The following is a 72089-nucleotide window of genomic DNA, read 5'->3' as shown; positions in this document are numbered from 1 at the left end:
GGTAGGCTATCTGTGGTCACTTCACCGCAGGGGACACTACCGAGGACTATACCCTGCTGACTGAGTCCTCCCACGCTCCCGCCGCGTTCTCCTCTTCCCGTAACTCTCTGATCAGCTCAACAAAAGATGGAGGGGGCGCGTCTTGCGAGACTGTCAGAGACCCCACACAATCAGATCATGGGACAGGGCACCCCTGGCTATATGGTCCATTCTTAACTGATCCACCTCAGTACCCTGAATGACTTCTCTGCGCCGTAAGCAATTTAGCTGCCTCTGTAGCCGCAAAATAAAGGCAGCTAGCTTCTCCCCCTTCTCCTGATGCATGTTTGGAAACCCCATCAGGAGCTCCACTGGGCTTCCAGTCGGATCAAAATCATTTCCCAGTGCTTGTTGATAATTGACAGCTGTCGCTACGGGATAATATAACCTGACGGCTCTCTCGTCAACGGCCCGCCCATTCAAACTTTCAACCAATCACTGTCGCTTTTCATCATCCGAGCACTGCCACTCATCTAACAACTGAGAGCTCCGTTCCGCCCACGTCTCATACTCCTCCTCTCCTTTAGGTGTGGGTGTTATTCCAGAGAATAGGTGGAGCCTGCCATAGCTGGGACTTGGCATCTGAATTTTCCATTTATTCGCCAGAGAAGTAAGGGCGGATACAACCTCAGAATTCTCACTCTTCACCAGGGGACGTGGACTAATTAGACCTTCCAACTCCGACCACTCTTTCCCCTCACTCCTCAGAAATGATAGAACCCTGTTTTTGAAATCTCCGCCGCCAGCTACCTCCGCGCTGGTCTGCATGAAGACAAAAGGTGTATCCGCCATTTTACCAAGCCTCCGCTCACAATCGCAACTTCAACAGAACTTAACAGTGGAATTAACAATTCATCCGGAGCACAAATATCTGCCCCACGGGTTCATTTCTCAGGGTAATTACACAGCATCCAACAGAATCAATCCCGAACGTAGCCCCCACAATTCTAAATCTCGCTTTGTCTAGCGGCTTAATCTAGGGGGTGATAACCCCCTGCCCGGCCAAACTGAAGAAATCTCGTTTGGGTGGATGCTGCCCGATGTGTCACCTGTTACAAATCAGTGCCCAGAAATAACAAACAGAACACACTTTGCGATTAAATGATTAAGCTTTATAACTCGTACTTTGACTGCATGGTTAGTAGAGAAACAAAATTGAAAAAAGGGTGCGATCTTATTAAACATTCTGTGCGCAAAACTGAAGCTCACTGATAGGCCGATCGGTCCCCATCGGCCTCCTCCGATCATCACTGCCCTTTGGACCCTCGCTCTGAGTCCACCCTGTCCGGCAGTCCAGCAAATCTCTCCATTCGCGTCTTCTCTCTCCATCTCTGTCTCTGGCAAAATCCACTGCTCCCAGATTCACGAGACAGAGCAACAAAATCCTGATTGGCTGACATGCATCCCAGAGTCCTGTTATCGCCAGCCATAACACGAACATTGCTGCTGCAGAGAAACTGTTACTTCAGCAGTGAACATTACAAAGAAGCCATTACATTAGCAGTGAAACCTTGCAGCGCGTTACACATACGAGAAGCATCTGTCTTCTCTTGGGCTGTATTCCCTGGAGTTCAGGGGAATGGGGGGGGAGGGTACGGGAGGGGAATCTCATTGAAACATTCTGAATTTTAAAAGCTCGGAACAGATTAGATATGCAAAAGTTATTTCCCATGGTAGGTGAGTCTAGGACAAGAGAGCAAAACTTCAGGATCGAAGGACATCCATTTAGAAAAGAGATGAGGAGAACTTACTTTAGTCAGAGGGTGGTAAATTTGTGGAATTTGTTGCCACATGCAATTGTGGAGGCCAAGTCATTGGGTGCATTTAAGACAGAGAGAGATGGGTTCTTGATTAGCCAGGGGATCAAAGGGTATGGGGAGAAGGCAGGGGAGTGGGGATGACTGGAGAATTGGATCAGCCCATGACTAAATGGCGGAGCAGCCTCGAAAGGCCGAATGGCCGACTTCTGATCCTATATCTTACAGTCTTAATTGAGTTGTCTGAGTGAATCCATTCCCACATTCAGAACAGGAGAATGGCATCCCCCAGTGTGAATTTGCTGATGTATTTTAAACTCAGATGACCGAGTGAATTCCTTCCCACAATCTGATCAGGTGAACGGTTTCTCCCCAGTGTGAATTCGGTAGTGGCTCACAAGTTTGGATGACTCAGTGAATCCCTTCCCACATTCAGAGCAGCTGAAAGGTTTCTCCCCAGTGTGAACTCGCTGATGCACCTTCAGTCGAGATGACCAAGTGAATCCCTTCCCACATTCAGAGCAGGTGAATGGCCATTCCCCAGTGTGAAGTCGCTGATGTTCCTTCAGTTGAGCGGAATGGGTGAATCTCTTCCCACATTCTGAGCAGATGAATGGTTTCTCCCCAGTGTGATCTAACTGGTGTGTCAGTAATCGAGAACGCCGAGTGAATCCTTTCCCACAGTCTGAGCAGGTGAATGGCCTCTCCACAGTGTGAACAAACTGATGATCTTTCAGCTGAGCTGCATCGGTGAATCCCTTCCCACATTCTGAGCAGAGGAATGGTTTCACCCCAGAGTGGATTTGCTGGTGTCTCAAGAGCTGAGATGACCGAGCAAATACCTTTCCACATTCAGAGCAAGTGAACGGCTTCTCCCCAGTGTGAATTCGCTGATGCTCCTTCAGCACAGATGACCGAGCAAATACCTTTCCACATTTAGAGCAGGTGAATGGCCTCTCCCCAGTGTGAACTCGCTGGTGTGTCAGTAGGTCAGATGACTGAAGGAATCTCTTCCCACAGTCTGAACAAGTGAATGGTCTCTCCCCAGTGTGAACTAACTGATGTTGTAGCAGGTGATTTGACTGAATGAATCGTCTCCCACAGTCTGAGCAGGTGAATGGCTTCTCCCCAGTGTGAACTCGCTGGTGGGTCTGTAGGTTGGACAATTGAGCGAATCCCTTCCCACAGTCTGAGCAGGTGAATGGCTTCTCCCCAGTGTGAACTCGCTGGTGTCTCTGTAGTTTGGAGGAGTGAGTGAAGCCCTTCCCACAGTCTGAGCAGGTGAACGGCATCTTTTCAGTATGAACTCGCTGATGTTCGTTCATTTGAGATGACTGACTGAACCCTTTCCCACATTCAGAGCAGGTGAATGGCTTCTCCCCAGTGTGAACTCACTGGTGTCACTGTGTTGTGGTTGAGTGTGTGAATGTCTTCCTACCGTCCGAACAGGTCAACGTCCTCTCACTGGTGAATTTTCTGATATACCTTTTGCATCAATAACAGAATGGCTTCCCACAGTCAGAACAGGTGGAGCATCTCACTATGGTGTGAACTTGCTGATGTATCTTCATTACTGGATGACTGAGTGGTTCCCCTCCCTCACACAGAGTGGGTGAATGGCCTCTCCCCACTGTGAACTCACTGGCGTGTCTGCGGGTAGCCTGTGAGTGAATCTCTTCCCACACTAGAGAAGGAGAATGATATCTCACTATGATCAATTCTCTGGCAATTCAGAAAGTCAGACGTTTGAATGCCTTGTACAATCAGTGCAGTTGAGAACTGATCTCCAGTGAACAAATCCTGGTGTGTTCTCAGCTCCTGGTTCTAGTGAATTACACAGAGTTAAAACAGAAAACTTTATTTCAGAGACAGAATACATTTACCAGCTGGGATGAGATACTTCTTCATCTCCAAGGATCGACAACAGATGTGTTGGCGTTGCAAAGAAAATATTTGGTTACTCCTTAAATATCCAGACAGAGACAGAAAAACTGATGTTTTGTTGTGTTTAAGATTCCCGTACACAAGTGCTCTGCAATTTCAAACCTGCAAAAATATTTGCAAAAGGCATCAATTGGTGAAGGACAATATTTCAGGAGAGGTTTTAGTCTGTGGTGAGAACATCAGAACAAAAGAAATAGGAGCAGGAGTCGGCCATCTGGCCCTTAGAGCCTGATCTGCCATTGAATAAGATCATGGCTGATCTGGTCATGGACTCATCTCCACCGACTGCCTTCTCCCCATAACCCTTAATTCCCCAACTATGCAAAAATCTACCCAATCTTGTCTTAAATATATTTACTGAGGAATCCTCCACTCCCTCATTGGGCAGAGAAATCCACAGATCCACCACTCTCTGGGAAAAGCAGTTCCTCCTCATCTCCATCCCAATTTACCCGAATTTTGAGACAATGTCCTCTAGTTCTCGTCTCATCTACCAGTGGAAACAACTTTCATAGAAACATAGAAACATAGAAAATAGGTGCAGGAGTAGGCCATTCGGCCCTTCGAGCCTGCACCGCCATTTATTATGATCATGGCTGATCATCCAACTCAGAACCCAGCCTTCCCTCCATACCCCGTGACCCCTGTAGCCACAAGGGCCATATCTAACTTCCTTTTAAACATAGCTAATGAACTGGCCTCAACAGTTTGCTGTGGCAGAGAATTCCACAGATTCACCACTCTCTGTGTGAAGAAGTTTTTCCTAACCTCGGTCCTAAAAGGCTTCCCCTCTATCCTCAAACTGTGACCCCTCGTTCTAGACCTCCCCAACATCGGGAACAATCTTCCCGCATCTAGCCTGTCCAATCCCTTTAGGATCTTATACGTTTCAATCAGATCCCCCCTCAATCTTCTAAATTCCAACGAGTACAAGCCCAGTTCATCCAGTCTTTCTTCATATGAAAGACCTGCCATCCCAGGAATCAATCTGGTGAACCTTCTTTGTACTCCCTCTATGGCAAGGATGTCTTTCCTCAGATTAGGGGACCAAAACTGCACACAATACTCCAGGTGTGGTCTCACCAAGGCCTTGTACAACTGCAGTAGTACCTCCCTGCTCCTGTACTCGAATCCTCTCGCTATAAATGCCAGCATACCGTTCGCCTTTTTCACCGCCTGCTGTACCTGCATGCCCACTTTCAATGACTGGTGTATAATGACACCCAGGTCTCGTTGCACCTCCCCTTTTCCTAATCGGCCACCATTCAGATAATAATCTGTTTTCCTATTTTTGCCACCAAAGTGGATAACTTCACATTTATCCACATTAAATTGCATCTGCCATGAGTTTGCCCACTCACCCAACCTATCCAAGTCACCCTGCATCCTCTTAGCATCCTCCTCACTGCTAACACTGCCACCCAGCTTCGTGTCATCCGCAAACTTGGAGATGCTGCATTTAATTCCCTCATCCAAGTCATTAATATATATTGTAAACAACTGGGGTCCCAGCACTGAGCCTTGCGGTACCCCACTAGTCACCGCCTGCCATTCTGAAAAGGTCCCGTTTATTCCCACTCTTTGCTTCCTGTCTGCTAACCAATTCTCCACCCACACCAATACCTTACCCCCAATACCATGTGCTTTAAGTTTGCACACTAATCTCCTGTGTGGGACCTTGTCAAAAGCCTTTTGAAAATCCAAATATACCACATCCACTGGTTCTCCCCTATCCACTCTACTAGTTACATCCTCAAAAAATTCTATGAGATTCGTCAGACATGATTTTCCTTTCACAAATCCATGCTGACTTTGTCCGATCATTTCACCGCTTTCCAAATGTGCTGTTATCACATCCTTGATAACTGACTCCAGCAGTTTCCCCACCACCGACGTTAGGCTAACCGGCCTATAATTCCCCGGTTTCTCTCTCCCTCCTTTTTTAAAAAGTGGGGTTACATTAGCCACCCTCCAATCCTCAGGAACTAGTCCAGAATCTAACGAGCTTTGAAAAATTATCACTAATGCATCCACTATTTCTTGGGCCACTTCCTTAAGCACTCTGGGATGCAGACCATCTGGCCCTGGGGATTTATCTGCCTTCAATCCCTTCAATTTACCTAACACCACTTCCCTACTAACATGTATTTCGCTCAGTTCCTCCATCTCACTGGACCCTCTGTCCCTTACTATTTCTGGAAGATTATTTATGTCCTCCTTAGTGAAGACAGAACCAAAGTAATTATTCAATTGGTCTGCCATGTCCTTGCTCCCCATAATCAATTCACCTGTTTCTGTTTGCAGGGGACCTACATTTGTCTTTATCAGTCTTTTCCTTTTTACATATCTATAAAAGCTTTTACAGTCCGTTTTTATGTTCTCTGCCAGTTTTCTCTCATAATCTTTTTTCCCCTTCCTAATTAAGCCCTTTGTCCTCCTCTGCTGAACTCTGAATTTCTCCCAGTCCTCAGGTGAGCCACTTTCTCTGGCTAATTTGTATGCTACTTCTTTGGAATTGATACTATCCCTAATTTCTCTTGTCAGCCACGGGTGCACTACCTTCCTTGATTTATTCTTTTGCCAAACTGGGATGAACAATTGTTGTAGTTCATCCATGCAACCTTTAAATGCCTGCCATTGCATATCCACCGTCAATCCTTGAAGTGTCATTTGCCAGTCTATCTTAGCTAATTCATGTCTCATACCTTCAAAGTTACCCCTCTTTAAGTTCAGAACCTTTGTTTCTGAATTAACTACGTCACTCTCCATGTTAATGAAGAATTCCACCATATTATGGTCACTCTTACCCAAGGGGCCTCTCACGACAAGATCGCTAATTAACCCTTCCTCATTGCTCAAAACCCAGTCCAGAATAGCCTGCTCTCTAGTCGGTTCCTCGACATGTTGGTTCAAAAAACCATCCCGCATACATTCCAAGAAATCCTCTTCCTCAGCACCTTTACCAATTTGGTTCACCCAGTCTACATGTAGATTGAAGTCACCCATCCTGCCTTTATCTTATCTATTCCTTCCATAATTTTACATGTTTCTGTATGATTTCCTCTGAATGTGAGCTCTGGCATCACAATTTTACCAATTTCAACACAAGTTGGGGGTACTCAACTTGAGATATACCCCAGGATACTGTGGGAACTGAGGGAGGAAATTGCTGAGCCTCTGGCGATGATCTTTGCATATCAATAGGGAGAGGAAAAGTAATAGAGGGTTCGAAGACATTTTTCCCTTTTCAAAAAAGGGAGTAGAGATCAGCCAGAACATTACAGACCAGTGGTTCTTACTTCAGTGCAGGGCAAGTTGTTGGAGAAGCTCCTGAGAGGCAGGATTTATGAGCATTTGTAGAAGCATAATCTGATGTGGGATAGTCAGCATGGCTCTGTCTAGGGCAGATCATGCCTTACGAACCTGATTGAGTTCTTTGAGGATGTAACAAAACACACTGATGAAGGTAGAGCATTGGATGTAGTATACATGGCTTTCAGTGAGACTTCTGATAAGATTCCTCATGTGAGGCTCATTCAGAAAGTAATGAGGCAAGGATCCAAGTAGACCTTGCTTTGTGGATCCAGAATTGGCTTGCCCACAGAAGCCAAAGGTGGTTGTAGATGGTTTGTATACTGCATGGAGGACGGTGACCAGTGGTGTTCTGCAGGGCTGTGTTCTGAGATTCCTTCTCTTTGTGATGTTTATAAATGATCTTGATGAGGAAGTAGAAGGGTGCTGATGACACAAAAGTTGAGGATGTTGTGAAGAGTGTGGACAGTTCTCCAGAGGTTACAGCAGGACGCAGATAGGTTGCAGAACTGGCAGATGGAGTTCAACCCAGTTAACTGTACTGTGGCTTATTTTGGTACATCAGATCTGAAGACAGAACACAATATTATGTCGGGACTATTGGGAATGTGGAGGATCAGCGAGATCTTGTGGTCTATGTCAATTTTACACTCAAAGCTGCAGTGCTGATTGACAATGTTGTTAAGAAGGCCTTCATCAACCATGGAACTGAGTTCAAGATCAGTGAGGTAATGTTACAGCTATATAAGACCTTCTTTAAACCCACTTAGAGTCTTGAGTTCAGTTACCTCATTACAGGAAGGATGTGGATACTACGGAAAGACTGCAGAGGAGATTTACAAGGATGTTACATGGAATGGAGAACATGCCTTATGAGAATAGGTTGAGTGAACTTTGGAGCGACGGAGGATGAGAAGTGACCTGACAGATGTGTATAAGATGATGAAAGGCACTGATCATGTGGATAGCCAGAGACTTTTTTCCTAGGGCTGAAATGGCAAACACGAGGGGCATAGTTTTGAGGTGCTTGGAAGTAGGGTCAAGGGGGATGTCAGAGGTAGGTTTTCCACACAGAGAGTAGTAGGTGCATGGAATGCACTGCCAGTGATGATGGTAGAGGCAGATACCATGGAGTCTTTTGAGAGACTGTTAGATATGTACATGGAGCTCGGGAAAACAGAGTGCAATGTGGTTGGGAAATCCAAAGCAGAAAAATGTCTCGAATAGGTTACATGGACGGCACAACACTGTGGGCCGAAGGGCCTGTAATATATCGTAGATTTCTATGTTTCTATATACAATCATCTTCGAACAAGGCACGGATCAGACATTCTGACTGACCATCAAATTCTCTGACTGTATTCCTGTCTGTGTGAGAATGCGCTATTTCTGACTTCAATCAACCTAAGACTTGGCTCAATATGCCTCTGTCCTTTGGTATTATTTCAAGTTCTGGTCATGTTCCACAAGACTACAAAGAGCACTTGATTCTACATGTATGATCCTGGAGATTTACCAATTACTCAGATACCCTCCCACCAGCCGATTGACAGTGATGAACCCATCGATGGCAATGCCAATGAATTTAAAGTGGAAGGCAGTGGCGATTCACATTGGACTGCGGCACTTTTGTGATGTAAAAGCCACAAGTCACTTGTCATCGAGGCAAAGGTGTTTCATATCGTTATTTACTCAGAGAGAACTAAATCTGACGGAAGGTTTTATTTCCATGCAGCTCAAATTGACATTTTCACTGACTGGAAGGTGAACTCTTCAACCGAGGTTAACTGGGAACTACATTTTTGTTCCGAGTTACTAATCCTCGGATTTACATAGCTGAAACACGGCAGTGTTTGGGAGATACATTCGCTCCCATTTCCTTCGACTGTACGGGAACAACACTTGGTAGTATCATCCATGGCTGCCTCTTTACCCAGAAGGCCCCACGAACCAGAAACCTGTCTGTCAGCCACCGAACGATCCAGCGATGCGCATGCGCAGCAGAAACGGCGGCGGCCCACCGCTCATCAGCCGAAAGCCTGGCGGCACTGGGTACGGATCGTGGGGCTGAGAAAGAGGGAACGGACCGGGGCTGTCCTGGGGTGCAGGACCAGTGCGCCAGGAGCTCACAGTAATAGCCCGTCAATCACGTTTCAGACGCCGCTGATTAATTCCCCACCGGAGACCCCTCCTACCTGCGGCCGGTCTTTGTGAGCCTCTCGTCTACTGAGCGCATGCGCGATATTTGGGATTACCTCATTCCTCTGCGCATGCGCGTGTGAGCAAACAGAAGGAAATCTGCAGATGCCGAAATCCAAAACAACAGACGGAAAATGCTGGGGGAAAGTCAGGGAGACAGACGGCAACTATGGAGAGAAGTGAACAGTCGGCCTTTCAGACCCAGACCCTTCTTCAGCACTGGAAAGGAAGGGAGGGAGTCAGAATGTGGGGCAGGTGAGGTGATAGGGTAAACCGGGAGAGGGGGAGGAGTGAAGTAAAGAGCTGGGAAGTTGATTGTTGAGAGATAAAGGGCTGGAGAATAATAATAATAATAATAATAATAAATACTCTATTGATTCCCAGTGGGAAATTCATTCGTTTCAGCAGCAACATCTAAAAGCACAGCAAGCAGCGGGCAGACTTTACTGAAAATAAACTACAGAATAATAATATACACAATAACACTGTATCAGTGTGCAATAATAATGTATGAAACAACAATGCAGAGACTATTGAACTATGATGTGTGTTCACCTGTCGCAGAAGATTTTTGTTACGATCCTTGTGAGGGCGGAGCTGAGTGAGTTTGTTGAAAAGGGGTCGGAGGCTTTGCTGCCTATTCAGTAGGTCATGGAGAGGATGTTCCGGATTGTCCATAATCGATAACAGTTTGATCAGTGTCATCCACTCCACCACTCACTCGAAAGAGTCCGGGTTGTGGCCAAGGATGGATCCACCCTTTCTGATGAGTTTATTTAGTCTTTCCCAACGTAAAGCAGCGAAGAAGACTGCACTCGCTACAACAGACTGGTAAAATATCTGCGATATCCTGCCTCACGTGTTCAAGGATCTCGGCTTCCATGGAAAATAGAGTCTGCTCATCCCCTGCTTTTAAACAGACTTGGTGTTGGTTTTCCAGTTGGACATCTCTTGCCGAGGCGAACACCCAGGTATTTGTCCTCCTTCACCATCGCAACTTTTTCTCCCAGAATGTATCCAGGACTCATCACAGTCCTCTTCCTCCTAAAATCTATCACCATTTCCCTGGTTTTGACCACGTTCAGGAGCAGTTGATTCTTCCTTCACTATTCCACAATCCTGTTAAACCAACCCTCTGTACCCCGAGTCCTGTCCATCTCTGATGCACCCAACTGCGGCAGAGTCATCAGAGAACGTCTTTAAGTGGCCAGACTCAGAGTTGTACTGAAAGTCCGAGGTGTTCAGTGTGAACAGAAACGGAGACAGGACAGTCCCTTGTGGGGCTCCAGTGTCACTCACCTCCACCTCAGGCACAGAACCACCCAGCGGTACAAACTGGGGTCTATCAGTCATGAAGGGAGTAATCCAGGAGATAGTGAATTTGACTACGCCCATCCTTGCTCAGACAACGTGGCTGGATTGTATTGAAGGCATTAAAGAAATCAAAAACAGTGATTCTCACAATGCCACCAGCATCATCCCGGTGGGAGTGGGCTCTCTGCAACAGGGAGATGATGGTATCATTCGCTCCCTCATGAGGTTGGTAGGGAAACTGTAGAGGGTCCGAGGTAAGTCAGGACCGGCCTCTGCATCACCTTCATCACATGAGATGTGAGGGCAATTGGTCTGTAGTGATTGTCCTCATTAAGTTCGGATAATTACCATACTGGGTAAAGGACCAAGGCAGGAGTTATTCCACATCTTTTCCTGACTTGGTCTCAGATTGTCAGGGTGCACCAAAATACCAGACAGCAGGCTCGTACAGGCTTTCAGTACCCTGGGGATGATACTGTCGGGGTCAGCAGATGTAGTCCCTCCGGCTCTTTCCTACCCGGACTTACATTCACTGTCCGTCTCCCGGATGGCCTCATCTGCACAAGGTGCACTGAGATGCAGCTCCTGAGAGACCGTGTTAGGGATCTGGAGCCGCGGCTCGATGACCTACAGCTTATTGGAGAGAGTGAACAGGAGATGGAGCGGAGCTACAGGGAGTCAGTCACCCCGAGGCTGCAGGAGTTAGATAAGAGGGTGACTGTCAAGAGAGCGAAGGAAAGAGCTCTGGTAGTGGAGGTGTCCCCTGTGGCCATACCCCTCAGTAATATTTTTCTCGTTATGAATACAATTGAGGGGATGACCTGACAGGACGAACATGGCGATCGGGTCTCTGGCACTGAGCCTGGTTCCATGGTGCAGAAGTGAAAGAGGAAGATGCGAAATGCGGTAGTCATAGGAGATCCCATAGTAAGGGGAACAGACAGGAGGTTCTGTCAGCCTGATAGAGATACCCGCATAGTGTGTTCCATCCCAGGTGCCAGGGTACGGGATGTCTCGGATCGGATGCAGAGTATTCTGAAGGGAGAGGGTGAACAGCCAGAAGTCTTGGTACCAATGACACAGGTAGAAAAAGGGAAGAGGTCCTGAAGAGAGAATTCAGGGAGTTCGGTAGGAAGCTCAAAAGCAGGACCTCTGGGGTAGTAATCTCAGGATTGCTGCCTCTGCCACCTGCTGGCGAATGCAAGAATAGCATGATCAGGCGTATTAATGTGTGGCTGAGAGACTGGTGTAGGGGGCAGGCCTTCAGATTCCTGGATCATTGGGGCCTCTTCCGGGGGAGATCCGACCTGTACAAAAAGAACGGGTTACACCTGAACCCAAAGAGGTCCAATGACCTTGCGGGTACATTTAATAGGCTGTTAGAGAAGGTTGAAACTAATTTTGTAGGGGTGTGGGAACCGAGTGATAGGGTTGTGGAAGGGGAAAACAGAAATAAATCAAAGATAGCGTGCAACAGAGATAATCGAAAGAACGGTCAGGAGATGAGGCATAACCACAGGGTAGATGAGTTGAAGGGCAATAATGACATGGTGCAGTTAAAACAGAAAGCAACAAATACTGGACTGAAAGTGTAATATTTGCCGAGCCCCCTGGCGAGCCTCAGGGTCGCTCAGCTCGCTGTCGTCTAGGGAAACAGCCCTCGGCCCCGCCAAACTGGGTAATTAGTTTGTGTGGATGCTGTGTGATGTACCCCACCCCGCCCAAATAACAGACAATACACCAGATACAATTAAATGAAATACAGTTTATAGATACTACTAGAATTATATAATAGAGAATAAAATATAAAAGGAAAATAAAAGGCGCCACACTTATCAAAGTTCTATCTCTTTGTGCACAAACAGTTGGAGCTCAGGACCCTCCTTCTTCACCCTGCGATCCCCTCGGACCACCTCGACCTGCCGCCTGCGACCAAAAACGGTGGTCGACCAGACGCTCCACACGAGTCCGTCTCCGTCTCCTCTCCTCGCCGAACACCACGGACCTCGGACTCCTGATCGGGGTCCGACCCCGTTAGCCGACTCACAGTACCTTGTCCATCCTCACTCTCTCTCTTGCGCTTTCTGCCCCAAAACCCGCGCATCACAATAACTTACAGACACACAGAAAGAATAACATCTATCCCAATTGGTTCGTAACAGCCTCTTATCAATAACATCATCCAACCAAACTGATAGCGGGAGGACTTTCTCAGCAGATAATATAACAAAGAAGCCATTTCAATGATAACATAAAAAAGAATCATTGTCGTTAGCCTACGCAGTAACATAAAAGAAGAAACCCCTTATATTTGAATGCACGGAGCATAAAAATAAAATGGATGATCTTGAAATTCAGCTACAAATTGGCAAATATGTGGCCATCTCTGAAACTTGGATAAAGGATGGCTGCCATTAGGAGCTGAACGTACAAGGATATAGGGTGTATCGGAAAGATAGGTTAGTAGGCAAAGGGGGTGGTGTGGTTCTGTGTATAAGAAATAATATTAAAAAATTATAAGGGATAACATAGGATCGGAAGGTGGAGAATCTCAATGCTTTGAGTTAAGAAATAGCAAGGGTAAAAGGACCCTAATGGCAGTTAGATACAGGGTCCAAACAGCAGTCGGGATATAAATTATGGAGGAATATTTCTTTCTGGACACAAATTACCCTCCAACACCACTCTCCTCCATCTTGCGGAACTGGTCCTCACTGTGAATTATTACTCCTTTGGCTCCTCCCACTTCCTTCAAACAAAAGGTGTATCCATGGGTTCTCACATGTGTCCCAGCTATGTCTCTCTGTTTGTCAGCTATGTGCAACAGTCTGTTCCAAGCCTAAACAGATGTCACCCCCACACTTTTCCTACTCCACTGGCGCTGCTGCCTGCACCAATGCCAAACCAGTCGACTTCATCGACTTTGCCTCCAACTTCCACCCTACACTTAAATTTGCCTAGTCCATTTCCAACACCTCTCTCCCGTTTCTCAATGTCTCCGTCTTTATGTCTGGAGACAGTTTATCCATTGATGTCACTGACTCTCAGAGCTACCTGGACAATACCTCTTCCAACTCTGTTATTTGTAAAAATACCATCCTCTTCAATCAATTCCTCCATCTCCGCTGCATCTGTTCTCAGGATGAGGCTTTTCATTCCAGAATGAAGGCGATGACCTCCTTCTTCAAAGAAAAGGGCATTTCTTCCTCTCCCATCAACACTGCCCTCCACCACATCTCTTCCATTTCACACACATCTGCTCTCAGCCCATTCTCCCATCATCCCACCATGGATAGGGTTCCTCCTGTCCTCACCAGCCTGTGTGTCCACCACATAATTCCCTGTAAATCCACCATTTCCAATGGGATCCCAACAGCAAGCACCTCTTTCCCTCCCACCCCCGTCCAGCTTTCCGCTTTCCATTTGCATCACTCCATATGAGTCCCTTGTCCATTTGCCCCTCGCCACTGATCTCCCTCCTGACACTTATGCATGCAAGTGGAACAAGTGCCCCGCCTACTCCCTCACGTCACTTCACCTGTCAGCCTGTCGGGGGTTATCTACCGTGTCTCCATTCCCGGCGAGACCTCGTGTATATCGGTGAGACACGACTGCTTAGCCAAGCACCTGCACTCCATCTGCCAGAAAAAGCAGGATCTCCCTGTGACACCAATTTTAATTCCACTTCCCATTCGCGTTGTGACGGCAACCCATCCCCCCCCCCACACACACACACACACACACACACACAAACCACTATTGCAATGAGGCCACACCCAGACTGGAGGAACAACACTTTATATTCCGTCTGGGTAGCCTCCAACCTGAGGTCATGAATGTCGATTTATTTGAACTTCTGGTTATGCCCCGGCCCCACCTCTATTGCCCATCCCCTTTTCCCTTTCTCCCCTTATCTCGCCTGCACATCACCTCCATCTGGTGCTCCTCCACCTTGTCTTTCTTCCATGGCCTGTCCTCTCCTATTGGATTCCCCAACCTCCAACCCGGTATCTCGTTCACCAGTCAACTTCCCAACTCTTTGCATCTCCCCTCCCAGTTTCACCTCTGACTTTGTGTTTCTCCCTCCTCTCCCTGCACCCTCTAACACTGACCCCTCATCATTTTCCTTCAGTCCTGCTGAAGGGTCTCGGCCTGAAGCGTCGACTGTACTCTTCCATAAACGCTGCCCGGAGTGCTGAGTTTCTCCGGCATTCTGTGTGTGTACTTGGATTTGCAGCATCTGCAGATTGTCTCCTGTTTGAAATAAGAAGCCTGCTGGATATTTAACCTTCACAGTTGCTGAATGCAGAGTGACGTTCAAAAGTGACTGTTGGTTTTCAATACTGGAATTATTACTGTTTTTCATCAAACATTTTATACATTATTGGCCTAAGTAGTTACATTTTTGTTTGTACAGAGACAGGGAAGCGCTGAAGAAGGGTCTCAACCCAAAATATCAATTGTTTTCTCTTTTCCGTGCATGTGCTGCCCTGCTGAGTTCCTCCAGCATTTACATGTGTTGCAATGAGCTGCAAGCTTTGACTAATTAAGAGTGTGCAGTGAAACCTCCCCCATCCACTGTTGAGGAACCTCATCACATCGGCCGTGGATGGTCAGGGCCCACATCCCTCTTTTGTGAGGCATCTCCCCAATGTGCAATAGAGGTGGTGGGACAACCCCCTCCCCTGTGAGAAACCACTGTCATCAGCCATCGATCTATTAGGATCATCAACCTCCACTGTGAGAAACCTCCCCCATTGTCCATACATGGGTAGGGACCATCACCATCATATCTACATCGGCCATCCATGGGGAAAATGGAAAATCTCTGGGAGGGATTCAGTGGGAACAGGAATCGCATCGGCCATTCTCCCCCACCGTCCCATGCTGGTAGCCAGTCGTCCTGCTGAGCCACTCAGCTCCATCGTTCAGCAATGGCTGTCTGAACCCCCCTACCACATGTCCTGGGCCCAGACAGTCATGGTGAAATAAAAACAGAAAATGTTGGAAAATTCAGCAGGGATGAGACCTGGGAGAGACTGGTCATGGGATCCTCAATCTGGGAGAGAGTGGGGACGGGACCTTCAGTCCGGGAGAGTCTGGGGATGACACCTTCGGTTCAGAAGACACTGGGGACGGGACCCTCAGCCCGGGAGAGATGGGGCAAACGGGACCCTCAGCCCGGGAGAGACGGGGCGAACGGGACCCTCAGCCCGGGAGAGACGGGGGGAACGGGACCCTCAGCCCAGGAGAGTCTCAGGATGGGAACTTCAGTCCGGGAGCAACTGGGGATAAGACCTTCAGTCTGGGAGAGACTGGGTGTGAGAACCTCAGTCCAGTAGACACTGGGTGTGAGATCTTCAGTCCAGGAGAGACTGGCTGTGAGACCCTCAGTTCAGGAGAGACTGGGGATGAGACTGTCAGTCAGGGGGAGACTAGGAATGAAATCTTTAGTCAGGGTGGGTCTAGGTGTGAGGCCTTCAGTCCGGGAGAGACTGGGGATGGGACCTTCAGTCCGGGAGAGACTGGGGATGGGACCTTCAGCCTGGCGGAGACTGGGTGTGAGACCGTCAGTCCGGGAGAGACCAGGGATGAGAGCTTCAGTCGGGGAGAGACTGGAAATGAGACCATCAATGGGTCAATGGTTTGCTCTCCCAGTCTCTGCTGGACTGAAGATATCATCCCCTGTCTCTGTCAGACTGAATTCTCATCCCCTGTCTCTGTCAGACTGAATTCTCAGCCCCTGTCTCTGTCAGACTGAATTCTCAGCCCCAGTCTCTGTCAGACTGAATTCTCAGCCCCAGTCTCTGTCAGACTGAATTCTCAGCCCCAGTCTTTGTCAGTCTGAATTCTCATCCCCTGTCTCTGTCAGACTGAATTCTCATCCCCTGTCTCTGTCAGACTGAATTCTCAGCCCCAGTCTCTGTCAGACTGAATTCTCATCCCCTGTCTCTGTCAGACTGAATTCTCATCCCCTGTCTCTGTCAGACTGAATTCTCAGCCCCTGTCTCTGTCAGACTGAATTCTCATCCCCTGACTTTGTCAGTCTGCAGTGATTCACTCAGTCGTCTGATCTGCTGCCTCTTCAGCAAGTTCACACTGGGCAGACACCATTCACCTGCTCCCACTGTTGTAGGGGATTCACTCGGTCATCCAGCATACAGAGACACCAGTGAGTTTACACCGGGGAGAAGCCATTCACCTGTTCCATTCGTGATTCACTCGATCATCTCACCAGTATTGGTACACCAGTCAGTTCACACTGGGGAGAGACCTTTCACCTGCTCAGACTGTGGGACGGGATTCAGTCATCCACCCTTGTGAGTCACTACCGAGCTCACACTGGCCAATAAGTTTCAATAAGTTGCTGAGTTTGATGAACAGCAGCAATATTTGCTGAGTTCGGCACCGACAGTCAGTTTTGAACTTTCCTCTGGACTCAGCAACTGAGATGGAGAAATATCCAGCATGCAGCTGATTGAAAATGTCTCCCCAGTGTGAACCCGGTTGTGCAAGACAAGGTTGGATGACCGAGTGAATCTCTTCCCACATTCAGATCAGGTGAGCAGCCTCTCCCCAGTGTGAACTGACTGGTGTGCCAGTAGGTGGGATGATTGAATGAATGCCTTCCAACAAATAGAACAGGCGAACAGCTTCTCCCCAGTGTGAACTCACTGATGATTCCTCAGACTGAATAAGTGTCTGAACCCCTTCCCACGGTCTGAGCAGCTGAACTGGGCTTCTCTCCGGTGTGAACTCGCTGATGTTCTTTCACACAAAACGAAAGAACAATGTCCACCCAGGAAAAAATTGGGGCAGTCAAACTCAGTGATAAGCAAGGCATGAGTTAGGGTTTGAGCAAAAAAAAAACTCATTGCAAAGGGCAAAATAAGCTTCTTAGCAACAAGGTGACATCTATTCTGAAATGTTAATTGTGTCACCAGTGTTTAAGTATACCTTGGTTCTGTCGGAGACTATTGCAAAGAGAAGGATGCAATCCAGGGGACATGGTAATGTAGCAGTTAACTTCACACTTCACAGCCCCAGCAATCAGAAGACTGGGTTTCAATTCCTGCCGCTGTTCTCCCCGTGAGGACCTGGGTTTCCTCTGGATGCTCCCGTTTCCTCTGTTACGTAACCGGCAACAATGAGTATCAATTGAGACAAGTTATATAAAAACAACCAAATATTTATTAAATACGGATAAATGATTAAAAGAAAGAAAAACCTTAACCGGAAGTTAACCGCCATGCAGCCGTTCAACAAATCGTCACTCGGCACTGGTTCTTAAAGTGTTAAATGCGAAAACAGTTCTTAAAGCAGTAAAGTCAGATATAGCTCTTAAAATGTTAAATTCGAAAGTCCAACAGATTTATGCGTTCAATTGGGACAGACTTCTCTGGAGAAGGATTTCTTCATAGAAACGTCTTTCCTGTTGGTTCTGTCCAAAGGATTCACGGTGCAGGAAATAAACAGTTTAAAACAACTGACCTTAAATTCTGGAGAGCACCTTGCATGAACCCTTTTCTCTTTTGGCAAGAGTTACCTTCGATGCAGGTCACTACTCCTTCAACGAAGACTCAATAAGGTCGATCATTTGTTAAACTGCCGAATGGTGCCGACTCCTCTCAATCCTTCAGGTCCTGTACTTCGATAAAGTCTTCACTCTCCCGTACTACTGCTGGAATAAGGTACATCAACACATCTAGCAAAAATTGCCAATCCAGCACTATTGTACCTTGCAACAGAACATAACAACCCTTTTAAAAATGAAACTGCGTCATAAAAACAAATATGCAACAGAAACGGAGACACAGACGCACGTTCCAGCTCGAAAACTAAAAACTGAAAGCTAACTGCGTCATCTGAGGTCTTCCGTTATATACCCGTGGTGCACATGTCATCACATGATCTCACATCAGCAGGAAAATTACATCAGGTGACCTCCAAAAGACCATTACATCATTCTCACAAAAAAAAATCACAGATCTTCTTGAGGTATGTAACACCTCCCACATTCCAGAAGACAAACGGGTCCGGGTTAGTAAGTTGTGGGCATGTTATGTTGGCACTGGAAACATGGCAACACTTGTTCGGTGCCCACAGCACATCTTCGGGCTGTGTTGGTCATTGACTCAAACAACACGTTTCATTGTCATTCAATATTCCGATGTACTTGTGACAAATAAAGCTCATCTTTCCTTCATCTTCCCTGTGTACTGCATTTTTTTCCTTTTATTAGAAGTAGTTCAGAGTAGGTTTACTGGGATATTGAATGGAACAGGCAGATTGTCTTATGGGGAATACCGGACAATCTAGTCTTGTTTCTTTTGGAAGAGCAAGAGGAGATGGCAGAGTAAATGTGGAAATGACATTACATTCCATCACTCCGGTTACTGTACGAGGGTTATTCATTTGAAACAAATTAGACAATGTGTTTTTTTTTTCTCTCAGAGGGTTTTTAGCCCTTGGGACTTCCTTCCTTCAAGGATATTTGAAGCAGTCTTTGAGTAACTTTAAGCCAAAATTAGATTCTCCACAAGCAACAGAGCCACGGGGAATGGAGAATTGAGGTCACATCTGGATCACCATTATTGTTAATAACTGGCAGAGAAGACCCAAGTATCTGATTCCTGCTTCTCATTTGTATTTGTGCTTGCATGTTGTCAGGCAGTGGTGAACTAAGCAGGAACCAAAGTCAATTGTTGTTTGTTAAACTGAAAACAATGCAGTCAGATAAAAATGCAGCTTGTCACAAAGTAATTAAAAGTTAGCAAATAGATCTGAAAACATCAAGACAAAGCTATAAATTATAAAAGAAACTCAATCTTTGAAGCCTTCATAAACTATGAACATATAATTTTATTGGGATAAAAAGAGGCAAAGTGTAGTGAGACTCCTGGCCAGGAGAGGCTGATGACAGGGCAACATTACGATCAACAGGAGGAGTTGCCAATGTAAAAGGTGGACAGAATAGAAAAAGGTGACTACAGGACTGAAGGTGTTATATTTGAATATGTGCAGTATACAGAGGAAGGTGGATGAATTGTAGCACAGTTACAGATTGGCAGGGATCACTGAATCATGGCTGAAAGCAGACTATAGCTGGTTCTGTCCAAGGACACTCATTGCATTGAAAGGACAGGCAGCAAGGCAGAGAAAGGTGGCGTGGCTCTGTTGGTCAACAAGGAAATTCAATCATTAGAAAGGTGAAAATGGCTCGGAAGGTGTTGAATCATTGTGGAGAGATCTGAGACATTGCAAGGGTAAAAAGACCCTAATGGGGGTTATGTACAGACCACCAAACAGTAGTAAGGATGTAGTCTACAAATTCCAGTGCGAAGTAGAAAATGTATGCCAAAAGGGCAAAGTTACAATAGTCATGGCGGATTTCAATATGCAGGCAGACTGGGAAAATTAGGTTGCTGCTAGTTTCAAATAGGGGGAATTTCTAGAATACCCTCGAGATGGTTCATTGTGGCTGAGCCCACGAGAGGTATTCTGCAATGAATCCTGGAATTGATTAGAGAGCTTAAGGTAAAAAAAAAATCCTTATGGTAAAATGTGATTGAATTCACCCTGAAATTTGAGGAGAAGGTAAAATCAGATGTATCAGTATTACAGTGGTGTAAAAGGAATTACAGAGGCATGAGAGAGGAGTTGGCCTGAACTGATTGGAAAAGAACACTGGCAGGGAGGATGGCAGAGCAGCAATGGCTGGAACCTCTGGAAGCAATTGGGAACGCACAGGATATATACACACCAAAGAAGAAGTATTCTAAAGGTGAGCTGACACAACCATGTCTGTCAAGAGAATTCAAAGCCAACATAAAAACCAAAGCGAGGGTATATAACAGAGTGGATTTTTTTTTTTTTTTTAGTTTATGAGAACATTCAGTCCTCTTTTATTGTCATTTTGAAATGCATACATGAGTGAGTTGGGAAAGTCTTAAACACCAACTGATGAAGGCAACTAAAAATTCATCAAAGAAGTAAAGATGAAATATGAAAGTAAACTAGCCAATAGTATTCAAGAAGATACCAAAGATTCATAAAGTGTAAAAGAGAACTGAGAGGGGATATCAGCCCGCTGGAAAACGATGCTGGAGAGTTAGTAATTGGGAACAAGGAAATGGCTAATGAACTGAATAAGTATTTTGCATCAGCCTTCACCGTGGAAGACACTAACAGAATGGTGGAAGTTGCTGGTGTCAAGGGTCATGAAGTGTGTAAAATAACCATCAGTAGGGAGAAGGTTCTTGATAAACTGAGGGTAGATAAGTCTCCTGGATCAGATGGTGTACGCCCCAGGGTTCTGAAAGAGGTGGCTGAAGAGACTGTGGAGACATTTGTAATGATCTTTCAAGAATCGCTAGATTCTGGAATAGTTCCCGAAGATTGGAAAATTGCAAATGTCACTCCACTCTTCAAGAAGGGACAAAGGCAAAAGAAAGGAAATTTAATAGGCCATTTAATCTGATGTCGGTCGTTGGGAAGACATTGGAGTCGATTGCTAAGGATGTGCTTTCAGGGTACTTGGAGGCAAATGGTACAATATGATGTAGTCAACATGGTTTCCTCAAGATAAAATCTTGCCTGTCAAATTTGCTGGAATGCATTGAAGAAATAACAAGCAGAATAAACAAAGGAGAATCGGTTAATGTGTTGACAAGGTGCCTCACACAAGGCTGCTTAGCAAGGTATGAGACCATGGTATTACAGAAAGATTCTAGCATGGAAAGAGCAGAGGCTGACTGCTGGAAGGCAGAGTGGGAATCAAGGGAGCCTTTTCTGGTCGGCTGCCGGAGACAAGTGGTGTTCCACGGGGTTCTCTGTTGGGCCAATTCTTTTTACGTTACATGTCAATGATTTGGATGATAGAATTAACGGCTTTGCAGCAAAGTTTGCAGACGATACAAAGACAGCTGGTGGGGCAGGAAGTTCTGAGAAAACAGAAGGGCTACAGAAGGACTTAAGACAGATCAGGAGAATGAGCAGTGAAGTGGCAGATGGCATACAGTGTTGGCAAGTGTATGGTCATGCACTGTGGTTTCAGAAATAAAAGGGTTGACTGAGGGGAAAAGAGACAGAAGGAGAGACCGGTAGTGATAGGGGATTCGACAGTGAGGGGAACAGACAGGAGATTCTGTGGATGTGAGCAGGACACCCCGATGGTATGTTGCCTCCCAGGTGCCAGGGTCAGGGATGTCTCAGATCACATCCACAACACTGTGGAGAGGGAGGGGGAGCAGCCAGATGTCTGGACACATATTGGTACCAATGACATAGGAAGAAAAAGCAATGAGGTCCTGAAAAGAGAATTTCAAGAGCTAGGTAGAAAGCTGAGAAGCAGGAACTCCTGGGTAGTAATTTCTGGATTGTTCCCTGTGCCACACGCCAGTGAGGGTAAAAACAGAATGATTTGGCAGATAAATACAGTACATGGCTGAGAAGCTGGTGCAAGGGGCAGGGCTTCAGGTTCTTCAATACCTGGGATCTCTTCTGAGGGAACGACCTGTTCAAAAGTGACAGGTTGCACCTGCAGCCGAGGGGGAGCAATATTATCACGGGCAGGTTTGTTAGAGCTGTTGGGGAGGGTGTAAACTAACTTGGCAGGGCGGGGTGGGAATCGGAGTGAAGGGACTCAGAATAGGATGGTTGGTAAAAAACTGAAGATTGCGTGCAGTCAGACTGTCAGAAAGGGCAGGCAGGTGATGGGACTTAGTTGCAGCCAACAGGCTGAGTATCAAATCATTAGGGATGCAAAATCAGGAAGGATAGCAAATACGGTACTCAAGGTGTTGTATCTAAATGCGCGTAGTATAGAAACATAGAAACATAGAAAATAGGTGCAGGAGTAGGCCATTCGGCCCTTCGAGCCTGCACCGCCATTTATTATGATCATGGCTGATCATCCAACTCAGAACCCCGGCCCAGCCTTCCCTCCATACCCCCGATCCCCGTAGCCACAAGGGCCATATCTAACTCCCTCTTAAATATAGCCAATGAACCGGCCTCAACTGTTTCCTGTGGCAGAGAATTCCACAGATTCACCACTCTCTGTCTGAAGAAGTTTTTCCTAATCTCAGTCCTAAAAGGCTTCCCCTTTATCCTCAAACTGTAACCCCTCGTTCTGGAAATAAGGTGGATGATCTTGTTGTTCAATATTATAGATTTCCAGGTGTGATGTTGTGGCCATCACTGAATGGTGGCTGAAGGATGGTTATAGTTGGGAGCAGAATGTCCCAGTTTACACGTTATATTGGAAGGCTGGCAGAGGGGGTGATGTGGCTCTACCGGTAAAGAATGGCATCAAATCAGTCGAAAGATGTGACATAGAGTCAGAAGATGTTGAATCATTGTAGATTGAGTTAAGAAACTGCAAGGTTAAAAGGACATTGATGGCAGATATATATAGGCCTCCCAACAAAGCAAATGTTACTGGGAAGGTAGGCGATTGGAACAGTTTTAAAACCCTACAGAGAGCAATTTAAAAAATCATTAGAAGGGAAAAGATGAAATCTGAAACAAACTAGCAAATGATAACGAAGTGGATAGTAACAGTTTTCTCAAGTTTGTTATAAACAAAAGAGAAATGACAGTGGATATAGGACCGCTAGAAAATGAGGCAGGAGAAATAATAACAGGGGACAGGGAGATGGCTGATGAACTAAATGAGTATTTTGTGTCAGTTTTCACTGTGGAAGACACTACCAGTATGCCTGATGTTGTAATGTGTGAAGGAAGAGAAGTGGGTGCAGTTACTGTTTCAAGAGAAAGGTGCTCAAAAAGCTGAAAGACCTAAAGGTACGTAAGTTCCCCGGACCAGAGGAACTGCACCCTAGGGTTCTGAAAGAGGGAGCATCAGAGATTCTTGTAGAATTAGAAATGATCTTTCAAAAATCAATGGAATCTGGCATGGTGCCAGAGGACTGGAAAATTGCAAATGTTACTCCACTCTTTAAGAAAGGAGGAAGGCAGCAGAAAGGAAATTATAGACCAGTTAGCCTGGCCTCAGTGGTTGGGAAGATGTTAGAGTCAGTTGTTAAGGATGAGCTGATGGAGAACTTGGTGACATAGGACAAGATAGTACAAAGTCAGAATGGTTTCCTTTCGGGAAAATCTTACCTGATGAATTTGTTGGAATTCTTTGAGGAGATTACAAGTAGGATAGATAAAGGGGATGCAGTGGATGTTGTGTATTTGGACTCTCAGAAGGCCTTTGACAAGGTGCCACACATGAGACTGCTTACCAAGTTAAGAGCCTATGGTATTACAGGAAAGTTACTAACATGGTTAGAGCATTGGCTGATTGGTAGGAGGCAGCAAGTGGGAATAAAAAGATCATTTTCTGGTTGGCTGCCAGTGACTAGTGGTGTTCTGCAGGGGTCGGTGTTGGAACCACTTCTTTTTATGATGTATATTAAAGATTTAGATGATGGAATGGATGGCTTTGTTTCCAAGTTTTCAGATGACACAAAGATTGGTGGAGGGGCAGCTACTGTTGAGGAATCAGGTAGGATGCAGAAGGACTTAGACAGATTAGAAAAATGGGCAAGAAAGTGGCAAATTAAATACAATGTTATACAATACCTGGTCAGGCACTTTGGCAGTAGAAATAAACGTGTGGAATATTTTCTAAATGGGGAGAAAATCCAGGAATCTGAGCTGCACATGGACTTGGGAGTCCTTGTGCAGAACACCCTGAAGGTTAACTTGCAGGTTGAGTTGGTTTGGTGATGAGGAAGGCAAATGTCATGTTAGCATTCATTTCAAGAGGTCTAGAATACAAGAGCAAAGTTATGATGCTGAGGCTTTATAAGGCACTGGTGAGGCCTCACCTTGAGTATTGTGAACAGTTTTGGCCCCCTCATCTGAGAAAAAATGTGCTGGCATTGGAGAGGGTCCAGAGGAGGTTCACAAGGATGATTCCAGGAATGAAAGGGTTATCATACGAGGAACGTTTGATGGTTCTGGGTCTGTATTTGCAGGAATTCAGAAGGATGATGGGGGGATCTCATTGAAACCTTTAGAATGTTGATAGCCCAAGACAGTATATGTAGAAAGGATGTTTCCCATGCTGTGAGAGTCCAGGACAAGAGGGCACAGCCTCAGAATAGAGGGGTGCCCTTTGAAAACAGAGATGCAAAGAAATTTCTTTCGGCAAAGGGTGGTGAACTTGTGGAATTTGTTGCCACATGAAGCTGTGGTGTCAGGTCGTTGGGTGTATTTAATGCAGAGATTGACAGCTTCTTGTTTAGACACGACATCAAAGGTTACAGAGAGAAGGCCAGGTTCTGGGATTGAGGAGGAGATTTAAAAACAAAGGATCAGCCATGATTGAATGGTGGAGAAGACTCGATGGGCCAGATGGCCCAATTCTGCTCTTATGTCTTATGGTTCTTATACTGTACCTGGACTTTCAGAAAGTCTTTGATAAAGTTCCACATAGGAGATTAGTGGGCAAAATTAGGGCACATGGTATTGGGGGCAGAGTACTGACATGGATTGAATATTGGCTGGCTGACAGAAAACGAAGAGTAGCGATTAACGGGTCCCTTTCGGAATGGCAGGCGGTGACCAGTGGGGTACCGCAGGGTTCAGTGCTGGGTCCGCAGCTGTTTACAAAATATATTAATGATTTAGATGAGGGAATTAAAAGTAACATTAGCAAATTTGCCGATGACACAAAGCTGGAAGGCAGTGTGAAATGTGAGGAGGATGTTATGAGAATGCAGGGTGACTTGGACAGGCTGGGTGAGTGGGCAGATGCAGTTTAATGTGGATAAATGTGAGGTTATCCACTCTGGTGGTAAGGAGGGGAAGGCAGATTATTATCTAAATGGAGTCAAGTTATGAAAAGGGGAAGCACAACAAGATCTAGGTGTTCTTGTACATCAGTCACTGAAAGCAAGCATGCAAGTACAGCAGGCAGTGAAGAAAGCTAATGGCATGCTGGCTTTCATAACAAGGGGAATTGAGTATAAGAGCAAAGAGGTCCTTCTGCAGCTGTACAGGGCCCCGGTGAGACCACACCTGGAGTACTGTGTGCAGTTTTGGTCTCCAGATTTGAGGAAGGACATTCTTGCTATTGAGGGAGTGCAGCGTAGGTTCACAAGGTTAATTCCCAGGATGGTGGGTCTGTCATATGTTGAAAGATTGGAGCAACTGGGCTTGTATACTCTGGAATTTAGAAGGCTGAGAAGGGATCTTATTGAAACATATAAGATTATTAAGGGATTGGACACACTGTAGGCAGGAAGCAGGTTCCCACTGATGGCTGAGTCCAGAATCAGAGGCCACAGTTTAAGAATTAGGAGTAGGCCATTTAGAATGTTGAGGAAAAACTTTTTCACCCAGAGAGGGGTGGATATATGGAATGCTCTGCCCCAGAAGGCTGTGGAGGCCAAGTCTCTGGATGCTTTCAAAAAAGGGATGGATAGAGCTCTTAAAGATAGTGGAATCAAAGGTTATGGGGATAAGGTAGGAACTGGATACTGATAGTGGATGATCAGCCATGATCACAGTGAATGGTGGTGCTGGCTGGAAGGGCCGAATGGCCTACTCCTGCACCTATTGTCCATTGTCTATTAGTCTAATGGACTATTTTCTAAATGGAGAGAAAATTCACAAACTGAGATGCAAAGGGATTTGGGAGTCCCAGTGCAGGATTCCCTGAAGGTTAATTTGCAGGAGTCTGTGGTGAGGAAGGCATATGTGTTGTCACCATTCATTTGAAGAGGACGAGACTATAAATGCAAAGATGTAATGTTGAGTCTTTATAAAGCACTGGTGAGGCCTCACTTGGAGTACTGAGGGCAGTTTTGTGTCCCTTATCTTGGAAAGGGTGTTCTGAAACTGGAAAGGGTTCAAATGCGGTTCATGAAAATGATTCCAGGATTAAATGGCTTGTTGTATGAAAATCGTTCGCTGGCTCTGGGCCTGAATTCACTGGAATTCAGAAGACTGAAGGGTACCCTAATTGAAACCTATTGAATCCTGAAGGACCGTCATGGAGTGAATGTGGAGAAGATGTTTCCTCTGGTGGGCGGGTCTAAGACTAGAGGACATAGCCTCAAAATAGAGGGGCGTCCTTTTGGAACGGAGATAAGGAGGAATTTCTGTAGCAGAGAGAACTGAGTCTGTGGAAATCTTTGCCCCAGGCAGCTTGGGAGGCCAAGTCATTATGCATATTGAAGACAGAGGTTGATTGATTTTTGATTGGTCACGGCAAAACGGGATACGGGGTGGGGGGTGCGGCAGGAGATACTGTAGCTGCAGACAGGAAAAATGGATCAGCCGTGATGAAATAGCGAGCAGACATGACAGGGAAAATGGTCTCATGGTCTAATACAAGAATACAAAGCTCCTCTGAAGGTATGTGGGGTCCTGTTGAGGGCCTACATGGAACACTGTGCACAGGTCTGGTCTCCTTCCCAGAGACAGTCTATGGGATAAAGGGAATGAAGAATTTTCCCAGATTGATTTCAGGGTTGTGGTTGTGTCCTCAGAGAGATTACATTGACTGGGCCTGTCTCAAAACTAGAGAAATAAGAGGTGGTCTGACTGAGACAGACACAGTTTCACAGGGTTTTGACAGGGTGCGGAGTAATTTCCTCACCCAGATTGTGGTGAATATTTGGAATTTTCTTCACAAGTTTTCTAAATTCAAAAGCCAAATTTAGGGGCTCTGCGATGCTGGGAATGTTGCAGGAAAGTGGCGCTGAGGTCAAAGATCGGGTGTATTCTGAGGAAAGGGTAGAACAGGCGCAACGGGCCGAATGACCACGCCTGCTCCTGTTTCTTATTTTCTAAAGCACGAGTTTACCTTTGTGCCTTGTTCTCCCTTGGATTTCAGCCATTCGGATTGCACAGGGGAGCGGTGAGAGCTCCGGAGATCCATCGGCAGCCGCTGCGGGGCAGCTCCCGTCTCCCAGCAACAGGTAACGAGTCCAGACAACAGGCCTCAGCGGGGAAACGCCGGGCACCCTCCGTGCAGCTGAAACATCTCACAGAATCTCCGCCAGTCTCTTCAGCTCTGCCTTCGAAAGGATTCAGGACCGGCCGGTGTTGCAGCCGAAACCCGAGGCGCAGCTCCCGGTCTCCGGCCTCACTCGGTCCCGGTTCCAGACTCCGGCCCGCTTCCAGCGCTCAGCGTCCCGCCCACTGACTCCCCTCAGCCAATTAGAGCATCCTTCTCCCAGAAGTGATCGCTGATTGGCTGTGAGTGTGTCTGAGAACGGGCTGCTACTGGGAGCTGGAGATGTCAGTCTCAGTTTGTTTTCAGAATCAAAGGAAGTTCCCCGAAACTCAAATTAAAAGTAAATTTTATTATCCGAGTACATATAAATCACCACGTACAACCCCGAGAATCATTTTCCTGCAGAAAAACTTAGAAAAAAGTATAGAATAGTAACCACAGCAAAATCAGGCAGTGAAAGATCAACCAGAGTGCTGAAGGTAACAAACTGTGAAAATGCAAATATAAATAAATATCGATAAATAACGAGAACATGAAATAACCTCAGCGTCTGCTGGTGGATCTCTGGAGCTCTCACCGCTCGCCTATGCAATCCGACAGGCTGAAGGCCAAGGGAGAACAAGGCGCAAAGGTAATCTCGTGCTTTAGAAAATAAGAAACAAGAGCAGGCGTTGCCATTCGGCCCCTTGCGCTGTTCTGCCCCTCACTCAGAACATGGTTGATCTTTGACCTCAACGCCACTTTCCTTCAACGTTCCGAACATCGCCGAGCCCCGAAATTTGTGGTTTGAATTTAGAATCCTTGCAGAGAAAATTCAAAAGATTCACCGCGCTCTGTGTGAGGAAATGTTTCCGCATCTCAGTCCTGCTGAGGTGACCTCGGATTTTGAGTCTGTGACCCCTGGTTCCACACCCCAGCCGGGGAGAAATATCATTCCTGCCCCTACCCTGTAAATACCCTGTGAGACTGTGTCTGTCACAATCAGGAAGCTTCTCCATGTGAACCTTGTGATAATGATGTTGGTTGCAGTTCTTTCAGACCAGCAGCTTTGGCCACAAGAACATCAGACAGTGGTCAGCACGGAATGTGCTGCAGTTACTGCAGGAGAAGGACTGGATGGACACAATGGAGTGGTTCGCTGAGCAGACAGTCCAGACCATCTGGCAGAATACCTCACTACCAGATCTCACCAACGGGCACCAAGACCTTACCTGGCTGGCGGCGAGAGGGCCCTCCCAGTCTGATCCTTGCTGTATGCCCGGAGATCACTCCCACAGCGCGCTGCCCCGAGATTACTGCAGTGGAGACGAGACGGTCACTCACCTCTTTGCGGACTGTGGGCTGGGGAAGATATGTGGAGAAAGATGCAAGGGCCTGTGCCACAGCAGCTGCGTGACAGAAGGCTCACTGATCTTCGGGCTGTTCCCTGGACGCACAGAAAGACGGACATTAAGTGCTGCTGGAAGATCATCAACTCGGTGAAAGACCCCCCAAGCCTGTTGGTCTGTCATCACATCGAGATGTCCGTAGAGCTGATGTTCCCACCCTGGGGTCCACGGTTAATGACATTGATCCATGGCATGGAAAAGGTTGGGAACCTGTGTCGTACAGGAATGTTGCCGACCGGCACATTCCAGGCTGCAGGGACAGCATTGAAACTGCAGGGTCCCCCTGATCCTGGACAGGGAGGGGCCGGGTTAGCTGAGGAAGCTTCTCAATTATTGTCGTAGTGAACCACCCCAGGGGCCACATGAGCGACAACAGTCCTATCGGTTTTATCGAATGTAAACTAGCACTAAATACCACACTGACAAAGAATGTGAAATGACTGGGTAAAGGCACTGAACGGTTTATCCCTGTGAATATCTATATGGACATTAGTCACCATAATAACATTCAACTTCTGGGCTGAGTGAGGGAGACCGGGCCTTCCATTGGAGCCGGGATGGACATGCGTTAAGTCACGAAGTTTCTCTCACGAAGGGCTGTTGAAATCAGGACGTCACCGAAAAAAATAATGTTTTGCTCTCTGTGACGTTGAATATCCGGTCCTGTGCTTTTTTTCCCCCCTGTAGTCACAGGTCGGTCATTACCACTTCATCTGTCTCCTCAAAGCACAATATTCTCTCCATAACCCCAGCTTCATGGCATTAACTCATTTAATAGTTGCTTTCAATATTTGCCACCGTTTTGCACCCAAGCCTTACTCTCTTTAGACCTGGAGAAAAATAAAAACGAGCTGCTGGAATTACTCATCAGGTCAGGCATTTCGGGTTGAGACAGTCCAGATGAAGGATCCCGACCCGGAAAGTCGATTGCACATTCCTCTCCACAGATGCTGCCTGACCCCCTCAGCTCCTCCAGCATCATATTTCTGACTCGAGATTCCAGCATCTGCAGTCTCTTGTGCCTCTCTTTTCAGAACTTGTCCCTTTTCAGTCCTGCCTCAGACTGAACCAGGCTCTTCTCTCCGGCTTCATTTCTGTTCTGCTTCTTCCTTCGCCCATCACGCCTAGTGGCGCACAGGCCAACAGCGGCTCTCCAGCGTTCCCTGTAGTATCTGTCGCACTGTGATTACTAGCCCCATGCCCACCATCCTCTTTTTGCAGCCGGGCTTGGGCAGTCCATGGCCAAGTGTTTATTTCCGACCAGTTTATGTGTTTCCGATCCCACCCTGGTATGGAAATCACAGGCAGTAACGTAATGCTCATTCGCTGAGTCTGCAGCGCCTGTAGTGGACAATCGCGGTACTGCAGGGGATCGGCAGCGTTCTGAATCAGGAAGTGCCGCGAGTTAACATGGCTTCGAAAGGACAGGTCGAGAGTTTGAGCGAGGAGGCAATTTGTTCCACCTGCCTGGATTTCTTCACCGATCCGGTGTCACTGGAGTGCAGACACAACTTCTGTCGCTCTTGTATCACACAGTATTGGGAAAGGGAGGAGAGAAACTCCTGCCCGGAGTGTAGAGAGGTATTTACTGACCGCACCCTCAGGGCCAGTCGGGCCTTAGCAAAACTGGCTGAAAAATTTCGAAATTTAAACCTGAATCCGAAAGGGAAGGAAAGTAAACTTCACTGCGAGGAACATGAGGAAGAACTGAAGCTGTTCTGTGAAACGGACAAGACACTGATCTGTGTGATCTGTGCAGTTGCGCAGGAACACAGAGAGCACCGCTTCCTGCCGATTAAAGAAGCTGTTAAGTTCTACAAGGTAAAACTAACCTGAATTTGATACTGACCCCATCGTCAACTGAATCTCCAAAGTGCTACCTACAAACACACGAGCCTCCATAACCAACATATCATTCTCCGCATCTTTCACCATCTCTACCACCAAGCACATCCCACCGCCATGTCACTTCCACAACTCTCCGCTCTCTATAGAGATCATTAACTTCCTTATCCACTCGCTCCGTCCCACTGATCTCCCTCCTGACACCGATACCTGCAAGCGGGACATGTGCTACACCTGACTCCTACACCTCCTCCCTCGTCACCATTCAGGGGCCCAAACAGTCCGAATTCCTCCCGTTTCAATTGTCCTCTCGAACTAGATTCCTTCTTCAGCTCTTTGTCTTTTCCACCTGTCCTCTCTCAGCTTCTTACTTCATCACCTCCCCCACGTTCCCCCTCACGTTGTCTCACCCGTCACCTGTCAGCTGGTTCTCATCCCCAACCTTTTTATTCTGGCTTCTGCCCCATTCCTTCCCAGTCCCAATGAGGGGTCTCATCCCGAAACACCGACTGTTTATTTCCCTGCAGAGATGCTGAGTTCCTCCGGCATTTTGTGTATGATAATCGGGTTTGTTCGCCTGTTTATTTTGATCCATTTTTTTTTAATTTCCTTTGCTCTCTGACTTCCAGGATCAGCTAAAATCTTCCTTAGACTCTCTCACAAAAAAGAAATCAGACTTCCAGGAAAAGGAGCAGCAACAGAAAGAGAAGATTTCTGGAGTTCGGGTGAGGCTTCCTGAGTGGAATTTCTGATATTATTGTATAGTTTTGCTCCCTTTAATGCAGAATAGCAGAGTATCGCAGCTCCAGTGACCTGGGTTCGATCCTGACCCCTGGTGCTGTCTGTGTAGAGTTTGCATGTTCTCCCTGTGACCGCGACAGTTTCAGACACATCTCAAGAACATGCTGGATGAATGGTTAATTACAATTAACCCTGTGAAGGTGGGGAAGGTTGTATGTGAATCAGATGGGTATTAAAGTGTCAATGAGGGATAATTGGTTTCAGAAAAAAAAACATGTGGGAATGGGGTAGACTGGAATGGTCTCAGAACTAGCATGGACTTCAGTGGACCAAATGGTCTCCTTAATGTCATACAGAAACACAACACAACAATAGAGTAAATTAATCTTCACCTCTCATTCAACAGGAACAGTCACACAGTGTTCAGACCCACATCACATCCCAGTTTGCTGAACTGCGCCAGATTATCACCGAGAAAGAGCACAGCGTACTCAGGGATGTCAGGGAAGAAGAGGAGAGGATTCTAAACCCTATGGAGAAACATCTTCGAGAGATTCAAGAGAATATCAGGTTTATTCAGGAGGAAATCTCAAAGATAAAGGAACAGATGGATCAAAACGACAGTGTGATATTTCTCAAGGTGAGGGATTATATCTCAATTTGTTCCTGCCAAAGGGCACTAAATGAACAGTGGTATATTTGAAATAAACACAGCACAGTGACCAGTTCTAACAAATCAATTGCCGCTGCAGGCAACCTCACACAGATTGTTATACTTGAATGACGCGCCCTCCAATCACTCCAATGATGACGTTCCAAAATGTCTAAGATATGTATTCGATCCTCTGTTAGCAACATACAATCTGGAAGCAATGAATCTTAAGCATTATAAATCATAAGTTAGGCTGCAACGTATGGTCAAGAAAGATATGACATCCGTCCGTCCCCAGCTCAAAACTTTTGAGAACAAGGTTCGAATATGTAACTTATTCCATTCTCTATTACCACGCCCCACTCACGTGAAGTGTTACCATAATAAATACACAACACAAAATACATTGCAGACAGAAAACAGATGCATTGCTCCTACACACAGCATTTACAAATGGCAGCAAACTGTTTCTCACCAGACAATTGATGAAACTATTCAGGGTTGTTGTTGTCCCAGAACTGGATTTCCACAACTTCTGTACATCCCAGGACAGACTGTAATCTGCACTGAAATGATTTACTTTGAAAATAACACAGAGTTGCTGACTGTGCCCTTAATTACCTATTAAATATCCTCTAAAACTCCCATTAACACCCAGTTCCAGTCACAGGCTGTGAGCGTTTCTGGTATGGTGGATGTGAGGACCTCTCTGTCAATCAGTGAGAACGAAGAATGTGACCCACACACTTCAGATTTATTCTCTCTGTCCTGTTTCCATCAGATTAGGGACACTTTCAATGTCTCTTTACTTTCTCAGATAAATTTCACATGGGATTATATCCCATTCTCCAACATAAACAAGCCATTTGGTCTATCTTCTCCTATCAGTTTCCCTGCTTCACAAACCTCCTCCCACCTACTCACCACACCCAGCAACAGTGCCTGAACTCCCTGGTCCCTCGTGTTTATCCAGTTTCCCCATGACATCCAATCTCTGCTGTTCCACTTCAACCACTCCTGTGGCAGTGAGATCCACATCCTCTTCACTAAATTTCTTACGGAATTTATTCAAATCCATCTGGAATTTCATCTGCTCATAATAGATACTTGCCCCAGATGCACACAATCAAATCCATCACTGATCTTAAATTGTTCCATCTCATCATTCTGACCTCTTGTCCAGATGAAAATGCAGAACCTGTCCTGTCTTTCCTGTAAATTTCATCCTCTCAGTAATGATCTAATTTTCAGAAACATTCCCTGTAATTTACACCATGGTTCTGCGTTGTTTGTGTGTGTGTGAATGACTGCGGGAGTGGGAATTTTCAGCACCTTTTCATGATTTGGATGACATTCAGGATGTGGACGGTAAGTCCAAGTCTAACCAGATTTTTGTTTTTATTTATTTCAGGAGGAAGCTCGACGGAACAGGGGGTAGGACCTGCTCTTTACTGAAACCCTGGATGGATTTCTAAAACAGTTCAGAATTGCAGTTTATAACCAGCAGTTTAATATTTACAGAATTAGTGACGATGTCCAGGAATTGTCAGTGACAGATGAGACCCCATCGGTTGAAAGATTCGATCACCCCTATTTGCTGAACACAGTGCTGAGAGAAATATTTGATGTGATTAATCGAGGTAAAACTTACAAAGGTTAATTTCTCCTTGTTTGTGAGATCACAATTAAGTTCTAATTTGAGGCAAAGATTGTCTATAATAACGGGCTGAAGTTTATTCCACATCAACCCCACCGACTGGGAGGCATCACTGTCACGTGGTCAGCTGGAGATGTCAGACCCCTGAACACACCAGCACAGGGTCACAATACAACCAATACACGGGACTGGCAGATGAACCACTGGGTCCTGATCCCAGGCACACTGCACCAACACGCCAAGACATGAGTTTGAATCCTACCACAGGAGCTGGGAAATTAATACTGATTTTATGATACTGTAGAGAATAAAAGCGGGTGGTGACTGGGATTGTCAGAAAAATACACAAGTCCTTCATGTGCCTGTGAGTGCAGACTCTGACTGACGCAGGTCTTCCCCCTTCCCCCTTCTGTGAGCAACTCTCTTGTTGTTAGAGGCAGAAGAGGGGAGCGGTAGTGACTGGGGACTCAATCGTCAGGGGAACAGACAGGAGAATCTGTAGACGTGAACGGGACACCCGAATGGTATGTTGCCTCCAAGGTGTCAGGGTCAGGGACACCTGGGATTGTGTCTACATAATTTTAGATAGACAGGGAAAAGAGTCAGATATCTTGGTACATTTTGGGACCAATGATGTTGGAGGTAAAAACAAAGAGGTCCTGAAAATAGAATTTGGAGAGCTTGGTAGGAAGCTCAGAGCAGTACCTCCAGGGTTGTAATTTCTGGATTGCTGCCTGTGCCTCGTGCTGGTGAGGGTAGAAACAGGATAATTTGGCAGATTAGAGATGGCTGAGAAGCTGATGCAGGGGACAGGGCTTCAGGATTTTGGATTATTGGGATCTCTTCTGGTGGAGAAATGACCTGCTCAAAAGGGATGGGTTGCACCTGGACCCGAGGGAGAACGATATTCTCACAGAAAGGTTTGATAGAGCTATTGGGGAGGGTTGAGGGTTTAAACTAATTTGCTGGTTGGGGCGTGGTCAGGAACGATTTAAGGGATAGGACTGGGATGGTAAAAATGCAAAGACAGAGTGTAGTCAGACTGTGATTTAGGGCTGACAGATGCGAGGACAAAACTGCAGCCAGCAAGGTGAGTATCAGTGCATTAGGGATGCAGAATCAAAAAGGGTAGCAAATACAGTACCCAAAGCGTTATATCTCAATCCACAGAGTATAAAAAATAAGGTGGATGATCTTGTTGCACTATTACAGATTGTCAGGTATGATGTTGTGGCCATCACTGAATCATGGCTGAAGGATGGTTGTAGTTGGGAGCTGAATGTCCAAGGTTACACAATGTATCGGTGGTATAGTAAGGTAGACAGAGGGGTTGGTGTGGTTCTGCTGGTAAATCGGTAGAAAGATGTGACATAGGATTGGAAGATATTGAATCCTTGTGGGTTGAGTGAAGGAACTGCAAAAGTGAAAATGACACTGATGACAGTCATATACAGGATCCCAACAGTAGCTGGATGTGGACCACAGATTACAACTGGAAATAGAAAAGGCCGATGAAAAGGACAATGTTATAATAGTCATGGGAGATTTCAACATGCAGGTCAATTAGGGGCATTAGGTTGGTAATGGATCTCAAGAGAGCGAATTTGTTGAATGCTACATGATGGCTTTTTAGTGCAGTTTGACGTTGAGCCTACTCGGGGAACAGCTCTACTGGATTGGATGTTATGTATTGAACAGGAGGTGATATCTTCGGAAAGAACCCTTAAGAGGCAATGCTTACAACATGACTGAGTTCAACTTGAAATTTAATAAGGATAAAGTAAAGTCTGACACTATTGTATTCCAGAGGAGTAAATTACATTTGTAAATTACAGTGGTCTGAGGAAGGAGTTGGCCAAAGTAAATTGGAGGGAGATGTTGTCCGGGATGAGAGCAGAGTAGAAATGCTGTCAGACTCTGGGGCAATGAGGAAGATGAAGGATAGATATATTCCAAAAATAAATAAATACTCAAATGGCAAAATAGTACAATCGTGGCTGATAAGGGAAGACAAGCTAATGTAAATGTAAAAGAGTGGGCATACAACAAAGTGAAAATTAAAAAGAGATGAGAGTGGATATAGGACCGCTAGAAAATGAGGCCAGATATATAATAACAGGGGACAAAGAGATGACAGATGAACTAAATGAGTATTTTCATCAGTCTTCACTGTGGAAGACATGAGCACTGTGTCAGGTGTTGAAGGGTGCGAGGGAAGAGAAGTGAGTGCAGTTACTGTTACACGGGAGAAGGGGCTCAAAAAGGGACATGAGTCACTCAGACCAGATGAACTGCACCCTAGTGTTCTGAAAGAGGTAGCAGCAGACATTGTGGTGGCATTAGCAATGATCTTTCAAAAATCATTGGGCTCTGGTATGGTGCTAGAGGACTGGAAATTACAAATGTCACTCAACTCTAAGTCAGGAGGAAGGCAGCAGAAATGAAGTTATAGACCAGTTAGCCTCACCTCTGTGGGTGGGAAGACATTAGAGTCAATTGTTAAGTATGAGGTTATGGAATACTTGGTGATACTGGACAAGATAGGACACGTTGGCATATACTAAGATTGGTGGAGGGGCCGGTAGTGTTGAGGAAACAGGTAGGCTGTGGAAGGACTTGGATGAGGAGAATGGGCAAGAAAGTGGCAAATGATACACAATGCTGGAAAATCCATAGTCATGTACTTTGGTAGGAGACATAATATTAAGATTATTTTAAATAGGGAGAAAATCCAAAAATCTGAGATGCAAATGGACCTGGGAGTCCTTCTGCAGAACAACCTAAAGGTTAACTTGCAGGTAGAGTCAGTTGTGATGAATGTAAATCCAATGTTAGCATTCAGTTCATGGGGTTAGAATACAAGAGCAGGGATGTCATGCTGAGGATTTATAAGGCACTGGTGAGGCCTTACTCTGAGTATTGTGAACAGTTTTGGGCTCCTCAGCTAAGAAAAGATGTGCTGGTATCGTAGAGTGTTCAGAGGAGGTTCACAAGGATGATTCCGGGAATGAAAGGGTTATCAGACTTGAAACGTTTGATAGCTCTGTGCCTGTACTCGCGGTAATTTAGAAAGATACTTTATACTTTATTGTCGCCAAACAATTGATACTAGAACGTACAATCATCACAGCGATATTTGATTCTGCACTTCCCGCTCCCTGGATTACAAATAGATAGTAAATATTAAAAATTTAAATTATAAATCATAAATAGAAGATTGAAAATGGAACGTAGGGTAGTGCAAAATAACCGAGAGACAGGTCTGGATATTTGGATTGTATGGCCCAGGTCCGGGTCAGGATCCGTTCAGCAGTCTTATCACAGTTGGAAAGAAGCTGTTCCCAAATCTGGCCCTAAGAGTCTTCAAGCTCCTGAGCCTTCTCCCGGAGGGAAGAGCGACGAAAAGTGTGTTGGCTGGGTGTGTCGTGTCCTTGATTATCCTGGCAGCACTGCTGCGACAGCGTGCGGTGTAAATTGAGTCCACGGATGGAAGATTGGTTTGTGTGATGCACTGCGCTGTGTCACGATCTTCTGCAGCTTCTTTCGGTCTTGGACAGGACAACTTCCATACCAGGTTGTGATGCACCCTAGAAGAATGCTTTCTATGGTGCATCCTGTTTTAGGGGACAGGCCAAATTTCTTGAGCTTTCTCAGGAAGTAAAGGCGCTGGTGGGCCTTCTTGGCAGTGGATCTGCTTGGTTGGACCAAGTCAGGTCATTTGTGATATTGACCCCGAGAAACTTAAAGCTTTTGACCTCTTCCACTTGCGCACCACTGATGTAAATGGGGTCGTGCGGTCCGCTACTCCTTCTGAAGACAACAACCAATTCCTTTGTTTTGCTAACGCTGAGGGATAGGTTATTGTCTTCGCAGCATGCCCCCAGGTTCTTAATTTCCTCTCTGTACTCAAACTCATCATTACCCGAGATACTGCCTACAATTGTTGTGTCGTCAACAAACTTATATATTGAGATCGATGGAAATTTGACTACACAATTATGGGTGTACAGTGAGTACAGCAGGGGGCTGAGTACACAGCCTTGTGGGGCACTGGTGCTCAGGGTGATTGTAGAGGAGAGCTTTTCCCCTATTTTTACAGCCTGGGTCCTGTCTGTGAGGAAGTTGAAGATCCAGCTGCAGATCTGAGTGCTCAGGCCCAAGTTCCGGAGCTTAGGAGTCAGTTTATTTGGCATGATGGTATTAAAGGCAGAGCTGTAGTCAATGAAAAGCAGCCTTACGTATGTGTCTTTATTCTCCAGGTGTTCTAAGGAGGAATGTAGGGCCAGAGAGGTGGCATCTGCCGTTGACCTGTTGCTCCGGTAGGCGAATTGCAAAGCGTCGAGGTTGACCGGTAGGCTATGGTTGATGTGTGCCATAACCAATCTCTCGAAGCACTTCATAGCAATTGATGTCAGAGCCACAGGTCGATAGTCATTCAGGCATGCCCACCTTGCTCTTCTTCAGCACTGGGATTATCGTTGCCTTCTTAAAACTTGAGAGGATCTTAGACTGAAGCAAGGAGCAGTTGAAGATGTCAGCAAACACTCCAGCTAGCTTGCTTGCACAGGCCCGGAGAACCCGTGCCAGGAAGCCATCTGGGCCCGTCGCCTTCCTTGGATTTATCCTCAGGAAGGCCTTTCTAACGTCCTCCTCGGTGACAATGAATCTTCATGCCGCCAGGTCCGGTTCATCCGGAGGGAGTGGGACGCTCCTCTTCTGTTCTAATCTTGTGCAGAATATGTTAAGTTCATCAGGAAGAGAAGCGCCACAGTTATTGATATTCCCAGCTTTTTCTTTGCACCCAGTGATCTCATTTAGACCCTGCCATATTCTACTGGCATCCTTCTGATTAGCCTGGGCTTCCGTGTAGCGACTGGTATCCCCGGACCTAAAAGCCGCAGCTCTAGCTTTCAAAAGGGACTTGACCTCATAATTCATCCAAGGTTTCCGGTTAGGGAATACCCGGATCGTCTTGCGAGACACACAGTCCTCCTTGCATTTCCAAATAAAGTCTGTGACAGCTGAGGCATACTCATCAAGGTTAGCTGCCGAGTCCTTGAATACTAACCAGTCCACCGATTCAAAGCAGTCACGGAGGACCTCATCCATTTCCTTCGTCCAATGTGACACCACTTTTGTCACCATGACCTCCCGCTTCGGCTTCTGTTTGTAAGCCGGGAGGAGGAGTATGGCCTGATGGTCCGATTTTCCAAAGTGCGGTCATGGGACGGAACGGTAGGCATCCTTGACTTCTCTGTAGCAGTGGCCAAGTATATTCAGGCCTCTGGTGGGGCAGGAGACATGTTGGTATAACTTTGGCAGTGCCTTTCTGAGGTTGGCCTAGTTAAAGTCCCCTGCTGTAATGTCTTGCCCGAAGACGCCGTGCGGTCAATCTGATGGATCGAAAATCCCTCTGGTCAGATGGCACAGTCGGGGATGGCAGGGGAGAGCCAAGTCTCAGTGAAACAGAATACGCAGCAGTTCAGCATCTCCCTGCAGTAGGTGAGTCTCCCTTTAAGATCGTCCACCTTGTTCTCTATGGCTTGCACATTAGCAGGTAGGAAGGTGAGCATAGGGGTCCTGAAGCTCCTCAGCTGCAATCTGACCAGCCACCCAGCTCTTTTCCTACGCTTCCTCGGTAAATAGTGCATCTTTCCAGATTTCCATCGATGCAGTGTGTTGTTGGCAGCTCTTTGAGGTTGGTGGACGTGTCCCACGGGGATCGATCGGCAGGTCGCGTCATCGGGCGCTCCGGGTCGGGCCGAGTGACGGGGGAGGCTCCGCTGCCACTTCCAGCTGCCGGGGGCCCGGGTCAGGCCCCGAAGCCGACACTTAATCCCGGAGGTCCGGGCTCCTGGCTGAAATAGGTCCGTGAGCTGAGTCACGGTCGCAGAGGCCTCCGCTCTAGCCGAGCCTCGGGCTCAATTTCCAAGGGCGGTGGCGGAGGCCTCACTTCTGGCAGCTGTGGATGTCCACCAACGGGGCTTTACGGCGGTTGCTCCAGGGAAGTGTCTGGGGCTACTTGAGGTCTCCGCCGTCAGTTCTGTGTGGTCGTCTGCTCCGGAGAGGTGCTGGTCGTAATGGGCCACGTCTCCAAGCATTCCGGCACGGTAGCAGGCCGTGGGTCTCCTGGAATGTGGTGGGCCTCAGACCAGGCCTCGCTGGTCGGGTCCTGGTGCGGTCCAGAGTTTAAGAAGCAGTTTTGGCACGGTGATCTCCAGCTGGGTCAGTAGCTTCGCCAGGGTGTTGTTGATCTTGCTAGATGAGGGGGGATCTCATTGAAACCTCTTGAATGTTGAAAGGCTAAGATAGAGTAGATGTGGAAAAGATGTTTCCCATGGTGGGGGAGTCTAGGACAAGAGGGCACAGCCTAAAGATAGAGGGGCGTCTATTTAGAAACAGAGTTTGGACACAGTATCAAAGGTTGTGAGGAGAAGGCCAGGGAGTTGGGGTTGAAGCGGAGAAAAAAAGGATCAGCCATGATTGAAAGGCGGAGCAGACTCGATGGGCCAAATGGCCTAATTCTGCTCCTATGTCTTATGCGCTTATGGTTATCAAACCACTACATTGAAGCATTGTGAGAATGAGAACAGACACACCAACCAGCATTGACATCTTTCAAGATTTCACCTAAGGAGAAGCTCACACAGCATAAGCAGCCTGGCAAAACTCCTCCACACACATACACAAGAGGAATTGGCAGATTGTAGTCAGAGTCTCAGCAATGTATGTTGTTATTTCCCTGAGTAACCTGTAAACTATTCTCTTCAGACATGGTAATTTGCTTACTTAAACAACTCACACATGTCACACATTGTCAGCACACACCAGACATGTGATGACACACTGTGACATACAAATATTTCAATGTGCACACTCTCCTGCAATGTGTACACACAAACACACTGATATTCACCACAATCAACACACACACACACACACACGCATATCAGAGCGTGACACACGGTCAAAGAAACAGGCACAAATTCTCATTCAGGAATGAAATCTGCCGTCCTTACCCAGTCTGTCTGTTCTGTGCACTGAGCTGCCCTCTGACGTGACGTCACATCAACAGTTCACAGACAGACTCCAGGGTGAGATTCCTCAGGAGGATGATCTGGGAGGGTTTGAACCCACGGCCCACTTCATCCATCTGCTAGACTGAGGTGTCTTCCTGAGCATGTCCCATTTGTGTGTGTTTGTCACAAATCCCTTTCACCATTTTCTATACATGTACCTGTACAAATATATTTTAAAATATTTTAATTTTACCTGTTTCTACAGCATCTGACAGCAAATTCCACCTGCCCACCTCACACTCTGTGAGAATGTGACCCCATAGATCCCTCATAAAAAATTTCCCCTCTCACTTTCTATCTGAGCCCTCTGGTTCTGTACTCCCATTTCTCAGAAAAAGACTCACTTTATCTCAGCCCGTTGTGAATGTATTTACCTCGATAAGGGGTCATCCCTCAACGCCCTACACTACAGCGAAATAGCTCAAGCTTATCCACTCTCCACTTTTAATCCAAACCCCCCAGTCCCGGTAACATCCTCCTGAACCTTCCTGTCCAGTGTAATGACATCCTACACGGGTTGACTCTATGGTTAAGAAGGCAGACGGTGCATTGGCCTTCATCAATCGTGGGATTGAGTTTAAGAGCCGAGAGGTAATGTTGCAGCTATATAGGACCCTGGTCAGACCCCACTTGGAGTACTGTGCTCAGTTCTGGTCAAATTACTACAATTACAGGAATGACATGGAAATCATAGAAAGGGTGCAAAGGAGATTTACAAGGATGTTACCTGTTTTGGGGAGTATGCCTTCTGAAAATAGGTTGAGTGAACTCGACCTTTTCACCTTGGAGCGACAGAGGATGAGAGGTGATCTGTTAGAGGTGTACAAGATAATCAGAGGCATTGATCGTGTGGACAGCCAGAGGCTTTTCCCCAGTGCTGAAATGGCTAGCACGAAAGGGCACAGTTTTAAGGTGCTTGGAAGTAGGTACAGAGGAGATGTCAGAGGTAAGTTTTTTTATGCAGAGATAGTGAGTGCGTGAAATGGGCTGCCGGTGACAGTGGTGCAGACGGAAACGATTGGGTCATTTCAGAGACTCCTGAATGGCTACATGCCTAGGTAGTTTTAAGGTAGGGACATGTTCGGCACAGCTTTGTGGGCCGAAGGGCCTGTATTGTGCTGTATGTTTTCTATATTTCCTCATATTCAGGGAACCGGAAATGCAGACAATACCCCCAGCGTGGTCTGTCATCGACATCAAAGACCTTGCTTAAGTTCCTGTGGACAGTGTCGAATAGGCTGATGAATACAGGACTGAAGGTGTTATATTTGAATGCTCCAGTATACGGAATAAGGAAGATGATGTTGTAGCACAGGTAGAGATTGGCAGGTACAACGTTGTTGGCATCACTGAGTTGTGGCTGAAAGGAGATCCTGGCTTGAAGTTCAACATTCAACGATACACCTTGTATTCAAAGGACAGGCAGGTAGGCAGAGGGGATGCGGAAGGTCCGTTGTTTAAAAAAAAATGAAATCAAATCCTCAGAGAGAGGTGACATAGGATTGAAAGATGTTGAGTCATTGAGGGTAGAGTTAAGAAACTGCAAGGGTAAAAAGACCCTGATGGTAATTATATACAGACCTCCAAATGGTAGCCAGGGTCGAAATGGGATACAAATCACACCAGGAGACGGAAAAAAGTGCAAGGTGACGGTTGGAATGGGGGGTTTCACAATGCAGGTAGATTGGGAAAATCATGTTGGTGCTGCATTCCAGGAGAGGGAATTTGTAAAATGCCTCTGAGAACAGAGTGGGTTTTGTATAATGAACTAGATATGATTTGGAAGACTAAGGTAAAAGAATCTTTAGGAAGCAGTGATCATAAAATGATAGAATTCACCCCAGAGATTGACAGGGAGATAAAGTCAGAAGTATCAGTATTAAAGGGGAGCAAAGTCAGTTACAGAGGCATGAGGAAGGGGACACCAGCAGAGATAATTGCAGAACAACAAAGACTGGAGTTGACCGTTTGGGATGAAACCTTGCATCAGAACCCGTGTTGCTTAAGGGTCCCTGCTAATTCTCCCCCTGTCCTGACGAGGGGCTGCGGGTGATAGGGTTGTGAGAAAAGGGGACAAAGAGATCCTCATCTCCATCTTTGTCCCCCTCCAGCTTCTCGTTACGTCTACACACACAGTTCACCCACAGGCTTTCCACCCCTCCCACACCTGGTTCTGGTTCAATCTGCCGTTCATCTCTCCCCTGCTGGTTCCCATTATCACCTCCTTTACTGTCTCGAACCTTCACACTCCCCCACTTCACACTTCACACTCACAAATGAATGTTAACATGGAATGAAGGGCCTGTTCCTGTGCTGTACTGTTCTATGTTCTCTGTTCCCTGTTCAGAAAGAATCAGAGGAGATCTCAGGGAACAAAAAAAAATATTTCAGGGCTCAACAGGCAGGATACAGGGAGGATGTTTCCCCTGTGAGGAGTCAAGGGTCAGGGGTCACCGTCTGTTTGGAATTCTCAGCACCCGTAGGGAGAGGGGGGTTGGGGGTTTTTAGCTATTCAGTTCACAGAGCCATCGCCGTTCAGCATAGAAATGTGCCATTCGACCCTTCACCTCTGTGCTGACCGATTTACCCATCTACATTCACCCCATTGACCGGCATTAGGTCAGTCTCCTTCTGTGCCTTGCCTATTGAAGTGTCTGTCCAAGTGTCTCTTAAACGCAGAGGACTGGAGGCCTGTGACCTGCAGAGGTCGGTGCTGGGTCCGCGGTTGTTTGTCATTTATATTAATGATTTGGGTGATGTTGTAGGTGACATCGTCAGTAGGTTTGTGGATGACACTAAAATTCATGGTAGAGTGGATAGGGAAGAGGGTTATCTCTGTTTACACCGGGCCGTTGTCAGCTGTAGAGATGGGTACAGGGAGAATGTTTTAAAATACATCTTGGCAGGGACGTGGATAAGAAAAGGTGAAAGGAATAATGGGCAAATGGGACTTGCTCATTAAAGCAAGTTAGTCGGCACGAACGAGTTGGGCCGATGGGCCTTTGTGACCTCCAGTTTAAATGGATTCTCCCACCCCTTTCCCATTTTAATCCACCGCTTTTCCGGACTCGTTTCTGCTGTCTACCTCCCCTATTTATTTCTGTTCTTGGGGGAAGATGTTGACCTGAAACGTAGACTGCCCATCTCCCTGCACACATCCTGCCTGACCCGCTCGGTTCCTCCAGCATTTTGTGTCTGCTTGATCGCGACATCTCTGCTCTCCGTCCAGCGGAAACCCCTTGGGGAGATATTAGTTGTCCATCCGCTTTGGTCGGATCAAACCACGGGAAAGGTTCGTGTCGGCCACCCGACTGCGGCAGAGGCCTTTCCACCGATCCCCGGGGCCGCGCTGCCCGAGTCTCCACCCCCCCCCCACGGTCCCCGGGGCCGCGCTGCCCGAGTCTCACCCCCGATCCCCGGACACACTCTAATTCTCTTCCTATCCCCCCAGTCTCTGTCACCCTGGATGTGGAAACGGCGAATCCGTGTCTCGAGGTGTCTGAGGAGCGGAAGAGTGTGAGACGGACCAGGAATCGGAGGAATCTCCCTGACACCGGGAAGAGATTCACAAACTGGCCTTGTGTGCTGGGATCGGAGGGATTCACATCGGGGAGGCATTACTGGGAGGTGGAGGTGACGGGAAATCGGGACTGGTGTCTGGGAGTCGCCGCAGAGTCTGTGGAGAGGAGGGATGGTTCAGACTGAGACCGGAGACCGGATTCTGGGTCATCAGGCGGGTTGGTGACGTGTTACATCGGGATTGTGACGTGTTCAGTGTTCTCGCCTCCCCTGTGTCCCGTCTCGCTGCCGGTCCCATCCCCGGGAGGGTGGGAGTTTATCTCAATTACCAGTCCGGGACAGTTTCATTTTACAACGCGGAGACCAAGTCGCATCTCCACACCTTCACGAGGAATAAATTCACGGAGAAACTGTATCCTCTCTTCTGGCCTGGGGATGGAACCCAGTGGCTGAGAATCTGCTCCGGTTCCGCTCCGGGTCTGTAAACGGGTCGGGTCCCGGGACCGACGTCAGGAGTAAACTCCCTGTAAATATAAATGTGCGGAGAGTGAAATAAACACGAGATGAGAATTATCAATGCGTTAATTTCAACTCGTTCACCGTATCCGACAACGGAACAGAAACACCGCGGATTCAGCAGCAGCCTCGGGCCGGCGGGTCCTGAGCTCCCCCGGGTCCTAAAGTCCACTCGCACTGAGACAGGTTAAACGGGACAAGTGGGGGCCGTGCTGACTGGAAAAGACAGTGAAGATTGATGCAATGTGTTCATTAAGTTCATCTGCCATTTCTTTGTCCCCCATCACCACCTCACCAGCATCATTTTCCAGTGGTCCAATATCAACTCTCATTTTCCTTTCACTCTTCATGTAACTGAAAACTAACTTTTAGTATCCTGATTTTTATTATTGGCTGGGTTGCCTCATATTTCATCTTAAACATTCTTATGGCTTTTTTTTGTTGCATTTCGTTGGATTTAAGAGCATCCCAATAATTCAACATCCCACTCACCTTTGCTCGCTTACATGTCATTTCCTTAGGTAACACACAGTCCTTAACTTCCCTTGTCAGCCATGGATTCCCACCGCTGCCATCTGAGAAATTCTTCTGTGGGACATGTCTCTCCTGCGCCTTGTAAACTATTCCCAAATGCGTCAGCCACCTCTGTTCAGCGATCATCCCCACAGTATCCTCCTCCAATTCACCTGGGCAAGCTCCTCTCTCATGCCTCCGTAATTCCCTTCATTCCATTGCCAGACCGATACATGTGACTGAGGCTTCTCCTTCTCAAAGTGAAGTATGAATTCAATTATATTATGATCACTGCCACCGAAGCGTTCCTTTGCTTTCAGCTCCCAAATAAGATCAGGGTTATTATACAGCACCCAATCGCAGATGGCCTTTCCCCGAGTAGGCCCAAACACAAGCTGCTTTAAAAATCCGTCTCGTAGGCATTCAACAAATGCCCTATCGTGATCTAACAACAACCTCATTTTCCCAACCCTTTGCATATTGATGTCCCCGATATAATTGTGACATTACCATTATTATAGGCCTTTGCCCTTTCAATACTGTGAACTAATTTAAAATCAGTCCCTTAACTTAATAAAGTTTTTATCTGAAAACTATCATCCCCCTCCCAAAGATTGTACTGAAGACTGCATTTGATTTTTTTTTCAGCCATATCTGCTTCACACTGAAATAGTATGTGTTTACCAGTTTCATAATGACAAAATGTACACGACCCAGAATGATGTTTTCCAATAAGATACAAGGCATAATTAAACATCGTGTGGTCATTTCTAAGTCGTGTCAATATAATTTCTTCCATTCTTGTCTTTAGCCCTTCTTCCATAAACCCGACTGGTTTATGTATTCTGTGAAGGTGCCTGTCCTGTATCCTACAAGTCTTGCCATATGTCCCTAACTCTTAACACTACCAACCCCTAAGCTTCTGATTTGCGAAGTGGAAGGTCTATATCCACAGTTGAACTTTTAACAGGTTTTGTTGCTAAACAGTCAGCCTGATCATTTCCCTCACCAGTGCGCTGTGCAGGGTCCATAATGTGCAGACACATAAACCGAACTTTGTACATGAAATACTGCTTGACGAGTTTCCAACAGTTAATCTGACCCACTGCTACAATGACCTGTTTTAAGGTTCATCAAATCCGAAAAGGATTCTGAACAAATTACAAGTTTGCAAGAACAAATTTCCTCCACCCACTGTAATGATGACAAAGAATTCTGCTTCATATACCCATAAATGGCTGGTAAGTGATTTCTTTATCATTACCTGCAACTCAGACACACAGAAAGAAAGCAGCCACACCAACATTCCCAGTTAAATTATGTTTCAATCCATCTGTAAAAATGGTTACCGTATGATAATAACTGTCATCAATTTACTCACGAACCAACAGACTCTCAGGAAGAACAGAATCCAGTTGTGTAACCTAAAATTAACTAAAGTCATTGGGGAAAAAAAAAAACAAAACAAAATGGGGTTACCGAGAAAGCTACAGTGGGACATATTGAATCATCAAATACACCCATGTTTCCAGTGTGATCGGAACCCAGCCACGTAAAACTAAAATCAATCTTCTTGTGATGTTCCCAACTGTCCTGTAACACAGGATGATAATTGTTTTGCCCCCTCCAATTAACCCAATTTGTTAATATCAACTTCAGCCTCTGTCCCTGTAAGGGCAATTGTCCCATTTCAACCAGTAAAGCTGAAACAGGGGATGGCCTTACAGTACCACAACACAATCTTAAATCCTGTGCTGGTATCACACCAAAATATTTTAAAGTTGAACATGAAACTGATCCATAAGCCACACAGCCAGAATCAAGAACAGATTGAATTACACAAATATAAATGGTCAACAAAGATTTTCATGTTACACTCCTAGAATGCCTGAGGATCTTTAATGCTTCTTTACATTTGTCAATTATTTTACTGATACAGGGCTTCCATGTCAGTTTATTCTCCATCCACATGCCTGTTAATCTCACCACTGACATATTTTCAGGAGTCTGACCATATAATTTCAAATCAAGTGCAGATCTATTAATCCTGTTAGTAAAACACATAACGTGTTTTAGTGACTGGAAACTTAAAATCTTCATCTATTTTCCCACTGTTTGAACTATTAATTGTAAATTGCATCCTATTTGCAGTAAAATTGAAATACTACCTCTTATCTATAAAGCTAGTGACTTACTCACCAGAGTACCCATCTCATTAATATCATTAATCATAATATTAAATAATGAAGAGCTACAAATACTGCCTTGTGGGGTCCCATTCTCTATCTCATAGAAACACAAACTTAACTTGCCCACCCATTCCTGCACAGTCCGTCCAAAAAAAAACCTCAAATAAATTACGGAATTTCCGCTCATTCCTAATTTCCAAAATTTACTCAAATGTCCTTCCTTCCATAACATATCATATGCGTTTACAATATTAAAGAATACTGCTATTACAACATCTTTATTTACCTGTGCTTTCCCAATATCATCTTCCAAACCTAAAACTGAATCCAATGTCATTCTGCCCTTCCAAATCCACTCTGATAAAATGCTATATCACCTCTCTTTTCCAAGAAATAACTCAAGCACTCGAGTACCATACATTCCATCAGTTTACATAAATGACTATTTAATGATATAGGCCCAAAACGAGAAGGATCAGACGGGGATCTCCCAGGTTTCAGAACAGGTACAACTGCTGCCATATTCCATGAGGGAGGAAAATAGCCTGATCTTCAAACACAATTCAAAAATTTAATATTTTCACGAGAGAGAATTACAATTCCAAATATCACCTTTCCCTAGGGCGCCTGACCTGCATTAATAGTAGACTTCTTATATTCCTACAAAGAAAACTCTACATCAGTGATACTATCATTGCTACAGCTGACTTCCAACACATCAGGGTACAGTATTCACTGAAAAACATGTCCCTACATTGATTAACTTCTTCACTTAAATTGTCTTGATTATGAATGACAGTAAAAGACCCAGCCAGTAACACAACCTTCCCTGTTTCAGTAACAATCATTTTGCCTTCATTAATTAACACTGGAATAGTATATCACTTCAAATCCCTCATTTCCTTAACCACATCGCCAACATCTCCAAGTTTAATATCCCTTCAAATATTATCTCAATATGATTCCAGTAAATCACCGCCTTCCTCATCACGGCCTGTGCCCTTTTATTCTTAATAATGTCACTCGGAGACTGATGCATCATCACATAATAACTTACATTTCTCCCAGTTTGCATTACTAAAGACTTCAGCTCTTAGAAGTGGCTCCTATCTCCGATATAATTCCAAACTCAAACTCATAAAGACAGGAAGGCTGACTGACGTTCACATTAACTAATCACCGTGTGAGTTCTCATTTGACCGACAGGCATTGCTGCCAATAACAGCAGGGTTCAGAGGTGGGTCTGAGCTACAATAGGCCGGGTGGAAATCTGCCCCATGTTCAGTCCCTCCTATTCCGCTGCTTTGCCATGGCGGAGTTCAGCGAGTTGCTGCTGTTGGTGGTCGCCGGTCTCGGCGTCCACAGGGACGGGCGCGGTTCCCCTTTGCGCCTCGGTGTGTCTGTTTCAGCACAGAATATAGTATTAATGGTAAGGCTCTTGGCAGTGCGGAGTGTCAGAGAGATCTTGGGGTCCGTGTCCATACGACACTCAAAGCTGCTGCGCAGGTTGGCAGTGTTGTTTAGAAGGCGTCTGGTGTGATGGCCTTCATCAACCGTGGGACTGAGTTCAAGAGCTGTGAGGGAATGTTGAAGCTATATAAGGCCTTAGTCACACCCCACTTGGAGTACTGTGTTCAGTTCCAGTCACCTCACTAGGAGGATGTGGATACTATAGAGAGAGTGCAGAGGAGATTTACAAGCACGTTGCTCTTGGATTGGAGAGCATGCCTTATGAGAATAGATTGAGTGAACTTGGCCTTTTCCCCTTGAAGCGATGGAGGACGAGAGGTGAGTAGACAAAGCTTAACAGGATGCTGCTCGGATAAAGTGAGACTGGACAATCTAGGGATCTAGTTTCTCTGGAGCAGCTGAGGCTGAGGGAGGCCTGACAAATGATTGCAGGAACGTGAGAGGCACAGACAGAGTGGACAACCGGTATTTTGATCTCCATGGAGGAAATGTCTAATACCAGAGGGCATGCACTTCAGGAGAAAGGGGAAAAACTATCTCATTGGTCCTTTTTGTGTATTTATGTATTTTGTAATTTTGTGTAATCTTGCATCTTTTCTTCACACAGCTGCTATTAAAAAATAGAAAAGGCAATAATGTTAATAATCTGACTCAGAATGTTTAATGGAGATGTGCATTTCAAGTTTTGTTTTTCATACCCATCGTGGTGCGTGTCTGGAGTGAATGTCAGGGGTGGTGGTGGAGGCAGATGTGATGGAGGTTATTAGATACCACCTGAATGTGTGGAGAATGGAGTGATGTGGACCTAGTGTAGGCAGAGGGATTGGTTTAGAAAGGCATGAAATGACCGGTTCAGTTGGTTCAGAACAACACAAGGAGCAGAAGGGCCTGTTCAAGGACAAGTACAGCAAGTAGAGCAGGTAAACTGGATAAAGTGTTCCCAGTCAGAGAACAGACTGTGACGTCAGTGGATATATGTCGTCATCACAGATACTTTACTGCTGGATAAAATTAAGTTTGTGATATTTATAAATATGTGGTGAATTATACTGCTCAGACATGCTGTCCTAATGAGGAAATTACAATTACTGTGAAAGCAGCAGAAAAGTATCTTGATGTAACCGGTGTTGTGTGGGAAGCTGTAATTAAAGCTCTGATGGGTGGGGTATCTGTATCCCAGTCTACCTGTGAAGGTACATAATGGGATTAAAATATTTGGAGTGGAATGCGAGAAGCTAGATTTATAATGTTCAAGACTTTAAGAAGTTTATTTCTGATTTCTCAGATGCTCCCGATGTTATATATATACAGGAACCTGGCTATTTGCACATTTTAATTTTTTTGTGCACGATTATATTGTTGTTCGGCATGACAGGTTAGTTGGTAGACGGGTGGCCAGTTTTATAAGGCAAGTAGCAGGGTATAGAGTTGCGGATGTCAATGAAATAGATATGGGATTTGTTGTAGAATTTTTTGATTCAACAGGTAGGTGTATAAAAGTGGTTATTTTTTACAGCCCTTGTGGAATACTTTCTATTGATTTATGAGACAGTGTATGTAGTTCTCGCTCACCAAGGGTGTGGGGATTTTAACGTTTACTATGGGATTGGATTGCAGAATGATAGTAATTGTTTAATTGAAGAAGAGTTTTTCAACTTGTCTGTCTGAATGGGTACGAGATTTAATGTTCATCGTAGTTCTGGAACTGCTACAGAATGCAAAGGAAGATGTGTATTTTTGCAATGAAAGGTTATGTCACATTATTGAGCAGACTGCTTTGGAAATGATTACCATTACAAACATAATTAATAGGAGAAAGGCTGTACCATGGTGGGCTGAGGAGTGTGCAGAGGCAATTAGGGGGAGAAATAAAGTATTTAGGAAAGTGAAGAAGTATCAGTTTCCGATCGACCTTATTCCGTATAAAAGGGCATGTTGAGGAAAATGGTGAAAATTGCGATAAAGGTTTTCTGGAGATCATATTGTGATCATATTGAAAGGGACTGGCAGTTCATACGTCTCCAGGAAAGGATGATACGTTATTGTCTGATCAGAGATATGGCTGAAAACTCCCTTGAGATAATATTAAAACTTCTGAATTGTACTTGGAGTTTCGACCATCTTCCTCACGGAAAATTGTTGTCGTAGTGCCCATTCTAAAACCTGGGAGCTCCCCGTCTGATTCTTCTAGTTACAGGTTACTATCGTTAGGTCCCATTTATGTAAACTTATGGAATTTATGGTAATTGAACGCTTGAGCTATACTTTGGAAATGAGAGGTGATTTTGCGTTTTATCAGAGTGGATTTCAGAAGGGTAGAATAACATTGGATTCAGTCTTATGTTTGGAAGATCAGATTAGGAAAGCACAGGTAAATATAGATGTTGTAACAACAAAATATTTTGATATTGTAAAGGCTGATGATATTTATGGAAGGACGGACTTCTGATTACATTTTGGAAATGCGTTTGAGGGGGCTATTGAATAATTTTTTTTCCGAGTTTTTTTATTAGGACATCCTGTGCAGGTACGGGTGGGCAAGTTATATTCGGGTTTCTATAAGACAGAGATTGGGACTCTACAATACAGTATTTATTATTTCATATTATGCTTAATAATGTTTTCTCTGAGATAGGTTCTGGGGTGTGTAAATTACTATACACATTTTAACTCCACATCCCATTCCCATTCTGACATGTCTATCCACGGCCTCCTCTACTGTAAAGATGAAGCCACACTCAGGTTGGAGGAACAACACCTTATATTCCGTCTGGGTAGCCTCCAACCTGATGGCATGAACATCGACTTCTCTAACTTCCGCTAAGGCCCCACCTCCCCCTCGTACCCCATCTGTTACTTACTTTTATACACACATTCTTTCTCTCACTCTCCTTTTTCTCCCTCTGTCCCTCTGAATATACCTCTTGCCCATCCTCTGGGTTCCCCCCCCCCCACTTGTCTTTCTTCCCGGACCTCCTGTCCCATGATCTTCTCGTATCCCCTTTTGCCTATCACCTGTCCAGCTCTTGGCTCCATCCCTCCCCCTCCTGTCTTCTCCTATCATTTTGGATCTCCCTCTCCCCCTCCAACTTTCAAATCCCTTACTCACTCTTCCTTCAGTTAGTCCTGACGAAGGGTCTCGGCCTGAAACGTCGACTGCACCTCTTCCTACAGATGCTGCCTGGCCTGCTGCGTTCACCAGCAACTTTTACGTGTGTTGTTATATGTAGATGATGGAGGTTTATAGATTAGAGGTAGAAATTTCAATTTTACCCTATATAAGATGCAATTAGCAAATAATAAGGTCAAACAGTCAGCACATAGATGGGATTTAAGCTTTCAGTGGCAAAAAAAAACAACACAAGTCATGTGTTTCATAAACAGGATTAACAGACCTGTACTTGATTTGAAATCATTTGATCAAACTCTTGAAGACGTGTCAGTGGTAAGATTTCCAGGCTTGTGGATGGACAATAAGCTGACAAAGGTGTGTTGGAGGACTGCTGGGAACTTCACAAGAAGGCTGTTTTTAGTTTTGTGTGCCTGGGTTCTCATCACGCTGGGAATATGGGTTCATTGGATTTGCAATATATCCCACTGTCGCGTTCTCGGTAACCCTACTATTTTTTTTCAATGCCTTTAGTTGATCTTAGATACACGATTTAATAAAGTCTAAGGATTCTGTTATGCTTGAGAATCAGTTGATTCGTCAGTATTTTGAGGAAAGTTATTGTGATTTGTTAAACTTTGCTGCAGAAGAATCGAAGATAACTGGGATGTTAATGTGACTGTTTTTGTGCATGAATTATAGGTAACGATAAAGAAACAACTTACAAACTATTTATCAATACATACAGTAGAATTTGTTGCTTACAGTGGGTGGTGGAAATTTGTTCATGTAAGGTTGTCATTTGTTCAGATGCCTTCTCGGTTTTGAAGAGTCTTAAAACAGAGAATTGTTGCAGTAGGACAGAGTTTCAGTTGAAAGCTCAGCAAAGATTATCTCCTACACCAAGTCTTGTTTTATATGTTCAATTCTTATGTGTCCCTGCACGTAGAGGTTCAGTTATAAAAACTATTAAAATTTCAACTGTGGATTAACACCTGCCACCTAGCAAATCATAAGCAAAGGAGTTGGTGGGTTAGGAATTATGGCAAGACTGTTGGGATAATGGGCCACAAAGGAGACACCTTTCCAGAATATACTTTACTTTACTTTATTGTCGCCAAACAATTGATACTAGAGAGTACAATCAACCCAGCGATACTTGATTCTGCGCCTCGCGCTTCCTCGATTACAAATCGATAGTAAATATTAAAAATTTAAATTATAAGTCATAAATAGAAAGTAGAAAAGGGAAAGTAAGGTAGTGCAAAAACAAAACGAGAGTCAGGTTCGGATATTTGGAGGGTACGGCCCAGATCTGGGTCAGGATCCGTTCAGCAGTCTTATCACAGTTGGAAAGATGCTGTTCCCAAATCTGGCCGTATGAGTCTTCAAGATCCCGAACCTTCTCCCGGAGGGAAGAGGGACGAAAAGTGTGTTGGCTTTATATAACTGTTAGGTTTGTGGGGGAAGGGGGTAAAACAAAAAGATAAGGAATTGCATTGACACGACTTAGAATTTCGCACACTCTGCCACGATTCCTTCGTTCGAGTCCGAAGCCGTTTATGCAAAACCGGCCCTAGTACTTCACGTCAGCCAATCATTCAAGGGGAAGGTGGAGACTGGTGTGATTGATATTAGATTAGCCAATCAGCATCCGATCCCCGTTTTGTGGCAAGGTCGGGCTGTGAGTTCGGTGGGCAGGAATGGAAATAGATGGACATATCCCCAGACCAATGTGCGGTCGGCATTCCGGAGTAGACCTTTTACTGACACCTGAAGGGTCCAATGAGGTGATCAGTCTCCCGGACAGTGTTTTGCCCCTCCCCATACAATTACTATCCTAATGTCCCGGAGCTGCCGGTCGATGGGACAATCCGTCCGGGAATGACACCTGGGAGAACAGGCGGTGAATGTGAGGAGCTGGAGCCCGGACTGGAGACACTGCGGCCGACTCTGGCGTGTGCTCAGCACGGGTCACTAAAGCACCGAGGTGACCGGATATTTCACCGCTCTGATCCCCTGATAACGTCTGACAGGCGCAATCCCCACGGATTAATTAATTAATATTAGACCATTTGTGGGAGTTAGTTTGTCCCAGCAAAGGTATCTGATCAATTGAATGTGCTCCCACTGTAAATCTGCCTTGAGACTCATCACAGCTCCAAATCAGCACCCCCACATGCACGTTAGGTTATCCCAGAGCAGGAATAATTTCACACAATGGCTGTCTCCATTTTAAAAAAAAAAGCAAAAAGAGGTGAAAGTTCATATTACATTTATTATTAAAGTCTGTATAAACGGAGAAATCTTGAGATTCGAAACACCTCCAAATTCACCGGGTCCCCCAAGTCAGGGTTCACCCCTGATTTCACCGACACACCCACTCCTCACATATCTGCAAATCGGTGTGCACCCACAAATCTGTGCTCACCAGCGAAATCATATCCAACCCTCAAGTCAGTGTTCACCCCCAAAGCAACTGACACCCCAGAATCCCAGTGCACTCACACATTCGCTGGCATACAGTTAAATCTGTACACATCCGCAAAGCCGCGTGCACCCCAAATCCGTAAGCACCCCCAGATTCTCCGAAGAATCGGGAAACATGCGCACATCCCCAAATCGATGCCTACTCCAAATCCGTGCTTACACCTACACATGAGACTATCGCAGAGCAGGAATCATTTCAGATACTTCACAGAACAGCTGTCTCCACCTTCAAAGTAGCAAGAACAAAGTTTAAATTCCAAACACACATCCACATGTGTGCTCCCCGTATTCTAGTTGACATCCCCTTAAGTCTGTGCACCTCCCGAAACCCACCCTCACCCCGCGTCAGTTGGTGCCCCCAAATCCAACGATACCCCCATATTCACGGGGAAACCCCTATGTCTGCACAAATCCCTGTGCACCCCATATTCGCCAAAACATCCCTAAATCAGCGCAATCCTCAGGTCTGTGCACCCCGAAATATATGCTCAGTCCGAACCCGTTGACACCCGAAATCCACCAACATACCCAGATCTGTGCGCACCCCAAACCCGCTGTCTCCCCCGCATGCACATTAAATTATCCCAGAGCAGGAATCATTTCAAACACTTCACAAAATAGCTGCCCCCACCTTTAATCAAATAGCAAGAGCAAAGGTCAGATTTCGAAGTGCATTTGTTCTTAAAGTATCTATAAATGAAACAGCCTTGAGATTCATTACACCCCGAAATCTAAGGACTCCTACAAAATCCTACCTTGGCGCGTCACCGTGGTGTACGAGTGACACTGGCCGAACATCAGCGAAGCACGGCGGAGATTCGTTCCCTGGCAGGTCTAACCTAGCGGTGAAAGTGATGTTCCATCGGTATAGTAGTAGACCAGATTTCGTAGTATGATCGTGGTTCGCTAAGTCAAGGAGGTCAGCATGCCTTTGCTACTTTGTAGGTTCTGCCTCTCCAGGCAAAGGCTGCACCCAACGAGGATGCCGGCAGCAGGGCGTCTGATGGTGTCTGTGGCAGTGAATCCAAAAGGGTCAATGGTACAGCCACCTTGGTGACATGCGGAGGAACCAGAGTGCTGGTCAGCGGATGGCATCACTAGACTAGTTAGTTGTCACTGCGGGACAGCTTCCTTATCCGCTAAGTCTGTTACACTCCTGTGTACCACTGAGCATCAGATCTGGAATCCCAGAGACACTGTATGGTGGGGCACGGCACCGTCTGTCTGATTACTGTGCAAGGCGTCAGTCAACATCGAAATCGATGGACAGCTGAAGAAGAAATCCAAGGACTCCCCAGATCGGCCAATACACCCAAATGTGTGCGCAGCCCCAAATGCTCCCAAATCCCTGTGCACCCTTAAGTTCCCAAGGCAGTGTGCACCCCCAAATTCACCGACACTCCCAAATCCCTGTGCACCCTCAAATGCCCAAAGCAGTGTACACCCCCAAATTCACCGACACTCCCAAATCCCTGTGCATCCTGAAATGCCCAAAGCAGTGTGCTCCCCCAAATTCACCGACACTCCCAAATCCCTGTGCATCCTGAAATGCCCAAAGCAGTGTGCACCCCCAAATTCATCGACACTCCCAAATCCCTGGGCATCCTCAAATTCCAAAAGCAGTGTGCACACCCAAATTCACCGACACTCCCAAATCCCTGTGCATCCTCAAATGCCCAAAGCAGTGTGCACACCCAAATTCACCGACACTCCCAAATCCCAGTGCATCCTCAAATGCCGAAAGCAGTGTACACCCCCAAATTCACCGACACTCCCAAATCCCAGTTCATCCTGAAATGCCCAAAGCAGTGTGCACCCCCAAATTCACCGGCACTCCAAAATCCGTGTGCGCCCCCGTATTCGCCAACATACCATGAAACCTTCGCACATCCGCAATCAATGTGCAGCCCCATTTCCATGTGCACCCCCAAACCCGCTGACATCCCCACAAGCACATTCGATTATCCCAGAGCAAGAATCATTTCAAACAGTTCACAAAATAGCTGCCTTCATCTTAAAAAGGTCAAAGTTCAAAATACATTCATTATTGAAGTATCTATGTGTGACTGCATCTCTGTGTTTATACGCGTCCTCGTGTGTGTCTGTATGTGATTGTGTCACTGGACAGCTAGCAGACAGCACTCGGTCTTTGTCGAGACAGCGTGGCGACTGGGAACACCTGACTAGTGTGGAAGAAACCCTTCAGGACAACAGAGCGATGTGTGTACACTGGTTCAGGGAGCTATAGAGCATGGAATTGTTTGTAAGGGATACAGCAATATCATGGGTTTAATTATGAAGTGGAGAGAGCTCAAACAGTCTCTACTTAATACATTTGAGGAGGTTGAGCAGGGAATGAGAGACTGAATCTATGAGGAGCGCTTGATGGCTCCGGGCCTGAACTCGATGCGTTTAGAAAAATAAGGGAGATACCAGATTGAAACCTATCTGATATTGAATGCACACTGAACAGAGTGTGGTCCTGGGGAGGGAGATGTGAAAGAGTTTCTGTGTCCGTGTGTGTGTGTGTGTGTGTGTGTGTGTGTGTGTGTGTGTGTGTGTGAGTGTCCCGCTGTTGTTATGTGGTCATCTGTATCTGCCGGCTGTCGGACAGAAAGAGAGAAAGAGACAGTGTGTATCCGTCTGTCTACCTACCCGTGTGTATGTGTGTGTCTGTATCTGTATGTCTACCTACCCGTGTGTATGTGGGTATCTGTATCTGTCTGTCTATCTACCCGTGTGTATGTGGGTGTCTGTATCTGTCTGTCTACCTACCCGTGTGTATGTGTGTCTGTATCTGTCTGTCTACCTACCTGTGTGTATGTGGGTGTCCGTATCTGTCTGTCTGCCTACCCGTGTGTATGTGGGTGTCTGTATCTGTCTGTCTACCTACCCGTGTGTATGTGTGTGTCTGTATCTGTATGTCTACCTACCCGTGTGTATGTGGGTATCTGTATCTGTCTGTCTATCTACCCGTGTGTATGTGGGTGTCCGTATCTGTCTGTCTACCTACCCGTGTGTATGTGGGTGTCTGTATCTGTATGTCTACCTACCCGTGTGTATGTGGGTGTCTGTATCGGTCTGTCTACCTACCCGTGTGTATGTGGGTGTCTGTATCTGTCTGTCTACCTACCCGTGTGTATGTGTGTGTCTGTATCTGTCTGTCTACCTACCCGTGTGTATGTGGGTGTCTGTATCTGTCTGTCTACCTACCCGTGTGTATGTGTGTCTGTATCTGTCTGTCTACCTACCTGTGTGTATGTGGGTGTCCGTATCTGTCTGTCTGCCTACCCGTGTGTATGTGGGTGTCTGTATCTGTCTGTCTACCTACCCGTGTGTATGTGGGTGTCTGTATCTGTCTGTCTACCTACCCGTGTGTATGTGTGTGTCTGTGTCTGTATGTCTACCTACCCTTGTGCACGTGGGTGTCTGTATCTGTCTGTCTACCTACCCGTGTGTATGTGGGTATCTGTATCTGTCTGTCTACCTACCCGTGTGTATGTGGGTGTCTGTATCTGTATGTCTAACTACCCGTGTGTATGTGGGTGTCTGTATCTGTATGTCTACCTACCCGTGTGTATGTGTGTGTCTGTATCTGTCTGTCTACCTACCTGTGTGTATGTGGGTGTCTGTATCTGTCTGTCTACCTACCCGTGTGTATGTGTGTGTCTGTATCTGTCTGTCTACCTACCCGTGTGTATGTGTGTCTGTATCTGTCTGTCTACCTACCGGTGTGTATGTGGGTGTCTGCATCTGTCTGTCTACCTACCCGTGTGTATGTGGGTGTCTGTAACTGTCTGTCTACCTACCCGTGTGTATGTGTGTGTCTGTGTCTGTAAGTCTACCTACCCGTGTGCATGTGGGTGTCTGTATCTGTATGTCTACCTACCCGTGTGTATGTGGGTGTCTGTCTGTCTACCTACCCGTGTGTATGTGTGTCTGTATCTGTATGTCTACCTACCCGTGTGTATGTGTGTGTCTGTCTGTCTGACTACCTATCCGTGTGTATATGGGTGTCTGTATCTGTATGTCTACCTACCGGTGTGTATGTGTGTGTGTGTATCTGTATGTCTACCTACCCGTGTGTATGTGGGTGTCTGTATCTGTCTGTCTACCTACCCGTGTGTATGTGTGTGTGTGTGTATCTGTCTGTCTACCTACCCGTGTGTATGTGTGTGTCTGTATCTGTATGTCCACCTACCCGTGTGTATGTGTGTGTCTGTATCTGTATGTCTACGTACCCGTGTGTATGTGTGAGTGTGTGTATCTGTCTGTCTACCTACCCGTGTGTATGTGTGTGTCTGTATCTGTCTGTCTACCTACCCGTGTGTATGTGTGTGTCTGTGTCTGTATGTCTACCTACCCGTGTGTATGTGGGTGTCTGTGTCTGTCTGTTTACCTACCCGTGTGTATGTGGGTGTCTGTATCTGTCTGTCTACCTACCCGTGTGTATGTGTGTCTGTGTCTGTATGTCTACCTACCCGTGTGTATGTGGGTGTGTGTCTGTCTGTCTACCTACCCGTGTGTATGTGGGTGTCTGTATCTGTCTGTCTACCTACCCGTGTGTATGTGTGTCTGTATCTATCTGTCTACCTACCTGTGTGTATGTGGGTGTCCGTATCTGTCTGTCTGCCTACCCGTGTGTATGTGGGTGTCTGTATCTGTCTGTCTACCTACCCGTGTGTATGTGGGTGTCTGTATCTGTCTGTCTACCTACCCGTGTGTATGTGTGTGTCTGTGTCTGTATGTCTACCTACCCGTGTGCACGTGGGTGTCTGTATCTGTCTGTCTACCTACCCGTGTGTATGTGGGTATCTGTATCTGTCTGTCTACCTACCCGTGTGTATGTGGGTGTCTGTATCTGTATGTCTAACTACCCGTGTGTATGTGGGTGTCTGTATCTGTATGTCTACCTACCCGTGTGTATGTGTGTGTCTGTATCTGTCTGTCTACCTACCTGTGTGTATGTGGGTGTCTGTATCTCTCTGTCTACCTACCCGTGTGTATGTGTGTGTCTGTATCTGTCTGTCTACCTACCCGTGTGTATGTGTGTCTGTATCTGTCTGTCTACCTACTGGTGTGTATGTGGGTGTCTGCATCTGTCTGTCTACCTACCCGTGTGTATGTGGGTGTCTGTAACTGTCTGTCTACCTACCCGTGTGTATGTGTGTGTCTGTGTCTGTATGTCTACCTACCCGTGTGCATGTGGGTGTCTGTATCTGTATGTCTACCTACCCGTGTGTATGTGGGTGTCTGTCTGTCTACCTACCCGTGTGTATGTGTGTCTGTATCTGTATGTCTACCTACCCGTGTGTATGTGTGTGTCTGTCTGTCTGACTACCTATCCGTGTGTATATGGGTGTCTGTATCTGTATGTCTACCTACCGGTGTGTATGTGTGTGTGTGTATCTGTATGTCTACCTACCCGTGTGTATGTGGGTGTCTGTATCTGTCTGTCTACCTACCCGTGTGTATGTGTGTGTGTGTGTATCTGTCTGTCTACCTACCCGTGTGTATGTGTGTGTCTGTATCTGTATGTCCACCTACCCGTGTGTATGTGTGTGTCTGTATCTGTATGTCTACGTACCCGTGTGTATGTGTGAGTGTGTGTATCTGTCTGTCTACCTACCCGTGTGTATGTGTGTGTCTGTATCTGTCTGTCTACCTACCCGTGTGTATGTGTGTGTCTGTGTCTGTATGTCTACCTACCCGTGTGTATGTGGGTGTCTGTGTCTGTCTGTCTACCTACCCGTGTGTATGTGGGTGTCTGTATCTGTCTGTCTACCTACCCGTGTGTATGTGTGTCTGTGTCTGTATGTCTACCTACCCGTGTGTATGTGGGTGTGTGTCTGTCTGTCTACCTACCCGTGTGTATGTGGGTGTCTGTATCTGTCTGTCTACCTACCCGTGTGTATGTGGGTGTCTGTATCTGTCTGTCTACCTACCCGTGTGTATGTGTGTCTGTATTTGTATGTCTACCTATCCGTGTGCATGTGGGTGTCTGTATGTATCTGTCTACCTACCCGTGTGTATGTGTGTGTCTGTATCTGTATGTCTACCTACCCGTGTGTATGTGTGAGTGTGTGTATCTGTCTGTCTACCTACCCGTGTGTATGTGTGTGTCTGTATCTGTATGTCTACCTACCCGTGTGTATGTGGGTGTCTGTATCTGTATGTCTACCTACCCGTGTGTATGTGGGTGTCTGTGTCTGTATGTCTACCTACCCGTGTGTATGTGGGTGTGTGTCTGTCTGTCTACCTACCCGTGTGTATGTGTGTCTGTATCTGTCTGTCTACCTACCCGTGTGTATGTGGGTGTGTGTCTGTCTGTCTACCTACCCGTGTGTATGTGGGTGTCTGTATCTGTATGTCTACCTACCCGTGTGTATGTGGGTGTCTGTGTCTGTATGTCTACCTACCCGTGTGCATGTGGGTGTGTGTCTGTCTGTCTACCTACCCGTGTGTATGTGGGTGTCTGTATCTGTCTGTCTACCTACCCGTGTGTATGTGGGTGTCTGTATCTGTCTGTCTACCTACCCGTGTGTATGTGTGTCTGTATCTGTATGTCTACCTATCCGTGTGTATGTGGGTGTCTGTATGTATCTGTCTACCTACCCGTGTGTATGTGTGTGTGTGTGTCTGTCTGTCTACCTACCCGTGTGCATCTGGGTGTCTGTGTCTGTATGCTTTAGAATCCCTGTCCCTTATCGCCTCACTATGAGCATGGTTGTCCAGTACCTTTTCACTTCTATCCCCGATCGGAAGGCCATAAAGCACACCACTTTCTTCCCGACAACGGACCCAGCCAATTTCCCTTCATCCACTCTTTATCAGGAGTCAGAGGGCACTATAACAAACAAACAAACCCCTTTGCCCATTGAGTCGGTACCGAATTGTTATTCTGCCGAGTCCCATAACCGCACCTGGACCATAGACCTCAATACCCTCCCGTCCATGTACTGATCCAAACTTTTCTGCAATGAAATGCATAACTTCCACTGGCAGCTCTTCCCACACCCTCACCACCGTCGGAGTGAAGGGATTCCCACTCAGGTTCCTCTTAAGTATTTCACCTTTCACCCTTAAGTTGCGACCTCCAGTTCCCATCTCACCCAACCTCAGAGGACATGTCCTGCATGCAGTTACCCTGTCAAAACACTCATAATTTTGTATACCTCTATGAAATCTCCCATAATTTTCCCACACTTCAGAGAATAAAGTCCTCACCTTTTCTTATAGCTTTGGTCCTGGGCCATAACAGAACCCTTGGGCTTTAAAAAATCGTGTATCCTGCAATGAACTACAAGTATTGAAGTTGCTTTGAGCCAACTTTGACCGGTTTCTTCTTCTTGTTTAGCCAATTTGTTTTTCAGCAACCCATCATTCCTTTCAAACAGGCCGGCAGCCTGTGGTCTTGGGGGTGGGGGGAGTGGGATGTCAATGGAATATCTGTTGAATTCTCAGAGCCTGGCATAATTATGTTTTAATCTCACCCACAAAATGAGGGCCGTTGTCACTAACAACTTGCACGTGTTACCCCGAATCTGGGAAACAGTGTAATTCGATAAAATCGAGTTGTCGTTGGCCGAAACGGTATCTTGGCAGTGAGATATATTCCTTTGGGCATGGGGTGCCTTTTCCTGGTTTATGGAGTTGGCATATCAGGCATCGACTAGCAACATTCTCTGCAACTTTCTCCGGGTCCGGGCTCCACCATGATTCCAAACATTGCCTTAACATTCCCTCCTGGCTAAGGTGTGTGTTGGTCTGTACAAAGTCTACAAAATCGCCCTGTAGAGTCTCAGATCCGCAGACCGACGGGCAGGAGTAAGCCAGACGTCGTCAGTCGGTGAGTAAAAACATCCAGCCGATTCTCCGATGGCTTTCTATTTTTCAGAGGCGTCCCTCTGTAAAACACGCACATCCTCAATTCCAGGCACACCCTTTGATTCGGAAACGGGGATTCGGTTTTTCCCCGGCGATCCGGCATTTGGGGAACAATCGGTGCTCCGGTAAGGACAGCTTGTTCCGCAGCTGAGTCCGCTCTGTCGTTTCCACGGTAAGTCTCAGTGGTACGTTTGGTGTGTGCAGAGCGTTTAATAACGGCCAATTGTGAAGGGAGGCAGATGGCTGACAAAAGGTTGCCGATGTAAATTTTATGAGTGACGGGCATATCAGAGCAGGTGACATAACCCCCAGCTTTCCAAAGATGGCTGAAGTCATGAGCGACCCCACAGGCATATCCAGAGTCTGTAAAACTGTTGGCCAATTTCCCAGTGGCTGGGATGCATGCTCGAGTGAGAGCAAAGAGTTCAGCTCGCCGCTCCGAGTGAGGAGAAAGGAAGAAAGCTGACTCCACGGATTCTATTTCAGAAACAACAGCACATCCTACACGGCGCTGGCCTTCGTTGTCTATAAAGGAGCTTCTATCAACATCGCAGACTAAATCCTGGTTAGTCATGTCAGGTCGGACTTCTGTCAATTGGTGACCTATTGTTGCACAATCATGGGGTATTGAATCTAGACACTCATTAGGACATTCACAAAATGTGGCAGGGTTCACAGTAGAACAGGGGAGAAAAGGGAGAAGGCGTTTCTGTAGGAGAGGGACCTCTTATTTATTGCAGCCGGCCTGCGTATGGCCTGAGTATGGCGGATGTTCAGCAGGGTGACTCTGTCATGACAGCTGAGTATATCCACTGCCTGGTGCGGGGTAATGTTACCCGCTGCGAGAACCGGATCCAGCTGTGTATATCCACTGCCTGGTGCGGGGTAATGTTACCCGCTGCGAGAACCGGATCGAGCTGAGTATATCCACTGCCTGGTGCGGGGTAACGTTACCCGCTGCGAGAACCGGATCGAGCTGAGTATATCCACTGCCTGGTGCGGGGTAACGTTACCCGCTGCCAGAACCGGATCGAGCTGTGTATATCCACTGCCTGGTGCGGGGTAATGTTACCCGCTGCGAGAACCGGATCGAGCTGAGTATATCCACTGCCTGGTGCGGGGTAATGTTACCCGCTGCGAGAACCGGATCGAGCTGAGTATATCCACTGCCTGGTGCGGGTTAACGTTACCCGCTGCGAGAACCGGATTGAGCTGAGTATATCCACTGCCTGGTGCAAGGTAATGTTATCCGCTGCGAGAACCGGATCGAGTTGTAGGCGACAGGTCGTTGTCGATCCCCATGGCTCAGGGAAGGGACAGCGGTGGCAGACGCGCCCTTGATTGTCACATCGAGTGCAACACGGCGATTATATAGGAGCCGGCCCGAGGAGGGGTGAGATATCTGGGCTTTCTTGAGGGAAGCAAAATCCTGTTGGGCCGGTTCTGGGAGCTGAAAGGGAGTTTCGCATTTGGGGGAGGATTTGGTGAGCAGGACAACATCGGGAATCCAAGTGCGGCAGAAATTGACAAGGCCCAGGAATATAATCATCTGAGTCGGCGTAGTGCATTAACCATGGGGGTTAAACAGCACAGGTCAAGCACTGAATCTGGTACCTTCTGTTTTTTTTAACGATCTATGGTACATTTCGTGCCACACTTTATAACAACACCTTTCAGAAACAAAAATGTTTTTTTTCCTGACAAACTAACACACTATTAAAGTATAATGTAGAGACGTTATATTTGTTCAGAATCGGACAAAGTCAAAAATCAACCTTTCCTCACAAAGAAAGATAATGAATATTAAAATATAGACGATTGCTCCAGCCACCCGCTTACATGTTTTATACTCAAATTTAAATGAACTTATTCACTTCCGAGAGCCTTTGTGGTTTGCTTTGAAAGACTGAACTATGACAGTTCTTTCTGACAAGGCCACAGATTGTTGATACAGCTACAATGATGAATAATGAACGCCTTTATCTGATTTACAGCTTTCCTATAAATACATAGTCTTTGTGAACTACTAACTAATGTAAATGGCTTTCTGAAGCTAGAGTAGAGTCTGACCAGTTCACATTGTTGACTTTAATATTGTCGGCCACCCTGCTGGCCAGGGTTTGGAGGAGGAGAGCACAGTACTGTGGGGTCTGGGGCCCTGCTGCGTACAGCCGATCTCCAATTCGGGCAAAACAAACGGCATTAACGCGTTCCAGGAAATCATCAGGGGTCTGACCTTTCCTCGGTTTACACCCTGAGACCTTTGTTACATCTACGGAGGCGGCCAGAACATGGGACAAGGTGTCCAATTTATTTTCAATCATCAGCGGTTCGATTTGCCCATCGTGATTAACTGATGGTGGTTGCCGTGTCTGAGCAGAGTGGTGAATCGTGTCTGGTCTGTAGAAGTAAAGGCGACCATAGCCAGAGGGAATAAATCTCGGGAGTTAGCGGAATAAATAGTCAGAACAGTTCTTATATAAATACAGAACCCTTGGGGGTCGACCTTTTTGTCAGGGGCGGCATTCAGTTTACCACAGAAGGGGTCCAGAGCTTACGGATTTGCACAGTAGGTGCATATCCCGCCACTCCGGCTTGTGGGTTAGGAACGGTCCCATCGGCAACTGATACTGAGTCTGTGTCGGTCCCGGTAAAACCAATGGCCCTCGTTCAGGGGGCCAGTCCGGGAGAGGTCCTGTCTGACTGCGTGTGCGGGCAGAAACGGGTACTGAGCTTCCCAGCCGTTCTGGAGGAACCTCCTCGGTCGGTGGCGATGCAATGACTGTCGAGTTGGTGACTGAGTCACCAGGGCGAGAACCACACGGGGGTGGGGAACCTGACCGTGGTAATGCAGACGCCGAAGCAGTTGTGGGAAGTATGGCGGAACGTTTAGGTCGCCTTATCGATTCCCAGTCACCAACAGTATTGTTTGGGGAATCGTCTGTATGTCTGGATAGAGGCAGGGTACCCCAGAATTATTTTTATTCTGAGTTTCCCTTTGAGCTGTATTCGTTCTTTCTTGTTCAGTATGTTTTCTCTCTGATACAATTACTTTCCCCGTCTCCTTCGTCTGTTTTTGTCCCCTATCCCACTCTTCACAAATCGCTCTCAACTCTTGCCAACTCCTTCGATTACTTCGTTTGTCACGGATGTCTATTCATCTTCGCTGTCCGTTATCCGTCCAACAATTTAATTTATGTCTTTTATTTCTCATTCTTGTCTCCAGACGGCAATCAGGCGACCATCCTCTTTCCCTGCATTCACTTTCCATATTCCCTGTTCCGCCTGCCGTATTAAATTCAAATCAAATGTATCTCCTGCAGGCCAATTGTCTTTTCCCAAAAGTTTAGACAATCAGAACGACATTTGTCTAAGTGCGCATCCCTCGTATTCAGGGCACTCGAACCACAAGCTTTGACTCACTAGAAACCCCGAACTTCTCAATGATTCCGGGTGACTCGTACCACCCGTCTTGACTTACTATTCCGGGGAGTCAAAACACCCGTCTCCTCTTTATTCCCTCTGGGTCCCGTCAGTGGATCAGCGTCGTCAGGGAGCAGAGAAAAGAAAATGAAGTGAAATATCTTTATCGCCATTGCAGAGTACAGCTGTCATGCACCAATACAGCGAAAATGAGTTTGCAACTCTCGTACTCAATGCTATAAAACAATAAATAAAATAAATAAACAACAATAAATCAAGTAACCAGCCAGAACAAGCAATGTCCAGCAGTACAACAGCGCAACTCAGATGCGTGACGGCCATAAAACCAGTATTAAACTAGCGATATAACAGATGTTTGATCGATTGGTTCAGAACAATTATAGCTCTGGGGAAGAAGCTATTTTTCAGTCTGGAAGTGTGGGCATAGAAAATCTTATAATTTATGCCAGATGGAAGAAGTTCAAACAGATGATTGCATGGGTGTGTATTGTCCTTACAGATGCTTGTGGCTTTCCTTAGGCAGTGGGAGCTGTAGGTGTCCTCCAGGGTTGGGAGCTGTGTCCCGATTATCTTTTGGGCGCTAGAGACGACCCGCTGAAGTGTCTTCCTATAAGCTGCTGTACAACTGAGACACCACACAGAGATGCAGTATGTTCTCTATGGTGCAGCGGTAAAAGGTCTCCAGCATCTGTTCAGGGAGACCAGCTTTCTTCAGCGTCCTGAGGAAAAACAAGCGTGGCTGTGCTTTCTTAACTATTGTAGCGGTGTTAGTGGATCATGTAAGGTCTTCTGAGATATGTATTCCCAGAAACCTGAAACTGGACACTCCCTCCACTATGTCTCCGTTAATGTAAACTGGAGCGTACTCGTCATCCCGTGACTTTCCAAAGTAAATAATCAGCTCCTTGGTCTTTTCTGTATTAAGAGACAGGTTGTTCTCTGAGCAGCCGCTCACTAAGTTCTGTGCCTCCGCTCTGTACGCTGATTCGTCTCTGTTGGAGAACAACCCGATCGTCTGCGAATTTGACGATGGTATTGGTGTTAAATGCAGGTACACGGTCGTAAGTGAAGAGGGAGTAGAGTCTGGGACTCAATACACAACCTTGTGGATACCAGTGTTCAGGATAGCAGTGGAGGACAGGCGAGGGCCCAGTCTCACTGCCTGTGAACGCTCTGACTAGAAATTCAGGACCCAGTTGCAGAGTGATGTGCTGAGGCCCAGCTGGTGGAGTTTGGAGATGAGCTTGCTTGGGGCGACAGTATTAAAAGAAGAGCTGTAATCAACAAACAACATCCTCACGTACGTGCCCTTTCCCTCCAGGTGTGCCAGGACAGTGTGAAGAGCTAATGAGATGGCATCCTCCGCGGACCCAAGGTTAGAGCTTGTGGGCCCGTTCGTCTCTGATTCACCCCAACGGTCCGCCCGTCCACTGACTCAGTTTTGGCAAGGGGTCTACCACCTATTGGGAACCTGCTCGCAGCGACAAGAATCGATCTGCCTCTCTACCGGAGAACTTTCAGTTCAGACCCAGGGAATAATTGTCTCGCACAGTTAGCTGAGAGTATTAGCAAGCTTGCGTTGCTCAGATGACCCACAGAGTCCCGCGCAGTGAGCTTTGGAAAACCTGCAAGTCAAGAGAGTCCCCGAGTACGGTCTGGGCTGTTGTTAACAGTATTCCTTATCACATACATACTCTGATAAGGGTGCACAGTGCGGCTTCTCATCGAACAAACACTTCTTTGTTCCGACATTACTCTCACAGCACGACTTGTCAAGCTGCCAATAACTGAGTTAGGTTTTAACCCTTTTACTTCTGCATATCCTTCCCCAACGTTAGAGTCAATCACAGACACGACAGCACAGATACTGCCCTTCGGCCCGTCACCCTGTTGTTCCTCTCCCGCGAGAGACGGTCAAAGAAACCAGAGCGCAGAAACAATCACCTTGACCCGTCAAACTGTCGCTCCTGTCCCGTGAGAGTGAGTCACAGACACGACACCGCAGAAACAGTCCATTCGGCCCATCAGCGTGTCGTTCCTGTCCCGTGAGGGTGAGTCACAGACACGACATCACAGAAACAGTCCATTCGGCCCATCAGCGTGTCGTTCCTGTCCCGTGAGAGTGAGTCACAGACACGTCACCACAGAAACAGTCCATTCGGCCCATCAGCGTGTCGTTCCTGTCCTGTGAGGGTGAGTCACAGACACGTCACCACAGAAACAGTCCACTTGGCCCATCAGCGTGTCGTTCCTGTCCCGTGAGGGTGATCCACAGACACGACACCGCAGAAACAGTCCATTCGGCCCATCAGCGTGTCGTTCCTGTCCCGTGAGGGTGATCCACAGACACGACACCACAGAAACAGTCCATTCGGCCCATCAGCGTGTCGTTCCTGTCCCGTGAGAGTGATCCACAGACACGACACCACAGAAACAGTCCACTCGGCCCATCAGCGTGTCGTTCCTGTCCCGTGAGAGTGATCCACAGACACGACACCACAGAAACAGTCCACTCGGCCCATCAGCGTGTCCTTCCTGTCCCGTGAGGGTGATCCACAGACACGACACCGCAGAAACAATCACCTTGACCCATCAACCCGTCGTTCCTGTCCCGTGAGGGTGAGTCACAGACACGACACCACAGAAACAGTCCATTCGGCCCATCGGCGTGTCGTTCCTGTTCCGTGATGGTGAGTCACAGACACGACACCACAGAAACAGTCCATTCGGCCCATCAACCTGTCGTTCCTGTTCCGTGATGGTGAGTCACAGACACGACACCACAGAAACAGTCCATTCGGCCCATCAACCTGTCGTTCCTGTTCCGTGATGGTGAGTCACAGACACGACACCACAGAAACAGTCCATTCAGCCCATCAGCGTGTCGTTCCTGTCCCATTAGACTGAGTCAGCAACCCGACAGGACCCATCATCCTAACATTAATGTTCCGTTTGAGTCAGTCTCAGAACGTAGAGCACAGAAACAGACTCTTCGTATCTTATCCTGGCTGTGAGAGTCAATTACAGACACAACACCACATAGACCGTCAGGGCCATTATCTTGTTATTCCTCGCACATTAGAGTCAGCCACAGACGTGACAGCGAAGAAAAAGGCCCTTCGGCCCATTTTTCAAACGATCCATTTCTGCACCTGAAATAATTATTATGGTCTGGTCACATGACCCGCAGACCGACAGAGCAATTTCCTGGTCCTTCTCGGCCAGGCGGAGGCAGATTTACACCCTCAGTTTGCCTTTGCTGGAGAGGTTCAGAGGTTGGATTAGACGGTTGGTGAATAGTTAAATGGGACAGTTAAAAGACAAAGTTTTTATTATGGAGAAAGCCACTATATATTTGCAATTTATTCTGCATAAGCATATGTTTTCATTTGTTTTTTTTTCTTCTAAATAACTTTAGGGCAGTTTTTATACTTTTTTTCCCACCTGGCAGTAAATAAAACCCCTTGCACCCCCCGTGTTAGTGCGGACTGCCATCGGTTTGATTTTTAACTGCTGACCCTCGTCGTGTACACTTCCCCACACCTGATAGCGAGGTGTGACACCCCGAAATGCCCATGAGATTGTCCCAGAGCAAAGACCATTTCAAACTGTTCACAAGTTAGCTGTCTCCACCTTCCAGAATAGCAAAACCAAAGTTCAACGTTCAAACTGTATTTATAACTAAAGTACCTTAAGATTCATCTGTGTGCACCTCAGAATCTACTACATACCCCCAAATCTACCCACACACGCACAATCAAATTCGAGTGCATGCTCTTATTCGACAACACACCCCCATATCAGAGTGTACCCCCATATTAGCCGACACGTCCCCAGATCTGTGCCGGTCACAAATCCATGTGCATCCCCAAATCCCAATGCATCCCACAAGTCAGTGTGCACCGTCAAATCCATGACATCCCTAAATCAACGTGCAATCCTAAATCTATCTGCACCCTCAAATCCGTGTGCAGCCCAAACCCGCTGACACCACCGCGAGCAAATTAGATTATCCCAGAGCAAGAACAATGTCGAACAGTTCACAAAAGAGCTCGCTCCACCTTACAAAACTGGCAAGGATAAAGTTCAAATTCAAACTGTGTATATCAGTAAAGTATCTGTGAATGAAGCAACGTTGAGATTCATCACAGCTCAAATCGACCTACACCACCTGATTCCCCACATTCGCCGACACACCCCTCAGTCTGTGCACTTCCCCAACCCTGTGCGCACTCCTAAACCCACTGACACCACACATACGTATTATATTACCCCACAGCAAGAATCATTTTAAACTGTTCAGTAAACAGCTGCCTCCACCTTAAACCAATATCAAGAACAATGTTCAAAGTGTATTTATTGTTAATGTATCAAAAACGAAAAACCGTCCGTTTCATCACAATCCCAAATCTGTGAGCACCCCAAATCCGTGTCCGCAAACATAACTATGTACACCCCCCAAATCTGTGTGCACTGACAAATCGGTATGCACCCCAAACCCACTGACACCCTCCAAATGCACATTAGATTATACCAGACTAAGAATCATTTCAAACAGATCCTAAACAGCTGTCCTACCTTAAAAATAATCAAGAACAAAGTTCAAACTTCAGAATTTATTATTTAAGTATCTATAAATGTAACATCCTTGAGATTCGTCACCACTCCAAATCCACCGACACTCCCAAATGTGCTCTGTGTGAGAAGTCAGAGTGTGGCAGTAGATAGTTGCCTCTCTGACTGAAGGTCTGTGACTAGTGATGTGCCGCAGGGATCCATGCTGGATCCTTTGTTGCTTGTCATCTACATCAACGATCTGGACGATAATGTGATAAACTGGATCAGAAAATTTGCTAATGCCACCAAGATTGAGGTTGTAGTGGACAGTGGAGAAGTCTATCATCGTTTTCAGCAGGATCTGAACCAGCTGGAAACATGGGCTGAAAAATAGCATATGGAATTTGATGTAAACAAGAGGGAGGTGTTGCACTTCGACACAACCAAGCAGAGAGCTCTTACAAAGTAAACGGAAGTATATTCGGATTGGAGGGTTGTGACTCGTGGTGTCCCACAATGGTCCATTCTGGGACCTCCGGTTTTCGTGATTTTTATTAACCACCTGGATGTCGGGGTAGAAGGGTGGGTTGGCAAGTTTGCAGACGACACAAAGGTTGGTGTTGTTGTAGATAGTGTAGAGGATTGTCAAAGATTGTAGAGAGAGATTGATAGGATACAGAAGTGGGCTGCGAAGTGGCAGATGGAGTTCAACCCGGAGAAGTGTGAGGTGGTACACTTTGGAAGGACAAACTCCAAGGCAGAGTACAAAGTAAATGGCAGGATACTTGGGAATGTGGAGAGCAGAGGGATCTGCGGGTACCTCTCCACAGATCCCAGAAAGTTGCCTCACAAGTGGATAGGATAGTTACGAAAGCTTATGGGGTGTTAGTTTTCATAAGTCGAGGGATAGAGTTTAAGGGTCGCGATGTAATGTTGCAGCTCTATAAAACTCTGGTTAGGCCACACTTGGAGTACTGTGTCCAGTTGTGGTCACCTCACTATAGGAAGGATGTGGAAGCACTGGAAAGGGTACAGAAGAGATTTACCAAGATGCTGCCTGGTTTAGAGAGTATGCATTATGATCAGAGATTAGGGGAGCTGGGCTTTACTCCATGGAGAGAAGGAGGATGAGAGGAGACATGGCAGAGGTATACAAGATATTAAGACTAATAGATAGAGTGGACAGTCATCGCCTCTTCCCCAGGGCACCAATGGTCAGTACAAGAGGCTATGGCTTTAAGGTAAGGGGTGGGAAGTTCAAGGGGTATATTAGAAGATGTTTTTTTTACTAGAGTGTGGTTGGTGCGTGGAATGCACTGCCTGAGTCAGTGGTGGAGGCAGATACACTAGTGGAATTTAAGAGCCTGCTAGGCAAATATATGGAAGAATTTAAGGTGGAGGTTATATGAGAGGTAGGGTTTAAGGTTCGGAACAAAATTGTGGGCCGAAGGGCCTGTACTGTGCTGTAATATTCTATGTTCTATGTT

At 46.4% G+C, this 72089-nt stretch overlaps 2 pseudogenes; one reads left to right on the top strand and one right to left on the bottom strand.

Annotated features, from left to right (window-relative positions):
- Positions 1 to 2026: 2026 nt before the first annotated feature.
- LOC134340725 (gastrula zinc finger protein XlCGF57.1-like) lies at positions 2027 to 9267 on the bottom strand (annotated as a pseudogene).
- A 20942-nt stretch (positions 9268 to 30209) lies between these two features.
- On the top strand, positions 30210 to 50236 carry LOC134340930 (zinc-binding protein A33-like; annotated as a pseudogene).
- Positions 50237 to 72089: the final 21853 nt, after the last annotated feature.

The sequence above is a fragment of the Mobula hypostoma genome, chromosome X2 (genome assembly GCF_963921235.1).
Source record: "Mobula hypostoma chromosome X2, sMobHyp1.1, whole genome shotgun sequence".
Lineage (NCBI taxonomy): Eukaryota > Metazoa > Chordata > Chondrichthyes > Myliobatiformes > Myliobatidae > Mobula > Mobula hypostoma.
The sequence above is the reverse complement of the archived record's forward strand: the minus strand, read 5'-3'. Positions and strand labels throughout refer to the sequence as shown.